The sequence below is a fragment of the Echeneis naucrates genome, chromosome 17 (genome assembly GCF_900963305.1).
Source record: "Echeneis naucrates chromosome 17, fEcheNa1.1, whole genome shotgun sequence".
Taxonomy (NCBI): domain Eukaryota; kingdom Metazoa; phylum Chordata; class Actinopteri; order Carangiformes; family Echeneidae; genus Echeneis; species Echeneis naucrates.
In genome coordinates, this window is record NC_042527.1 from 14590679 (window position 1) to 14661656 (window position 70978).

At 39.8% G+C, this 70978-nt stretch overlaps 5 protein-coding genes across 7 annotated transcripts; 3 read left to right on the plus strand and 2 right to left on the minus strand.

Annotated features, from left to right (window-relative positions):
• Positions 1–2177: 2177 nt before the first annotated feature.
• LOC115058040 (7-alpha-hydroxycholest-4-en-3-one 12-alpha-hydroxylase-like) lies at positions 2178–4411 on the minus strand. Its single transcript, XM_029525331.1, has 2 exons — positions 3550–4411; positions 2178–3471 (listed from the first exon to the last, which is right to left on the minus strand). Exons 1-2 carry the CDS (start codon positions 4398–4400, stop codon positions 2853–2855), a joined length of 1470 nt encoding a protein of 489 aa, XP_029381191.1. The 5' UTR covers positions 4401–4411; the 3' UTR covers positions 2178–2852.
• Positions 4412–7368: 2957 nt separating this feature from the next.
• Positions 7369–8973, plus strand: higd1a (HIG1 hypoxia inducible domain family, member 1A). Of its 2 annotated transcripts, none has more exons than XM_029525332.1 (4): positions 7369–7502; positions 7851–7925; positions 8142–8276; positions 8412–8973. In XM_029525332.1, the coding sequence occupies exons 2-4, from the start codon at positions 7856–7858 to the stop codon at positions 8480–8482; spliced, it is 276 nt and encodes a 91-aa protein (XP_029381192.1). In that variant the 5' UTR covers positions 7369–7502; positions 7851–7855; the 3' UTR covers positions 8483–8973. The 2 variants fall into 2 exon arrangements, with proteins under 2 accessions (XP_029381192.1, XP_029381193.1); XM_029525333.1 differs by having other exon boundaries at positions 7404–7502; positions 7855–7925.
• A 1617-nt stretch (positions 8974–10590) lies between these two features.
• On the plus strand, positions 10591–16411 carry ccdc13 (coiled-coil domain containing 13). 2 transcript variants are annotated; one of them, XM_029525329.1, is made up of 14 exons: positions 10591–10886; positions 11341–11513; positions 11661–11809; positions 11913–12055; positions 12225–12305; positions 12414–12530; positions 12649–12753; positions 12857–13027; positions 13119–13295; positions 13625–13834; positions 13962–14053; positions 14347–14409; positions 14530–14661; positions 15404–16411. In XM_029525329.1, the coding sequence occupies exons 2-14, from the start codon at positions 11344–11346 to the stop codon at positions 15516–15518; spliced, it is 1725 nt and encodes a 574-aa protein (XP_029381189.1). In that variant the 5' UTR covers positions 10591–10886; positions 11341–11343; the 3' UTR covers positions 15519–16411. The 2 variants fall into 2 exon arrangements, with proteins under 2 accessions (XP_029381189.1, XP_029381190.1); XM_029525330.1 differs by having other exon boundaries at positions 12417–12530.
• Positions 16412–23136: 6725 nt separating this feature from the next.
• On the plus strand, positions 23137–33947 carry tmie (transmembrane inner ear). Its single transcript, XM_029525526.1, has 4 exons — positions 23137–23250; positions 26009–26126; positions 28247–28396; positions 33609–33947. The coding sequence occupies exons 1-4, from the start codon at positions 23140–23142 to the stop codon at positions 33905–33907; spliced, it is 678 nt and encodes a 225-aa protein (XP_029381386.1). The 5' UTR covers positions 23137–23139; the 3' UTR covers positions 33908–33947.
• A 3084-nt stretch (positions 33948–37031) lies between these two features.
• Positions 37032–53442, minus strand: pth1r (parathyroid hormone 1 receptor). Its single transcript, XM_029525180.1, has 12 exons — positions 53384–53442; positions 47614–47724; positions 47291–47421; positions 44895–44989; positions 43365–43551; positions 40814–40967; positions 40366–40426; positions 39579–39645; positions 39318–39412; positions 38285–38426; positions 37945–37986; positions 37032–37855 (listed from the first exon to the last, which is right to left on the minus strand). Exons 1-12 carry the CDS (start codon positions 53424–53426, stop codon positions 37493–37495), a joined length of 1491 nt encoding a protein of 496 aa, XP_029381040.1. The 5' UTR covers positions 53427–53442; the 3' UTR covers positions 37032–37492.
• Between the last annotated feature and the right edge of the window lie 17536 nt (positions 53443–70978).

Below are 70978 nucleotides of genomic sequence, written 5' to 3' on the forward strand. Positions count from 1 at the left end.
TTTTGGCTACGCATCTAATGAGAGGGAGAGAGTGAAGAAAAGGTAGTATGGAAAACCAGAGGGAGGCGAGAAGGGAGAGAATGGCATATTTAAACAGATAAAGTTTCATTATGTTGACTTTACTAAGTAAAGTTGTGTAAACTTAGTCAGTTATTATAATAATTGCACAATTTAACATGATCATATATTTGTAATGTGAAGGAACTATCTAACGTTTCAATCCCCAAACAGCCAAGACGAGAGGAGACGAGGAGAGGAGGAGAAAAGACGGAAAGAGAGAAGAAAGATAGGCTATCAATCTGTCTCATTACAAACAGATATCAATACAAGTATAAAAATAAGCAATATATATATTTAATTGCCATTGAATTGCATTTATCACTTGCAACATGCATATTAGATTTATAAAGTTACATGTCAGAAGTAAGAGCAAATTAAAACAACTATTAGCTGATTCCAAACTTTGCTTTTTAGTTTGCTGCAGACTCGTTTTCGTTTGGTTGGTATATTCTGCTCTGTCTATTGATTCCCTTTTGGTGTTTTACGGGTTGTGTTTTAGTGTTATCTTCAACAGATTACATTTACATTTATGTGGTTGAAATGAAGAAGAAGAAAAAGAAACTGTCGATGGTGCGGCACAAGATGGCGCTGACATCTTCCTTTCTAGGCGAGGTGGTGGTAGAGGGGCAGCCATGGGATCAGAGGTCCAGGAGAGATCACTGTTTTACTTTGAGGGGGTGAAATTGTGCTCATTGCTGTGTGTGTAATTGGGTTACACACACAGGCTAATTTTATTACAGTGACTATAAATGAAGAAATATTTGATCTGCTGTAAGATATGTTGTCAAACTGGACAAAACTCCTGCAGTCATGTCCCTTAATGTAACTGCTAAACTGGAAACCACTGATGTGTCATGGTCAGACTTTATATTTCACGGTTAGTTCTTAGGACTTGTGTTTGCAGATGCCGTTTTCTGTAAAGAAACCCCTTGCAGAATTATTATCATCCAGTTAGACTGTTTTGATGTTTGGATTGCTTAGATGAAGCAACACAGAACTCCTGGTGACTTTCACATCTCAAGATCTCAAGAAAACAATCTGTCTGCCTGGGGTTATTAGAAAAACAGTAATAGATTGCGTGCTCCAGATAAATAAATGCTTTCATGGGGGTTAGGGTTCACCAGTCCATCACAGGGCCAACAAACAAAGACAAACAGACAAACACTCATCTTCTCAACACAGGTCCATGAAAACCAATATATTTTTTATTAATCATTTGCTCTGTTCTGCAATTGACATTTTGAATCATCTTGTTATCATTGTTATCATCTTGTGTTGCAATTCATTTTTTCAAATTTCCACAAGCTGAATGGTAAGAGTTAGGAACACAAAAAAAAAAATGTTAGTTGGAGTAGGTAGAGATGCATTTTTTCTTTTGCACTCAATCATGAGTCTGTTATCTTGTTAGGAAGGAGTAGTCAGTTGGATGTCCTTTGGTGTTACTAAAATTTTACCATGTGGAACTTTGAACTGGTCTCTTTTATTCTGATTAGTGATCATTGCAAACTTCGGAGTAAACTTTGACAGGCAAACATTTTTTGTGTGCATGTCCTGCTTGCCTTTTGAAAAGAAATTGAGTCACATGTATTTTACCAAGAGCAGTTAACATAGTTCCAGGTTACTTCACAATATGTTCTCTTCATTTTATTTAAATATTAATTTACTTGTTACAGCGACATGAATTTTGCTACTCTGAAAAGTTATGTAAAAAGTCATGGAGCTATTGTGGCTTTTGTATGTTTCCAATTCTATATTACTGAGTCCCTGGACAAATACAAAAGCAGTTTTGATTGTGAGTGTATTACACTGAACTGTGTTGGTTGTCTGTGTTTTGTGTGCTGAGCTGACAGGAAATGTCTGCCTGAGAATACAGCTGTTCTCTTTTATTTAAATTAATTCAAGATGCAGGTCCCTTTTCCAACTATGCCTTATTCGTGTGTGAGTGCAGTGAAAGATATTATCCTCGTGGTTTATAAAGTCTTTTCAAGTGAGTTTGGATCAATTTTTTTTTTTTACAAATTGTTTGTAGGGACATGATCATATGTGACCCTGTTACCATGGAAGGTGGTCTTTTGTTGTTCGGCTTAGTAACGCAGAAAAACAAACACAGACATACATAATGTTAATTTGTTTATTTAGACTATAGAAAAAGAACAATCAATGGAACTCATCACTGTTATCAAGCAACACCAGCTAAACAACTTTCTCTTCATGTTAATTCTACTTGTGCTTTTTTTTTTGGAACATAATAGTGCTTTGTTGTAGTTAGTTGTTTACTTTTATATATTTAAATATATATTTCCACTGGGGAGTGTACAAGAATTTTGTTGTGCTCTTTTGTTGTTGACTGCTAATGTCAATTGCCATCTCCATCCATGTGCTAAAACCACAGATGACCACTCAACCTCCACGTGGAACAGAGACTATCAGAGGTAACTCCTGCGCATTTATAAAAGGTAATAAAGTACAGCTGTATTTCAGGGTGATTGTGAAATAACCACAGCTATTATGACAAGTAGAAAAGCATTCAAAAGATCTACAAAATAATCGCAATTTGTTGCGTTTTCCATAACTATAAATTTGAGTTAAGTACAATAAATGCAACACAACGTAACAAATTTACAAGATAAACTAACAAACTATAAAATAAATGCAACGCCAAGTTACACCTCTAAACTTAAAATATCTTTGGTATGACGTTATTTCCATGTTTCCTACAAATATAATCATCAGATGAAATCCTGATTAAGAATAGCCGATGAATCATTTTCACTTCAGAAAAGTGAAAATGGTTAATCTGCCAAATATCTGAGCCTGTATCTGAACCGAACATCTCTGGTGGGGTGCATGGTTCCAAATCCCCATCGTGTTTGGTTCAGCTCGGGCACCTCCTCGTTTGGGTTCAGCAGCTCAAAATCATAGTAGGCCACCATGAGGAAGATGAATTGCTTCAGCTCATTGGTGGCGAAGAAACGGCCCGGACACTTGGAGACCCCAGACCCCCAGGGCATGGTGTAGTACTTCACTTTCTTCCCTGCTTTGTAAAAAGTGGTTTTCTTGCTCCCGTCCGGATTGAGAAAGCGGTCGTATTTGAATGAACGCGGCTCTGGGTGGATGTCTGGGTCGATGTGAACGGAACTGTAAGGAAACATTGCCATCCTGTCACCCTTGCGGATCAGGTATTCGCGGCCGTCTGCCATCTTCAGAGTGATGTCCTGCAGCACGGCTCTGGTGAGCAGGGGGGCGGCGGTGAGCCGGAGGGTCTCCTCCACAGCACTGTCCAGCACCGGGGTCTGCGTCAGCATGGTGCGGGTCAGGTTGATTAAAGGACCGCCACGTTGGATTTTCTGCCCATTTTCCCTCAGAACCGTATCTACCTCCCCCTTCACTGCTGCCAGTGCCTCTGGATATCTCATGAGGTAAAAGAGCAGCCAGAATGAGGATGGCCCCGTGTTGCCCTGAGAAGCCCAGAGAATCGTGAACATATACCTGTTAATCATTTCTTCCGACAGACCCATCTCCTCCTTGCCCCGCTGAATGTCCCAGATCCAGCCGCTGACGCTGTCTTTGGTCCTCAGCTTCTGCAGAGACAGACTTTCCCAGAAGAACTCCATAAGCCTCCGTGCATCCACCCTTTTCTTTGGTGGGAGCACTCCATAAGCCAGGTCTGGGAAGAGTTGGTCATATTTACGAAATTCGTAAAACAAGGCTTCAGATTCATCCCGGTCTTTCTCTTTAGCCATATCCGCACTTCTTTCTGAATTGTGGGGCACGTTGCCATACAAGGCTAAGTAGCCGGCTCGAAAAACAATATTGTAACTGTACATAAACAGTCCGTCCTCAGTCCAGGCGCTTTCTTTTGCGCATGAGTCAGTGTTGTTGTGCAGCATCAGGTTCTGCAAATTAGCCATCATAGCCTGCGTCATAACCTCCAGACCGTCCCCCATGAGGTGCTTGTTGTTGGCCATCTGGAGAATGCGGTGGTCGTCCTCTATGGTTTCATAACCAAACACCCTTCGCACCAGGTGCTGAGCAAACTTTCGGAAGTCGAGTTTTTCTCGACTCTCCTTGAAGAAAGTCCCAAATGAAAGAGGGTCCTGCAGGAACGTGACGTAGAACCCTCCCAGCTGAATAGTAAATACATCACCGTGTTTTTTCCTCATCCTCTCCAGGAACTGTAAGGTATTTCTGCGAAACTCCAGCACATGGCCCAGCCAGGGGATGAAGCCTTTATCCAAAGGGGGTTCTCCAGGGCGCCTTACTCTAAACACTCCTATGAGGTACAGCCATCCAATTAGAGCAGCAAGAAAGCTGAGAAAAAGTGGCAGCACAAGCCCCATGACTGCTTCCTCTGACTTACAGAGTGGTTTGAAGTTCTAACCTAAATCCTTTCCAGATAACAGGCACTTTGGCCCTGCCCACACGCATGATCAGCTCCAGCTCTCTGTGAAACTCAAGTTCAACAGTAATAACTAATGGATCACACCTCGCTCTGTGTAACCCTGACCTAACAGATTATTTATTGTAGGTGCAGGGAAGACATGATAATGGAAGGCGTTAGTCAGTGCGCAGTTTGATGTTTAACCTTTAATGTTCAACTCTCAGGAACACCAAAAATGTTGCGGGTCAAACTGCATGTGCATGTTTAGCCCTCCGAAAGTAGTTTCACATTTTTTTCCCATAAACAGTCCTTTTCTTTATGATAATTCACTAGTTTTTCATTTTTTACAGTTAATTGAGAATTTTTTACATATTTTTTTAAACAATGTTTTACATGTAACTCAGCAAGCTGAAGGGATAGTAGTGTACTCTCCCTCTCTCTATCTGTTTTTGTTTGTGTGTTTGTGCGTCCTGCTCATCACGGCCACAGCAGCTGGGCTTCTTGGCAGGTGCTGCCTTCTTACAATGTGTGGACTCAGGAGCACTCCCACAAGTTCCTCAAGGAAGAGCCATCTCTTGAAAGGCTGGGAAGATCTCAGTCCAGATAACAAACGCATTGTAGGCTGACACGTCCACAGTGTTATAAAAAGATGACCAAAGACAAGGCGCTTTGGTTGAAAAGATAAAAAGTTTGTGTGTGTGTGTGTGTGTGTGTGTAGGATTAGGCATCCACATATTTTTACCCGTCATAGCCTTCATTCTCCCTGCCGAGTATGTGTGTAACACAAACATGCAGGAGGGAGGTTGCAAACACATTAAAATAGTAATTTTCCATGTTCATTACACAACAGGAGGGTGAAGCAAGTCTGACAGCAGAGACTGCCATCAGTCTGCATAGACTCTACTGAAATGGGATGAACAGGGTCCATCTTATGAAAATATGGACCCTGACTTCATCTTCTGGACATGCTTTGAATAGAAAAAAAAACATTTATTATAGCTCAAGTTTTTCAAAACATTGAAAACAACCATTTGATTCAAAACAAAAGGACATCTGTTGTTTTATGTTTTTTAATGTTTTATGATGTTTTATGTGTGCTTTCCTAGGGAACGCATAAAAATTTACAACTGAACATCCATAAAATACACACACTCACATTTTAGAGTGATGTTGATTATACTGAATTTACCACAAGCAGCGGGAAAAAATTCAAATAGCATCACTGAAATTCATCTGAAAACTGAAAAGAGCCATAGAATGGTTTTTTACACTGCTAACCATAAATTTGCTGTGTTGGTATGTTGAGATGTGGCACCACCTACTGGTCCATGCCTTGTGTTGAAAAAAAAAAAGTAAAAGCAGCAGCTGCTGGTTGTTTTGTCTTTGAAAGGTTTAGCGAATTGTTCTTCAATTGGATTAAACATGATAGAATTTTAAAGGCAGAAGAGAGCAGGAGTTATATATATAATGAAAAGTATGTGTTGCTTTAGTTTATAACAATAATGATACTAAACAGTCTGCAGAGACTCTGTATAGGGTATGGCAGTATACAAGAGCATTAAAATAAATCAAAGAATTTTTTATTTTTTTTTTGGCTGGAAGATAAATCAAAATTATTTGCAGCTTTTATCTCTTTAACCTACAGTGTAAATCAGCATCTGGTACGTGATCTGTGGGGACAGATCGTCTATAATTGCAAAAAGGAAATACTGCAGGCTCCTTGAAGTCTCATATCTGTTTTGTTTCATTCTCATGAGGACTGAACACAGAGCAGGAGCCCTCAGAAAAGCTGACAAGCTGCCATGGTTACTAATCAAATCTTTACTGTTAAGTCCCCAGAGTCACACTGGTTTCAGTTCATCCCATCATTTACAATTAACATCAGGCTAAATTACTTACAATTAATTAAATTATTAACTAGATATTCATAATATTTACTTACAATAAGCCAAACAATTACATTTATTAAAACAATAGTATAGTAGAATCACTCTTGCTGTATTGCTGTTTTATGTTCTATATGTTATGTTTTTATTGCTTTTATTATTGTTGCCTAATTTAAATTATATTTAAGTGTTGATTTATTGTATATTGAACTATAAACATTTATTATCTGAATGGGAGGCAACTGGTGCCCGAAGGATCTCTTCACGTGAGTCCAACGTTGCATAAGTCCAGAGAGCAAAAGGTGAAGCGGGATGACTCACCTCCAACTACTTCCGCCTCCGTTTATAATGGCGTGTCATCACGCAGCTGTTGTAACGCCGAGGGAGAGACCGGGGAGGGGCGGGGCAGACCTCGGATGTTAAAGAGGAATCATAAAAAAAGAGGTTAATTACATAACATACAATAGATGCAATATTGTTATAATACACAAAATAGTAAATGAATATTTAGTACATGTTATAAAAGAAGATTCACAAATATTATTCGTTTAATTACCATCCGACATGAGCTTTTGGATGGCTATGTCCCTGTATGTCATGTAACGACATGAGCAGCCGTCTGGCTGATATACACCCCTCTCTTTGACCGGGAGTTATTTCTCAAATTTGTCCCACGCTCTTTGATCTACGATGGCACTCGGGAGCAGATGGTGCGTTCAATGTCCTCGGATTTTTTGCATATAACGCATTTATAGCCTCGCAATCATGACAGAGCACCATCTTGTTATTTAGATTATGTGAGATTAGGCCATATCATATTTCAGTCTTTGATAATAAATAGCTCCTCTTCACCACAAGGACGTAATCCTAAATACGACTTATTCAAAACATTATTTAGTGATAGCGTCGTTTACATAATTTTAACATTTCATTTCCGTTCTCGATATAACGACAGTCCCAAAATGTAAGCCATATTTCCCATTTTCTCCTTCTGTCCCCAACACACCACACTCGTGACACCCTGGTGACGTCACCGCTACGCAGGTTCATAATTATATCACGTCGCCGGTCCGACACTTCCTCAAAGAAAGTGCGTTCCTGCGGCTGCTCCGGAAAGCTTCACAGAATATAAGCTCTCCAAAAACACCTCAAGCCGCAGCTCTCTCTTTAAACAGGTGAGAATAAAATCAGCTCACTCTGCTGCATCCAAATGGACGTTTTATCTGCTCGTTGTATTCGCTGTGGAGCCGCTCAGTCTCTGTAGCATGTGGCTTTCGATTTAAATATAAAAGAAACCTTCAGTTTTATTAGTTAGTTGATGTTTCTTCGGCGATGCAGCTTTCCTGGCTGATATTTAGGCCTTTTAATGAGGTCTCCCCTCTGCCCTTCATGTGTAACCTCTGGGCACTGAACCACCAGCAGTGGCTCTGAGCAGACCTACAAACCAGCTTCATACTACATCATGGCTGAATGAGAGATCATGGTATATTTGGTAAACTTTCTTTAACCTCTGCTTCCATTAGTCAGGATGTCTGCCTACGAAGAGAATGAGTCCAAGCTCATGCGAAAAGTGAAGGAGAATCCATTTGTCCCAGCAGGTGAGTACTTATTATGCTATCATGATTACATCATTTAATAATAGGAGGTGTCATTTCATGATTGTCAAACTCTAAAATTCAACCAGAATTGTGTGGGGTTAGTGGAAGTAGTAGAATTGTTTGCACAGTTCTGTTATTAAAGTTACGACTCCTGAGCTGGGTTTCCTTGTGTTTAGCCTTTTAAATGTAGATTGATGTCTTTTTGTTCCCTTGAAGGACTGGCCGGATTCTTTGCCATTGTTGGGTACAAACTAATGAAAATGAAAAGCCGTGGAGACACAAAAATGTCTGTGCACCTGATCCACATGCGTGTGGCTGCCCAAGGCTTTGTGGTTGGAGCCATGACTGTTGGTACGTAGTCTGAAGTAATCTTTCTTTATCCTAGTGACTCATTACATCATATCTCATTTTATATGTGAGTAATAAGATGTGAGCTGCGATTATCACAGGTGTAGTCTAACCTATCCCTGTTTTTTTTGTCTTTAGGAGTTGTGTATTCGATGTACAGAGATTACTTTTCAAAACCCAAAGGAGAAGCAGATGCAATCCAAAAGTGAACATGGCATTGCACACAGCTGTTTTACGTACCTTAATATTGGCTCATATTAAGATGTGTAGTTATTTACAGATGTCAACTTTTATAAGCATCAAATTAGTAGTCCTCCTCTACTGTAAATAGGTATAACTTATTTTGTGATGTAGCTAAAATGAAAGACTGGAGGGTCAAACTATCACTTCTGTTTTGAGAAGATGTATTAATCTCAGTTGCTTTTAGACTGGACACACTCTGTTCAGTTTGAATGCAGCTGGGTTTATATCTATGTAGACAGATGACATAACATAGTTCAGAGTTTGAAAGCCTTTTATTTTGATGAAGATGGCACAAATAAATAAGTAAAAGGATAAGTCTGAAGGTAAAGGCAATTACAAAAGACAAGCAGCTTGGCCATTCACCTTCATTAATATTACCGTCTCAAACCCACTTTATTCTTTTATGTACTGCTTTATGGATATTTTGGTAAATAAAAACAATATTTAAACACCAGGATTTTACTCATCAAAGCAACATTACATTAAGCAATTTAAGTAAAATATCAAGATGACAACTTGGAAGCTGAAAAACGATGAGCCATATTTCTTTTGATTTTGTTGCGATACGCAAGAGCGTCCAAAATTTCAACATAACAGTTCCATATACCTTCCTGAGGCACATAAACCAACTGACACAAAAATATATTATAGCGTTTCAAGTGATCAACTAAAACACATGCCTTGTTATGTTACACAAACCCGAATTTTATATAATGTTCCTAATTACAGAAGGTGTTATTGAATGTCTGCTGCTTTTTCCCCTCTGAAAATAAAACTAAACTGTTATTGTGTGCTCAATTTTTCAACCTAATCTTTTGTAGGGTTTTCCACCAAGTGCTATTTTTAAGTTGACTAATTATAAACAAACTTTCCATCAATGTCTCCTTTTAAGGACTTAAATTATCATAAATATATAGCGGAAACAAACATTTCAATTAAACCTGCAGGTAGAGACTCATGTTACCAAAGTTACTAATCTAGAGTTAGCCCAACTAATCCATCCTCTACCTGTCTGGAAAAGCTTTCTAGATGATTTTGTAGTGTCTGACAATTTTTGACAATTCATCCAAGCGCATCTGTGAGGTCATTTCTGAGAGTCACAATCTCAGTTCTAATTCATGCCAAAGGTTCAGTGGGGTTGATGCCAGGACTCTGTGAGCGCCATTTAAGTTCTTCCACACCAAATTCATCCAACCACGCTTTTGCTGGCCTTGCTTTGTATGCATGCTGGAACAGAAAAAGATCTTCCCTAAACTGTCCCAGTTTTATAAACCTGTGTCAAGGGGATTGGATGACACGGCTGAATTCAATGATTGCATGAAGAAGTGTGTATTAATACTTTTTTTTTTTTTTTACTTGATCAGATCCAGTCTGGCAGTAGACAAAACGTTTTTGATGAGTCTTGGTAAATACTTTGACCAGTCCCAGGCAGTAGTAATGTTGTCCAAAGTTGCAATGAAAATTTGTGTGAGTGTGTCTGTACGGCCGTAAATTTAAGGCTTACCGTTTTTTTTTTCAACACCGATAATTGTGGCCTCCATTTTCAGATGGTAAATGAAAGAGAGGGGAGACCTTTCTCATTCACTCTCTCTGCTCCAACGCTGTTTCCCAGCAAACAGGCAACTTTTGATGGGCACGCTGAAGGTTTTGAAAGTGAACTTGTAGAAAACTGGCAAAAGGTTAAAAAAAAATTCTCTAGACCTTAAAATTATTAGACCGGCGCGAACTGAGGACTTCCAAGTGATGTGTCGTCCGTGAACGATTCGTTTATTTTTTAACTAATCTTTTATGACTGCTCCGCGCATGCGCACCACAGGCTGAGCTTCGTGGGGGAGGGGGTGTTACCTGAGTGTTACCTGTGCGTTAACTGTGTTACATGTTGATTAATAGACAGTAAACTGTTATCGAACCTATACTGAGCTAAGAATCCAACCTTTTTTGTCTTTCCATAAACTGCTCCGCTCCGCACCTTAGCTAGCCCACCTTATGCTAATGTAGATAGCCGCCGACCTACAGCAGCTCCTACGGAAGCCGAGAGAGTTTCCGCCCCCTAGGAGCTCCTGAGCAGCCGGGATCTACTCAGGGCGGCTGGATGACCGTCCGAGACAAGAGGCATAGTCGTAGGCAGCAGCCCGGTCCTCCCCGCTCAGCGACACACCCGCTGAAAAGCCGACTCTGGTGATCGGTGATTCTAATCTGAGGAACGTGAACGACACCAGACTTCCCTCTTGGTCCCGCGAGATTTTGAGAGATTGTCAAAGTCTCTGGAGGCTCGTTGCTATGGATACATTTTGCGTTACTATCGGTCAGCTGCGGTGCCAAACAGTTTCCAGTTTGATTACTGGCTGAACTCAAATAAATGAGAGACAGGTGAGCTTTCCTTTTTTTATACGACCAGAACTCTGTCATAATCTGCTAGATAAGCGTTAGAGCGCGAGTGTTACTCTAGCAACAGTCACTCCCACTGTCATTAATGTAAACCTTATCTTGCTAATTACTCGGAACATGACGACAAACTGCGGATTTTGCTAAGAAACAGTCTGCTACTGTTTACACTTTGCTAAATTGTTGGTGTGGTCTCAAAAGGTAAGATGATGTCACCTTACCCCGCCTCCATGCTCACAAACACAGATGCATATTTAACTAGATCAAACCTTGCCTTGTAGAAATATTTAACAAACCAAGTAACTACAAATGGGCTTCATTCAGCTGAAGCCTAAAATTGTGAGCCTGGGCTCAGTTTTCACACAATCTTTCTTCACAATATTGATGTGCCCGTTTGCAGTAAAAGATCAGTATTTTCTTCTTCTTGTGTATATCATAGATCATGGAGCATGATGATGAATTGAATGACCTGCGCCTTCAGTTTCAAGTCTTACAGAAACAGCAGGAGAGAAGAAAACTTAACAGGAAAAAGGAGAGTGAACTAGATAAGACAAATGACGGTGTTACAGTGGATGATTTGAGTCTGGCAAACAACTTGTCTGCAAATGATAGGTAATCTTACAAAAGATGAATTTAATGTCTAATTTTCTTTTACTTTAGTGGCAACCTAAATTGCTCTGATAACATTTTAGTTAAACAAATGAATAACTTACCAAAATATGTTATGGACTTGAAATGAACTGCCTTGCCTTCAAACAGATTTCTACAGATTGAAAATCAAACTTTGGTTGACAAGCTGAGAGAGCTAAAAGATGAAAATGGTCGGCTCTTCAAACTTCTGAGTGAAAAGGAATTTGAAATTAAACACATAAAGAAGAAAAGAGAAGAGGAACGACTGGCCTTTACTGGTATAATCATATTTAAAGTAATAATTAGGCCTTTTTTCCCCACTGTATTGATGTTCGAGATACATCACAGCTTCAGAACGACTCAGCCACTCCATTTGTTTAGGCACATCAGGTTTGGCAGGGGACGTAGCAGCCACCAAGATTGTTGAGCTGTCTAAGAAAAATAGAGAACTCAACTCTGAAATTGAGACAGAAAAGATGAAGTCAAAGCAAAACAGCAACAGAATCAAAGAGCTGGAGAGAGAGGTAACAACATTGAGTTACATTCATATAATTCATATAATGTGAATTGCTGTTCCAGCATACAACTGCTAATTCTTTCTTTTATCCTGTATTTTACTATGCAGTTTTTATTTCAAATAATCAATATAATGAAAGAATGAATAAATTAATAATTATATTTTACTTCTTACAGCTACAGACTGCTTTTGTTCACTCTCTGTCTGGGCAAAAGATAGACACCAAACCACGGAATAGGTTATCTGAAGACTGTGAGGTGAATGTTTTAGTAGCAGTAGTTGAAATTGATCAAAAGGTTATTTTGATGTCTTCCTAGCTAATGATGGCAACCCAATCTGACTCATTTATCATTTCATCACAAAAGCAGGAAAGCCCATTGGTAAAATCTCTACAAGAAAGATTAGCTGCTGCCCAAATGAAAGTAACCGAGTATCGCAACCAAGTTCAATCCATCAAACAGGAGTTGAAAGTAGCTCAGAAGGTAGCATCTCTTTTTTCTGTCTTAAGTTTAACTGCTAGAGGAGAATACACATATTCTGAGGAATTATCATCAGCAACCTCTGTATTCCACAGTATGATCTGTGCTGCTGCTGTTTCAGGTTTTGATCAGTGAGGTTGGAGAGGAGGTCAACCTTCAGCAATTACTGAGCTGCCCAGGGAGTTTTAGAGGTCGCTCCCAGCAGATACTGGCTCTTCAGGCTCGGGTGTGTGAGACATGAAAGCATAATGCGCTTCTCAAGTTAAGTTAATAAAAGGATTCAATTAAGCGCTCCCACAACGTCACCAAATCCCAACACTGTGCAACAGGTACGGGATCTTGAGAAACAGCTGAACCAGTTCACTCAGCGGAGACAACCAAGTGTCCTGAGCGTAGAGGAAGAGCTTTTGGGCTTGGGGGAACTTCAGAAAACCCCACCTCAAGGCAGAAACCTCAGTTATATCTGTACCATTGAAAAGGAGAAGAGGATGGCGTTTGAGGTGTGTATACTTATTTGTAAATGGGATTTAATCAATTAAAATGCAAATAGTTAATCCACAAAAGCCCTGCTCCTTTTTCACAACTGTATAGAAGATTTCAGTGGACCATGAGGCCCTGCTTAAAGACCATCAGGATGTGAAGAAAAAGCTGGAGGGCTCTCAAGCCAGGAATAAATCTTTATCTGCTGAAATGAAAACTCTGAAAGCCCAAATTTCCATCCTGCTGGAGAAGGGTAAACATGATGATGAGCTTGTGGATGCTTTGCTGGTAAGGTTTAAAATAAAATAAAAATAAAATGTTTACAGTTCTATCAGATTTTATGTGCAGACAACACTGTAGTATTTATTAATTTTATGGTAGCTCTTATGGACCTTAAGCATGTTTGACTACAGTTTAAATCATGATATTATAACCTGAGTAAAGCTTTTCAGCAAGACAAAAACATGTTTTCAGATGAAATATGGGGCAAAGCGTTGATTGTGAACGTTTCAACAGCTGGTTGAGTTAAAATTTCTGAACATGGAGGTAAAAGGCAGAGATTTACTTCATCAATTAAATGCTGTTCTCAGTGATATTAATCAGTCTACCTCTGGCAGAAGCAGCAGACCCAGATGCAGGAAGTGCTGAGACAGCTCAGCCAACAGCAAAATGGACAGGGCAAGGAGAACCAGCAGAGCCCAAGACTCCAGCTGAGTAGTGAGCACTCTAAGCACAACAATCTCATCCAGAAGCTTAAGCAGGTGGTTGCTGAAAAAGAAACTAAAATCAAAGAACTGGAGGACGAAATCCAGCAGCTCTCCCTTAAGGTGAAAAAGGCCAAATGTCATGTTGAACTTTGCATTTCACACCAATTTATTTATAAATAATTTGTCTTTTTCTCATTTTGGTCACTCACTTAAATCCAAAGTCTTCATGTATTTACAACTGTTACAGGAAGATTGTGTGGGAGTACAGTCGAGCCTTGTTAGCAGTTCAGGTGTTTCTCCTGGAGAGGGAGACATTAACAACAGAATAACAACGTCAGGGTATGTGCACAATGGTAATCATGCTGAATGGTTATTTCAGTAAGAATATTGTTAGTTTACTTTAACGGGGTTATTGACATTCATTAAGATGACCGATTATATTTTCACCTCTGCTGCTACCATAACACAGGGTTGTAAGATATATTGTCCGGCAAAACAAGGGTTAAGTATTCATGCTGGCTGATGTTGGACTTGCTGTAATCAGGTTATTGATTTTGTTTGATACCCGAGAGCTTTGTTAGTGTAATCTGCTGGGATTTCTCTTAATACGACTATCAATTTCTCGTTTCCAGTTCAGTTTCTAAATTTGGTCATAAACTGGTGCTGCCTACTGTGAGAAGTAGTGTAGAATTGAAGTAAGTAGACATATTACTTAGTTTATGCCTTTTCATCTACATTGTTTTACATGAAATTAGATTCCACAATGAAAAAAAACAAACAAAAAACTATGTTTTAATATTGCATTTTTTTTGTAGGATTCCTGGTTCTTCAAATTGCCCACAATGTTCAGCTGATGTTAGTGCGCTTATGACACAAAGTAGTGAATACAAAATCCTCTGTGTGGAGAGGGACAGACTACTCGAGCTGGTGAATGTCCTACAGACAAGGTAATAGTTCACACACTGACACAGTTTTTCCTTCCATTTCATGGTCTCCATTATTTCACCATCACTGAAGAAACAAACTTAGAAGTTACTCTTTAACTTTCCATGCGGACAGCATGGCGGCATAGTGGTTAGTGCTGTTGCCCCACAGCAAGGAGGTCATGGATTCAGTTCTGGGGCCTTTCTTTGCATGTTCTCCCAGTGCTTGCATGGGTTTCCTCTGGGTACTCCCATTTCCTCCCACCATCCAAAGACATATTTAGGTTAATAGGTGATTCAATTGCCTGTAGGTGTGAGTGGTTGCTGTTTTCTATATTTTTTTCCATTTGCCAATGCTAACACTTTTGTACATCACACTCATCAAATCACCAAATCACACACCAAATCAATCCAATTAGGCATGAGGGACTATTGGAACACACCTCTATGATACGTAGTGAATTTGTTCTCCATTGCACATCTATTTCAAGATCATAGAGACATCTGAGCACTGCACAGTACTTCTCACTTGTGTTCATTTATTTACTAAAATTTGCATTAACACAAAACAGCCATATATTTTGGTTTTATACACAGTTACCTAGATGTATCAATTTGATAACTGGACTTTTAAGTATTTGGAATTATTCACATATCTAAATCCATCTTAAAAAAAAAAAAAAAAAACCCTCCAGTTTCCATTAAGAGAAACTGCATTATTTAAATTTGAACTCAACCAGAAACCTGTTTTGCTTGAATCTTGCAGAGAAAAAGAGATTAACCAGCGGTGTCTGCAGACTGAGAAAAATTACCAGGAGGAGCGTCGCCAGACAGTGATCCTGCAGCAGGAGCTGGAAAGGAGAAAATTAGATTCAAAGTAAGGACTAAACCTTACCAAGGCCTGAAGAGATATGACGGGATGAAATAACGATGTCAAGCAGATTTTCCTTTTTCACTTTTTGCCATCACAACTCTTGTCGTTCAAGAGCAGCGAATCTTAGCACCAGCACAGCAGGAGTCAACTCCTGGAAGGCTTCATAGGATAACTGGCGGGAGTGGGGGTCCAGCATGTTGATTAGAGTTTTCATTCATAAAAACTTAGTTTTTTTTCCCCCCCAACTTTGAGAAAATGCCTTGAACTTTTTTCAGTTTTGTTTTTCTAGCTATACAAATTTACAATACAGCACACGCTCATCTCTTGGCTGGTCATTTAGCTGGAGGTAACGGGGGCACTGGGAGCATCGCTAAAGAGGCCTCTCTACCATGGCCTGCAGTTCCACAGTGACGTGATGAAACAAGTCAAGCATGTTTTCTCGCAGGCTTTCCGACAGACACTAACCAGAGGAAGTGACTGGTCCCTGTTCAGCCTCACGTCCAGCTGAGCCCTACCTTCTCCTGTCACACATGTCAAACAGAAGCCTCCAGGAAAAACACAATCTCAAGCTTTTTCTCCATCCTAACTCTCAGCCACAGTTTGTGATGGTCCTTTTCTGTGCTTGGGTGAGATCAGTTTAACCTCTTGAGTACCTTGACTAGCAGTGCTTTCAATTTAGCCCTAATGGCATGAGACAAGTGCTCCTGCCGATTACAGAAATGTTTGACGCTGGTAGAATGTCTCCCTATGGTTTCATTTTTGTCTGCTTGCCGTTTTATAAATGTCACTGTCACATTTTATTAAAATCTATTTATTTTCTTCCACTGGCAACCGTAAGTGCAGTGTAGGTATACAGAGCAATAATATCTGTTTTCCAAATATTTTTATAAACAAATTAAACATCCACCTTAATCAATGAAAAGGGATACAAAATCTAAACCAAATGTTTTGAATATATTCAATGTATCCTTCGTGGCTATTACCCTCCTATAATTTTGTGTTTTTTTTGGCTCTGAATAGTTGTACTTAAATGTGTGACAAGCCAATCCAAATAGTAAACACCTCAGTTAAGTTCCCAAAAGGTTCAATATCCCTTTTAAATATTACTGTTAATCATTTCTGACTCAAAACCAGCTGTGTGGGAATAGTGGTTGGAAATTATTGCAGACTTGAGCTGCACAAACCCTCGCTGTAGTCCTCAATACATTCCCCAGAGCGTGTCTCAGATATGTACAGGAGGCTATATGATCTTAAATTCTTGATCCAAATGATGTCTGGATACGCGTAGCCTGATGGGAGTGGCCCCTACGTTCATACTAACATCCGAGTTATTTTCTTCTGATGGAGCCAAACGGATTTCAGCAGACCCCACCCCCCCTCCACATCACGCTTAATTTAAAATCATGGCTGAGTTAGTGTGCTGCTTCAAATACCGCACTATTTCTTCCAGGACCCTGTGGGAGATTGGCATGTCCCCATTGGACTAAGCGAGAAAGTGCCACATGACAAAAATATCAGCATTTGGACATGATGAAGAAAACCTTTATGCTCAAAGTAACAAAAAATGGTTTGTGCTAACAGCTTAGAAGGTGAGGCACTTCTTAATGTAGTACAGCGATGTGTCGGAGGAACTGATGAGATACCATAACCTCTATGGCTTGATGGGTTTTGCCAAATGGCTATCAAATGTAGCAATGTGCGTCAGAAAGGGTGTTGATGGAGCAATTACTTGTCATGGTCCCCAATTGCATCTGCTTCCAAGGCAAATATTTACTTGATAAATTTTTCCTTTCATGATTTCTTTTTAAAAATAATTGCAACAACTTCATATAGAAATGTAGTTAGTGTTTGTGAGTGTGTAGAGCATTTCCCAGAAGATGTAATATCTTTAAACATGTGCCACTTGATAAGAACGAGGCCAATATGTCTAATTTTGGGTTTAAATAAAGTTTACAGTTCAATACTCATTTTACTTAAATATCAACTAGATCATAATGCTGTAACAGACAAATTCAGCTACTCCTGCTGACTTCAGTCATTAGTGAGTGTCATCACTTTGAAATAAATTACACTCAAACAATTTTAATATTGTTGTATGTAGCTGTATTACGCAGAAAGGTGTAGATTTATTCCAAAATGCCCAATAACCCACCAAACCAAACACAAACTTATGTAAACACAGCATACATAAACAGCCTCACCTATTTGTCATTCCAGGTTTGAATGACTCCTTTCTCCATCCTTCTCCTCAGAGGTATTCCCTCGTTCTGGACCAATGCTTCCTGCAGACCATTGACTGCATCCAGAAACTAAAGTAAATAGTGGAGCTGTGAACGCAGAGGTTAAAGTTAGCCATCAGTATATGAGGGATCTGTGAACTTTACTCAGGCCAGAAAACGGTTTGTGCCTCTATGAGTCCATTCATCTCCCAGCACGTCTCATTTACATGTAATGGAAAGAAAATAAACAGTTGAGTCCTAATGTGCCCATTTACAGTAAGTAAAAATTAAACAATGACCTGTTATCTTCATGCCACACTGTGATAAAGCTATGGCAAGCACGTGTTTTTGGGTAGTAAACACATCACATGACATTGAAGTCCAAAAATCAAGTGACAAGTCCCACCAGATCTTCGCTTGTTTCTTTCACCCTTCTTTTGATTTAAAAATGCTGGCTTTGCTTGCAGCTTCCTCCATATTCTTACCCTTCAAGAGCATTACCATGCCATTACTATATATCGTTTTTTTTTTTGGTAATTTTGTGGAATTCAGAAGGTTTAAAAAAAAATAGGCAATATCACTAGGTGGCAGTGTGGTTTATCATGAATATCAACTCATTGGGGAGAGCAACTCTTGATCTGTTTTTTCCCCCAACAGTTTGCGACTTTGTTGTCCAGTGGTCCCCCTAAAACGAAAAACAAGGAAACAGACTTGGACAAAATTGTTGGTACCCTTCTGTTTTTTTTGTTACTGGAACAACTTGAAAGTGACAAGTTTAATAAAAAAAAAAAAAAAAATTTGCTTTACTGAAAATTAAATGAAAATCTGGCATTGCTTTTGAATTGTGGTTCAACAGAATCATATTGAAAACAAACTAATGAAACTGGCTTGGACAAAAATGATGGTACCCTTAATTTAATATTTCTTGCACAACCTTTTGAGGCAATCACTGCATTCAAGCGATTGTTGTAACTCTTAGAGACTTCTGTACCTGCCGACAAGCATTTCAACCTGCTCCTCATGAACAAACTGCTCCAGCTGTCTCAGGTTTGAAGGGTTCCTTCTCCAGTCTGCACGTTTCAGCGCTTTCCACAGCTGTTCAATAGGATTTAGATCAGGGCTCAGAAGGCCACTCCAGAACAGTCCAATGTTTTGCTCTTGCCATTCTTGGGTGTTTTGGGTCATTATCCTGTCAGAGGAGCCATGGCCTGTGACTGAGACCAAGCTTTCTGACACTGGGAAGCACATTTTTGCTCCACAATGCCTTTACATTCTTGAGATTTCATTGTGCACTGCGCAGATTCAAGACACCCAGTGCCAGAAGTGGCAAAGCAGCCCCAGAACATAACCAAGCCCCGTCCGTGTTTCTTTGTACGCGTCATTTTTGCATCTGAACATAGAGCTGATGTGACTTGCCAAAACGCTCCAGTTTTGTCTCATCTTTCCAAAGTACCTTCTCCCAGAAGCTTTGTGGCTTGTCAATATGCAGTTTCTCAAATTCCAGTCTCGCATTTTTATGATTTGCTTTCAACAGTGGAGTCCTTCTCAGTCATCTTCCATTAAGTCCACTTTGGCTCAAACAGCGACAGATGGTGCGATCTGACACTGATGTACTTTGACCTTGGAGTTCACCTCTAATTGCTTTGGAAGTTGTTCTGGGCTCTTTGGTTACCACTTGGATTATCCGTCTCTTCAATTTGTCATCAATTTTCCTCTTGCAGCCACGTCCAGGGAGGTTGGCTGCAGTCCTGTGGACCTCAAACGTCTGAATAATATGCACAGCTGTAGTCACAGGAGCACGAAGCTGCTTGCTTTTACCTGTAAGGCTATGTTCTCCCTCAGACAACGCTCTCCTTCACCTTCCCTTGTCCATGTCCATGTTCAGTGTGGCACACAGCATGACACCTAACAGCACACTGCCTACTTTTCACCCTTTAAATAGGCAGACTGATTTCAAGATTGAAGACACCTGTGATGCTAATTACAGGACACACCTTGGATTAGCATGTCACCAAGGTCAAACTTTTTTTGTTTTCTCGGGGTACCATCATTTTTGTCCAGACCAGATTCATTAGTTTGTTTTTTAAAATGATTCTGATGAACCACAATTCAAAGAGAAATTTAAATATATTATTCTACATATAGGCAGCACAGCGGCATAGTGGTTATTGCTGTTGCCCCACAACAAGAAGGTCGCAGGTTCGGTTCCTGGGGCCTTTCTGCGCGGAGTTTGCGTGTGTTGCATGTGTGGGTTTCCTCCCACCATCATGTTTGGGTTAACTGGCGACTCTAAATTGTCCGTAGGGCTGAGTGTGAGTGGTTGTTGGTCTCTGTGTGTTGGCAGGGTGGGTGATCTCACCCAGTGTGAGCTGGGATGAGCTAACTGATCTGTCACCTAAGGAGCCCCCCCTCCCCGTTGGCAGAACAATCTCTTTACTCAGGATCGAATGGCTTCATGTTCTGTCAAACCTGGAAATTATGAAACACTCCACGTCGCATCAAGCATTCTACCTGACATCTGATAAAAGATAAAAAGGCACATTGTTGTAGCTGAATACCAACTTAACTGTTCATTGTTGCTTTTTCTTTTACACTTCACAAACTACCACAGCTCAGGAAGAAAGACACACACGCTCTGACATCTGCCTTTTGAAAACCATCGCTATCGAAAATACAGCAGAGCTAGAAGTTTGAATCACTAATCCTGCCATGTGTGTCCATCATCACTGATGCAGATATCCTTAATTTTCCATCCTACCTGACACAAAAACACTGATCAGTGTGCCTTGGGTCGGCTTAACAACCTAAAACAGGAGCAATAACGTGAGGGCAAGTCCCTTAACACATACTGACACATTGACGGTGACCTTCTGCTTATGAATATGATCACTGCCAGTGGGAGTTTTACCATCATCTGACAAACAGCAGTATGACATAATCAAAAACACTCATAATGCAGAAGAAACTATCTGTGTACTCTGTATTAATATGACGCTTTGTTTTACAATAATCATATCCACTATTGACTGGGTCCCCTTTGTGGCTCATCATTGTGTCTATAAAGGTTCATTCTGTCGTGAATTATACCGTCCAGGGATGGTGTGTTCATGCAAATATCAGACCTACTACAAAAAAACTAAATAAAAAAATGTTCATTTTCACACTTTCCAGGTGATCCTGAACAGCACTCGTCACATATGAATGTAATTACAGTATATATGCTGCATTCTGAAGAAGAGTTAGTCATTCTTGCTCATGGAACTAGATCCTTAAACGAAAGATTATCAGTCATTTGTATAAAAAAAAAAAGAAAAAAAAGCATATTTTATTAGTATATCTGTCATTTCAAGTCATTCAAGGTGGATGCACTAACACTTCACTTGTCCTCTACCATGTGAAACCAGTTTTTTTTTTTTTTCCTCTTCTTCTTCTATCACACACTACCTCGATGTTCAGCCAGAGGATGAAAATGTCAAACACTCAGTTTGTCCCACTGGAGGAGACCTTTTGACTTCCTGGTACAAGCAGATAAGTTATATGACCTCCAGTGCATCACATTTGAGGATAACTCATTTCTGGAAATTGCCCATGAAGATCAAAGAATATAACAACAAAAAAAAAAAAAAAAAAAAACTAAAACAAAAACAAAAAAGAAAGCTTTTCGCATACACAGATAAAAACCACAGCAGGCTCTTTTATATAGCACGAGTTGGATAAGACATGGCAGCTGGCGGTTTGGTCTGGTGGGTGTGGTGATCGCATTCAACACATCTGACAACAGTCAATCACTGGGTGTCTGACTCACAGTTCTCATTATCAGCAAAATCTTGCAGGATGCTCACATGCATTTTCTATGAACCATCATCAGGGCAGTCATATTCAAGTGTCCTACAGAATGTAAGTGTATTCGCCCCATCACACTCACAATGCATGTTGTCTCAGTTTCCATGGTGATAAATGAAATAGGTTTTACAAGTGTCTACTCCCGCAAAGAAGGTCTCAAAAACAACATATTTCATAACTGCTAATTATAGTTATAAAAAAAAAAAAAAAACCCACAACAAAACAACCTATAAACCCATACAGACCTATAAAAATTCCCCTTTCAAGGATGGCATTTCTGATTAAAGGGCCTTTTATACCTTTTCAGATACATGAGGATGATGATGGAATCGGAAGAAAATTGCCTCTCACTGAAGTATGGTTCAGGCACAGCAGTACAGGTAAACGTTCTGGGAAATAGATGGATCAGACAGATGGTAGTTTGCTGATCAACATTAGCTTCCAAATTAAAACTTTGCTCTTTGCATCAGCCGACTTGTTGGCTGTGGCTCAGCAGAAAGCTCTCGTAGCCCCTCAGTTCATTACCTGTCCAACATTTTTGACATGATGTCCTTTTTACTGTATGTTTGTACAGCTCCAAGTGAGCTCGTACTTGTTCTTCTCTTCAAGGATTGTTTTCTTAAAGTTGTTCTTTTTTTGGGGGTATTTGTCCGTATTTGTGGATTTTTTTTACCTATGAGTAAATCTGCTGTGGTAAAATAAGAAATTTCTTTTAGTTTGATAATAATTCTACCAGGTAAGAGATCACCTGGATTACAGGCAGTCACATATCGCAAAAAGAGAAATCATCAGCCATCTTCTTAAAAAAGCTTTTTGCTGAATGTATTTTATAGGTTCTCCTTTTAATTATTTATTGACCTTTATAATTTTGTAATTGTTGCTCTGTAGCACTTTGAGAGTGCCGAAATGTAAAGGGCAATACAAATAAAATATTATTATTATTTAATTTCTGACTTGAACACAAATGACTGCTGCCAAAGTAATTTCACTCCAAATTTTATTTTGTGTTCAGGCAGGTGGATTGAAATTAGATTCCAGAGCACCATGACTCGTGCTGTTTTGCGACACTAAAGGTACGAGGCTGTGAGAATTTCACACACTCCAGACTGAGGCGATGAAGATGACAACACTCGCAGCCATTTGCTTCCCTGTCCTGCCTAGGCCAATCTCATGGTTAACCGTACTGCCCATCCCCCCACACTGTGTGAAATGCCTGTTCCCAGCAGGATGAGCTGGTTGTAAACTACACCAGGTCTATTAATTAATTAATGTACCCTAACTGCAGGGTTGGCTCCCTCCTCAGTAGTGGAGCGGTTGTCAGCTCGACAGTGTTGCTGAACACTAGTTTGTCTTTGAATCCCTGCAGTGTTTTGGTAGAAAAGGAGAGGAAATAGAGAAGAGCAGAAGACAAGTGTGGCTGGGAGGACACCGTCAGCACCATAGTGACCATAAATCACCCAGGGCCATTGTGGTCCTGTCCAAGCGCCAGCACAGGCAGGCAGATAGGAAGGGGAAGAGGCAGGGAGAGAGGGGGGCTGGGTGGCTGCAAGGAAGAGAGGGCAGAGAATGGTTGGGGATCAGCCTGTATGTCCACCTCAGCTCCTGCCGCGGGGCTGGGGAGCAGTGCTGCTGTCTCAGTGCTTGTCCTCTGTGTTCTCCCAGATCCCGGACCCTGAGGTAAGAGCCTGATGCATCACTGTTTCCTCCACAGGTTTTTCTCAGGAATATTTCGAAGGTTTCTCTGCTGATGCAGGTGCAGGTGCTTTGCTGGAGCTTTATGTGATTCATGATTATTGTTTGGCTGATTTCTTCTCCTTCGTGCATGAGATGTGACTGACCATAACTTGAAACCTGATCTATGACATGGCCTTGCGTGTGTTTTAGCTGGAAACGAGCGGACAAATGAGATGAGTCGAATAAGACGAGTTGTTTCTTTTGTGTGTTTTGGGATGGAAAGAAGAGGCTTACAATGTACGCCATGTTGCAATCTGACTATAAAACTAGAAAGTAAAATCCATGATGTCTTTGTTAAAGCAAGATAATAAAATAATTCGGCTTCTGGACAAAAAGCACTTCCTCGTGGCTTTCTGCTAACTGAGCAAAACAATCCTTTGTTATGTTGGAGCGATTGTATGTTACAAGGAATCGATGAGAACCAAGCAGCCCTGACATCACAGAAAAACTGCCTGTCGTATCCTGTTGAATGCTGAAAAATGTGTAATGTGTAATTCTGTAGGTTATGTTTCTGTATACAGTTATATGTGTGCACTCATTCACTGAGCTTTGCCCTTCAGCAAACTACTGAGCTTGTTATAGACTGTCAGAGAAAGTGCGAGAAACTTCCAGAGACAGTCTCCGTGTGACTGCTGGTATGATGCACACAGAGCCTCCAAAACTGGAAAATTCAACCTCAAAGCTGGTGACAGAAGTGTCCCACTAAATAAATGCTCTGGGCTTCATCTGTAGGCTCGTTTGGTAAAACATCCAGAGCAATAACAGTGAAAGAAATGAATCATTGCAGTTGTTCATTGCAATCTCAGTTAAGTTAGATTTCTCACATTTTAGATGAATCCCTGGAGGATCGTCTCAAATGAACAAAACAGTTAGTTGAGAAGCAAGCACACAACTAAATATACCCACAAAACAGCCAACTCCACGACAAACAAAAATATGCAATCGGCGTGGTGCAACACAAGGTAACTTCAGGCCATTGTGATTCTGTGTTTATTTTGTTTGTTCCAAACAGAAACTTGAGCTTTGTTGCCACTAATCCCACCACATAAAATGTCTCTTGTGAGGGAAGGGCTCAGCTTTACATAATAACTCTTGATGCAAAAAAAAAAAAAAAAAGAAGTTATTATTTAAGAGCGTGCTAAATAAGCTCATCGAGGCGAATCTGACTGTGGACGTTGCAAAACGAAAACAAACAAAAAACTGTCTTAATTCATTCAGAGTATTTTCTTTGCAAACTTTTATGACTTCTCCAGTGGAAAAAACAGTAAATTGGTCCTGAAGACAGTTTGTATTATTGTATTGCCATGATAATTTTTGGAAAAGTTTTAGGATGTAATGAACAGAACGCCAACCAATCTCATTGGTTTATGAGACTCTCTTTACAAACTCAAAGAAATATTTTCATTTACTGTCTTGGAGAATTAATATGCTTTGGTTATCCATTATAATGAAACTCTTGCTCAAAATGAAACCATAAAATCCTATTTGTTTACAATATTTTCGCTCATTTTTAACCAGGCAAGCTCATTTATTCCTTGTTTCTCATCTCCTCTATAGTCTCAATCTGCCCTTGGTGTTCACCGCATTACCGCTCTTATACAATTTTTCCTTCTCACCTTATAATTTTGTTATCAATATACTCATCTAATGTAATAACTGTCCATTTTCTGATCCATTGCTTCTTGCTGAATGGCCCTGAGGTGTAGAGTTTCCAAAACAACCTTGTATGATCCAATCAAATGATCAATACTCAGTAGACGCGGAGAAATTCATCAGTTCTTCAGGAAACTGATGCTCAGCTGTCTGACCCAAGGCCCATTAATCAAACGTAAGATACACGCGTGTATTTGTTTTGGCTCCTACTTACTATTCACTGAAATTCATGCAGCGGAAAACATAGGCGGCTAAGTTGATTGTGAAGGTCCAGTGAGCATGTAGGCAAGTTATGAAGACCTGCTCTGGCAGCGTACTCTTAAGCTGGTCTGGTTTGTCGAAAGGGAAACATTCACATGCAGATGGGGGCCGAGAAACCCACAGGTCATGGTGGGTGTTTATTCAGCAGCTAAAGACATTTTCACACAGGCCTAGTGTGGTCTTTTTTTTTTTGTTTGTTTTTTTTGTTTTTTAGTTTTGCCCATTGTTAAAAAAAAATAATAGAAAAAATATCAACATATCCTTTTATAGTCGGCTTTGTGGTTTGCTCCCTGGGTGTTCAGTTTGCCGGGAAATTAATGTCAGTTCGGTTTAATTTTAGCCATCTGAATAAGTAGGAAGCATAACAAATAAAATGCACATGTCTACTGTAGATGTATACATGTAGATAGGCTGCATTGAGAGAAGACTGAATATCCGCCTGTGTGGCATTTATTTGATGAGGCGGTGATTGGGAACTCCACACCTATTTGGAGACTTGTTTAAATATCCAAATTGTGTTAATATATGACTGAAATATACACAGTATATTAAATTCAAAGCTGACTTATCATTAATAAAGACATGATGAAAAAACTCCCAGCAATGACTTCATGTCTTCATTGCCAAAGTTTAAAGTACCAAACAGAAAACGGTGTATAGTCCTCGGAGATGTGACATTTTGAGTTGCTTGTTCGATCGTGAAGTTTGCTGTGCACAGCAAAAACTGTACAGGTTTATTTATGCCATGCGGATACTTAAAAGGTTTTCTTTCTTCTTTTCCTCACAGCTTTTACCCACAGAGCCACCAAAGAAGCCTGACCCCGTGACCTCTGAGACCGTTGTTTTCTGGGGGCTGCGGTTATGGCAGGTCATCGGCATCTTTGCAGTGTTTGTCTTGGCAGTCGGTCAGTATATCTCAGGAAGTCAACGTGAACTCACCCTTGAAATCGACATTGATAATGAATGAGAAATAAGCACAGGCCAAAGATTTCAATGTATGCAATTACTGATGCACAGTATGATTATAACGAAGCACAATGTTATTCGTTTCGATGGGACTGATAATACGTCAGTAAACGAGGGTCATTTCTGTGACGTGAGTCATCCAAACAACAGTAACTTTAAGAAGCACCTGATATGAAACATTATCACAAGAGACAGACTTACAAATCTTCAATACAGTGAGAACTGTTTGTTTAAAATTAAATTACAAAAAGCTATTTTGCAATGCAACCAACTGCTGTCTGTTGCAAACTAATAAACAACATAAAAGGTGCTAACTACGCTGACCTTCATGTTTTCCAGCTGCTGATTCTGGTGCACATTAGAACCTTTTCTTTTTTGAGTCCTGGTCCTAGTGAGGCTCAAACATGTTGTGTTCCTTCTGCTGACCGTTAAGTGACAAGCTAACAACAACAACAACAAAAAAAACAGCCAACAAGAAAACAACATATTGTTCTTTTTGGATTTAACTGAGCCCCTCCAATGTTTCCTCCAGTAAACATTCTGAACAGCTCTGCTGTCTCAACATGAATTTCTTCTCCTTTTCATTTTATAGATCTTCCCCTTAGAATCAATTAGGTTTAATGTGCTTGCTGAGTGTTTTTGAGATTTTGGCTTTCATATAGCAAAACCGAAAGAGTTTTATATTTTAATTGAGATGACTCCAAACATGCATACCACAAACAAACAAACCACCAAAAAACAAACCCACATAATGTTAAGAGATTATAGAGAATAAAAATATGTGGATCATAAAATTTGGATTGAAGTCATTGAAGGCCTTCCACTCTGAATGTTGGTTATTAAGAGACACTATATAAAAAAAGAAAAATATAATATAGAAGAATATGAGCAAAATGTTTTGACGTTATAAAAGAAAATATCCAAAGAATTTGGTGAAATGCAAAATGACAAAATGGATGTGCAAAGTTGTGCGGTGGCAGAGAGTGAGTCTGTGAGAGTGCAGTGTGTGCGTTTGTCTGATCCTTGTATGGTAAAGTCAGTGCATTAGGGCTGTTGATCTGTTTCATATCCTCAATCTGGAGAGTGCACGCCGTGTGGACGTCCTGCAGAGGAGTGATATTTTTGGCAGTCTTCACCGCTCTCTGCCGGCCTTTGTGGACTATGACCGTGGTCACATAACACACAGGCACAGCAAGATGAAATTGTTGAAGCTGCAGAGAATAATGGTGAAGTTTTTTTTCTTTTTTTTTTTTTTTCTTAGAAAGTATGTTTCTTTCCCAGTGGGGAGATGCAGCATGTCCAGATGAGGTAATCACTGATGTGGACAGACATGAATTTATAGCTGCTGACTTTCTCCACATCAGACTGCGGGGCTGTCAGCAGTTTGTCATGTGTGTGCTGAGAGAGTGGTTGTTGTTGTCGTTGTTGTTGTCACACCACATCTCTGGTGTGCACAGCTTTTTTCCCCCGCAGTGATCAGACAAATGAGTCATGTGGTGTGGAGAAAATTTCAAGACGTTATTGTAATTGTCTATACTCAGACACAGCGCTTTCAACCTAATGCTAACGTTAGTATGCCAACTTTCTAACAAGGCCAATGCTAACATGCAGAGTTGCACCATATTAGTTTAGCACGTTAGGACATAAAATGAACAAATCTGCCATTAGTTTCACTTTAGCATTTTTTGCACAGTTTTACCTAAAGCAAGAATTTTGAAGAAGACTCTTCTTCTTAGAACCATTAAATGACAATATTACATTTTTGCTCAAATGATCAAGTGAAAAATATGATCTGTTTATGTGATAAAAATCAGGGATCCCCAAATTCTAAAATAGCACTTTGTCCAATAGCTGGCTAAGTGGTGGACGGACTGACCAACCAGCTAGTTGACCAACAGACTACCAAATCACTGTATTGAGGTCAAGGCAGGAATCTTAGATACAGGTAGGTTCAAATTTGGATGACAAAAAGCTAAACTATGATGACTAAGATGTTGAAAATAGTAACAGGTTAATGCAACTCGCTGCATTGTGTGTCTTTTGTCCTTTTCACCCTCAGTAATCACTCTGTGTTGTATATTCAAATGCCGAATCCCGAGAACCAAAAAGGAAATCGAGGCACGGCACGCTCAGCGGCAGGCCGCCAAGAAATACGCCAACACATTAGAGACAGTGCCACCCCTGAATGAGCTGACGGAGATCCCAGGATGTAAGTACATCTTTGACATTCTAATTATATTAAATTAGTAATAATAAGTGCCACCACCTCTCGCTCTGATGTCAAATGTGGTCTTTTCCTGGAATGGCCTGCTTTGTTTTCCTTGTGCCGCTATTTTCTTTAATTCTCAGGTTGAGGCTACACTGAGCAATGTCAAAACGCTGCTGACTGCAAATGAGAAAACTGTTTTAGCATTCGGACACTGAAGTCCCGTGGCATCAATGAGCTGCTCATTATGCTGCTATAGTTGGGTCTGTGATTGCTGGATTTGGGTCTCCGCGTACAGGAAGAAGAGAGTATTTAAAATTGAAACTCATTTCTTATTTTTAAATACAGTATTGCAGGACTTCTCTGCTGCAGTCCCACTTTGGGACTAAGACAGCTGTCATTTTAAATCGTGCCTTTGTGTGTCTTGTGTAACAATGTTTCAATCATTGTTTTAATGGTGACAGTAAAGAATTCTTAGTCTTTCTTTTGACTTCCCCAAAACGTTTCGTACTCTGTGATATTTCCTTTCTTTCTGTTTACTGCTTTCTTTATACTAAATGTTCTCTTCTCTTCTTTTCTCTTCCTGCTTTTTTTCCCAGCTACCTCAGACGCCCCGACTGTACAGACAGTCTCTGAGCAGATCCAACCTCAGAGTGCTAACAGCAGCCAGCTCTCAGTAGTCAGGGTCAGCGAGGAGCCCCAAAGCTCTGTCAGTTTGCCTGAGTCGGGATAAAGTCTTTTTTCTCCCCATCCTCTCCAAGACACACTTCTTGACTAAGTGACTTTTTAAAAAAAAAAAGTATTCATAGCAGTCACTTCTGTGAAATTTGCCCTCATATCAGTGTGCCATTAGTCCATCTGGTCTTCCCTTGCTATTAGAATGAAATCCAAGCAAATAAAAAGACATCTTTCATTTTGTTGCTTGAAATTTATAACCAGAAAATTGAGCACAATTTTAAAAGTAATTGTGAGTCATCGACTCCAGAGATGCCGTGTGGCATAGAAAATGTTACTATGGCTTTGTTTTTGCCTTATCTAGGGCAGCTGGACTTTCTATAGACTTCATACTTTTTCTATTTTGAGAGGCTCTGCTTTTTCTCGATGCCTAGATGTTTTTAATGGAAATGTACCCATTTTGTTTCAGGCAGATGTAGCAAATGATTTTGATAACTGCAGTTGCTGGAACGTTAAGTAATGCACGCAGCATGTCTATCTGTTCTCTGTGTTTGCCTTTCCCTCACCTGTCTGCTTTCGCTCCTGCAATGAACTTTGACTAATCCTTCACACTCTACTTTGCTCTAAATTAAATATGATTGTGGACCTCAGCGCTGGTTTCATCTGTGGCTCAACATTCTCGTTCTTACTTCTCTCTGGTGTGCGGCCTTGTCCCTGTCCAAGCCAGCTGCTTTTTCCAGGTACGGACCGACTTCTTCATCGTCTCATTCCGCTGGATGCTATATCATGCAGCTGTGTGCACAAATGCAGTCATTGGTTCTTGAGAAATTAATTATGGAAGAGAGAGAATCGAGCTATCAATAATTTCTTCTTGCATGAGAATTGCGTTGAATAAGATCTGCGTTTGGGCCAAAAAGAAAAATGCTACTGTGGCGAGAACACCCGTATCTGTTCAGTCTCCAGAGTTGGCACAGACGGCTGATCTATTTTGCATCAGCGTAAATCCCCTTTCGTGACAATTAAACCAATCAACAGTGTGGCCTGGAGAGAGGCTGCAGGGGCTGCACTGACTGCAGCTATGATAAAGAGAGGACGAGCGTGTTTATTTCTGAATGCCACACAAACCAGACTGTAGCCCATGCTGAATTTCAGGGTTAACTGAGGAGGAGGAAGAAAAATGGAAGCAAACATGCAAATTGCTGCCTTTCTGCAGTGATGTCATGTTTGGTGTGCGGTGAGATGTAACGTGCAATAATCATCTCTCAAACCTTAAGACCACAGAGAGCGAGTGCTGTTCAATGCAAAGCAGCATTCACCCTCAAATATATTTCAAATTTCCTTGAATATTAGGGTTTGATAATGCAGGGAAAAGGAAGAAAAAAAAAAAAAAGACAAAATAATCTTGCACAGAAAAAAAACAAAACACCACTATGCTCACTGTTATCTCATGAATGTGTGCATGAATACATTTTTCAGACGTAACAGCAGCTTGTCAAAGGCACTTCAGGGATAGAATAATAGGTTTTTGTTTCGTAAACCGTCTCTTTAAACTGTTATAAGCTTTTGCACAATGAAAATATCTGACATTCCTCTATTAACCACTTCTCTAACCTCCCATTTACACTTACTTGTTAAACAGTTTAAAGCATCCAGGATAAAATACGAGAACAAGTTTCCAGTTTCACAGCCAATATCTGCCTGACTCCGTGAGAACGAAAAGGCAAGAGGGAAAAATGGTAGTCTTTATGTCGCCTCCATCACAAGCACTCAAACAAATTCAACAAAACTTAGCTGCTGAAAGGAAACTGCCTTAACTCGCATTGGGAGTTCAAACCAGTCCTGATTCTTCTATTGCGCAAAGTGCATAATTTAAAGTGGCTGAAAATGGAAATGTGTCAATGCCACCAAACTCTTTCAGCTATTGTAACAACTTTAAACACATTTCTCAGGCACGAGTCTCCTCATAGGAAAAAGGTTCACAGCATGACGACTGCTGAGTGACGGACTTGCGAAAAAGGAATTTGGTTTTGTTACAGATGGACAGCTTTGTTCCTCAGAATGAAAACAAACATTTAATAAAGCTGACAAGGCTATTGATATTGGTGTTTCTGCAGATACTGAACTGTCACTTTTTTTTAGAAATGCCAGAAATCACTGTGGCCTAAAAAAATAAATAAAACACATACCAACTGTATCTACAGCAAAGCTTTGATATTTAGTGATAGTGTGAGGGTGAAGAGCTTTTGTAACGAACAACGTTAACCTTCAACTATTACACTATTGTGCACGGTGTGCAGACAAGAGATCAAAAAGTCGCCATCCCTCCGAGTTTGTAGTTACTATGTCTGACTTACGTCTTACGACTTACGACTTACGTTTAAAAGCTGACATTTAATCAAACCTGCTTGGTTAAACCATCACCAGTTCTGGCTTTATTCTGATGCCACTGATGAATTCTCAGTTATCTGTACAAGAAACATAAAAAAGAAAAAAGAAAGCGCGTATAAGTGGAGTTAAACCACTCAAGGAGAAGTGTGGACAATTTCACAACTCAGCCAGAACAAACAAACAAAAAAAAAAAGTCTTCACAAACATCTTGATGGTTCATTGACTATTTTAAGTCCACTGGATTCACTCAATAGATAAAACAGAAGCAAAATCCTTTCAATAGTTCTGACATTTACGCTGTCATTTGCCCTCTTGACCTTTGTGCATCCAGTGTCTGCAGCTCTAATGCAAATGTTTACCTTGTTACTGCGAAAAACAGAGAGATCCATCTCTCTAAATTATTTAAATTGGGTACTTTAACTCGAACATGATTGAATGTGATTTAAAAGGCTGCAGTGTTTTAGGTTAAATGTGTCCAAGCACTTGATGGTTCAAAAGCTACACACGGCGCCAATCTCTTAGTTTGTCCTGTTCATATTTTGGGCCACTATTTTTATACATCAATCTGGTCTGGCCATAATCACGTCAGCAAAAATGGGAAAACAGTCATTGAGAATTTAAAGTAATTTATATTAAAATATTTTAAATCGCTTTCTATCCACATATTAAAAGGTTGAAATTAACAATAATACATTTTTAAAAAAGAATAAAAATAATGCCTCTGTCTGAAGATTACAACTTCTATAACTGAAGGTTTCCCAGCAGGTCATAGTTTGGGCCACTTCCTGGACAGGCTGATGATCATCTCATCTAACACTGTGTCAGAAGGTTAATTATTTAATCCCTAGCTGTTTTTCAGACATTAGTTGCAGTTTCTCACCAGGTTTGCACAGATGTTGGTCTGGATTTTGGTCCACTCCTCTTTGCAGATCTTCAAGGTTCAGAGGTTGTAGCCCAAAATGTTCCGATGCGTGTCCCTCACTAACCCTAACCCCCCCCTCCCCAGCTGAGAAACACCCCCAAAGCATCAGGTTTCCACCTTCATGCTTCACAGTGGAGATGGTGTTCTTGGGGTTATACTCTAAGTTGATGCTTAATCGCTCTTCTTTGGTCTCATCTGACCACATCACCTTCTCCCAAGCCTCCTCTGGATCATCCAGGTGTTCTTTAGCAAACTTCAGATGGGTCTGTACACGTTCCCTCTTCAGCAGGATTTTAACCCTTCACGATACAGTGCGTTACTGACAGTTCTCTTCGTGACTGTGAAGGTCAGGTCATTAACAAGCGCTTCCTGTGTTGTACCGGGCCGACCCCTGACCTTTCTCACGATCAGGAGAGATCTCGCGTGGAGCCCCAGACTGAGGCAGACTGGCTGTGACTTTGTGTTTCTTCCATTTTCTAATAATTGCTCCAACAGCTCCAACTCCCCCTCAAGCTTCTTGCTTATTTTCTTGTAGCCCATCCCAGCAATCCTGTCCCTGATGTCCTTAGACAGCTCCCTTGTCTTGCCCATGCTGGAAACGCTGGAATCGGACTGATTGTGTGGGCAGGTGTCTCATACGGCTACATAACGACGTAACCAGTTGACACAGGTGTTTTGGGTAATGAGTTGAGATTAGGAGTGCTTCTTAATGGAAAACTAACTGCTCTGTTGGAGCCAGAATTGCTGGTTGGTAGGGGATCAAATACTAATTTCATTCAGAAAAATAAAATTTATATGATCTTGTTATTCAGGATTTATTTTTATAGTTTTTTTTTTTTTGTGATATTCTGTCCATCAGCGTTAAAATGATTACGACTCTACACAGTTCTGGGATCAAATAATTATTGCTCTCACCGTAGCTGTTCACGTTATTAAGTATTGTATTGTATTGACCAAAACCCCTCTTCATTAGTCAATACACACAGAAACCTCTGTTTAACATTTCTTACTCAGACAGCTCTGCAAACAATCCCATTAAAAGAAGAAATGGAGCGTGCTTATTAGAGCAGATAAAAACAGATGTGCCTTCATTACGTGCAACCTACTTAGCCTGAATTTCTGTAGGGTTCATTTCTTCCAGTTACCGCTGAGGCAGGACCCTGAAGATACCTGATGTCCCTTTGACCTTGTTTCATGTATTTCACTTTTTTTTTTTTTTTTCCTTCCCAGCTGCAAAAGCAGAAGAAAAGGAGGAGGTGACGACAGTCTCCGGGAAAATGGACGGTGATAAAGGAGGGAAGAAAACCAAGGAGGTCAAAAAAGAGGGCAAAGTTGCCAAAGAAGGAAAAGGAGATGAAAACGATGCATCAACAAAGAAAAAGGGCGACAAAGGCGAAAAGGGAGCAGCCAAGAAAGACAATGGAGAAGGAAAGGCAAAGAAACCCGGTGAGAAGAGAGACCAAGGGGAAAAAGGAGAGAAAGGAGGCAAATCAGGAGCTAAAGGAGGAGCCAAGAAAGCTCAGAAGTGAACTGAAAAGTCATATTTTTCACAACTTTTCACACTTTTTTCTAAAAATGACATTTGTATGATATTTAGATTAAAGATAAACCTTATATATGAGAAAATGCAGTATTTGTATTTTTCCACATCAAACTGATGAAAGTTGCATAAAATAATAATAAAAAAATCCCAAAATATGAGTACAATAAAATTATAGATTTATTGACTTATTCACAATTCACTGATGAACATCAGAAACCAGAACACACTTTTGTATTTGAGTCCATGTTTACACTGATACCTACAACATGCCCATACATCACCACAGAGTGATGAAGGTGAGATGTGACTTAAAAAAAATAATAATAATAATTAAAAAAAAACACTGCTCACATACTGTTTTCAAAGCATGAAGACCAATGTTGACTCCACTGAGTAAATTTCGGCACAAGATAAATAAAAGACAATGAAACATTTTATATTTCTATGAGAGGTATTTGAAAACAATGAAATACAACATTAGCTCTATGGTTCTCGGCCTTATTGTACACTTGATTCCAAAACACAATCATTTTTACAAGATACAATCAGAACAAAATACTTTATTGTAGGATACTAAAGTGCTCATATATAATTTTCCAAGTGTTATTTTAATAATAGATTTTAATGTTCTGATACAGCCCCTGCCCTTTTAATGCAAAAAGTGGATTATGCTTCTGCAAAATTTTTTCCTGCTCAGCGACAAATAGTGACAAGTCTGATTGTCTCTGAAGAACAACCACCTCAGCTGCAGCCTTCAGTGTTGTACATAAGACAGCTAGGGACAGAATATTACTTTATTATTGAGTCACAGAGCATCTTTCCTTTTTTTAAATCACTGAGGCTGACAGCCACCTGCCATTATTGTTGTCAGTCCAGTCACAGGCTCTTAATCAATCCCAGTACCTCCTGGAAAAGCCTCTGCTTGGTCCAATTTGAGTTCTTGAAAGGGCTAAAAGGCGCTATTCATTAATTCACACCGTTGAACTGATGTTCAAATATGGAAAAACAAAAATAAAGCAAAACAACAACAACAAAAAAAAAAACAAACCAGTAAGTTGCATGGCTCAAATCATTTTTGAAATATTTCTAAAGTGATTTTGTACCATTATTATTGTCAAAAAAAATTAAATAAATGAAGTGTGTAAATGCTGACTTTCCAACCACGCTAATCAAAGAATTATTTCTCCACTAAATGTGTGTATATTCTAAATTTTGTCAAATTTGGGAGTGAATAGAAGGATTTCGCTGCAGACATGTATGGCTCTTTGATAGCTTGTTTTTCTGTACCCAGGATAGTATTGGGATGGGCCCCAAAAATACACAAAACAAAAGACAAAAAAGAAAACAACTGCTCTGCACATTTGCATTGGAAATTGCAGAATGGATTTGTAGATGGTACAAATTGAAGGGATCAGACTTTAACCTTTTAAAACTGAGTCAAAGCAAAAACCTTCATGCCTACAGTTTGGCAACCAGAGCTGGGGGGGAAAAAATCTTTTACATCACTGAAAGTAAACAACAGTAAGAGCAACAAGAGCTGTTGCCATCAAACAGGAGCCAGCAGATGAAAAAAAAAAAAAAGAAATAAAATGTGGGATTATACTGTTCATAAGAGCAAATATTAACTTTGGTTAAATGTTAGTTGGAATTTATGTGAGGTAAAATATAATTTAGCAGACATGCTAGTCCAAACCAAATACAGACTAATTCAACTCTTGAGACCAAGTTAGGTCAAAGGTACAAGTGAAGGATTGAAAAGCAACAAAACTTTGTAGTCCCGGTCCATTATTAGTATAATACTGAGCATTGTGAGCGATGCTTTTATTTATTTTATTTGCCTCATTGCTGATTACATGAAATATTTACTTCCACTTTATGTGGGGGGCTTTATTAAAACACTTATTTTGACAATTTTCTGAATAAAATATGACTTTAAGACTTTTTGGGTGCTGTAAACAAGATGGCAGATGAAAATGCAAAAATACAAAGAACTCCTGCAAAATAACTGTTGCCTGGCAGAAAATCATGCCCTTCTTCTTTGGTATAGTATATTAATGTGACCTCACCTGTAAACCATGCTGGTTAAGTACAGTAAGTTACAGAGTTTAAAATATCTTGTCTAATGCTCCATTAAATGTATATCTGAATGCCTGTCTGTCTGTCACCTGTACATATATTCACCAGTTTAGCTTTTGGACAATATACATAATCAAATATTGCAAACATTCACATACACATGAAAAATAACATTATATACACTGAAACATATCTTTTTAACATATCCGTACACATGAACACTATTAGCTCACAATTAGAATGTAATTCTGATCTTTGTAAACATTGTGACTTTATATATATCCATATATAGAAATATATATAGATATATCTATATATATACACATCATAAAGCAGCATAACACTGGACCATCTGTAAGAATTGCTGTGTGTTATTTATATCTGGCTTTTCCTTCACAGCCACCACAAATGAAACTCTTGGAATTCCAGGGGAATCTGAGATTTTCTTGGATTCCTCATTTAATTAACATTCCTCTGGAATATATAGCTGTTTCCTGTGCCCTGTGTTTTTAAATGGGGGGTTTCTTCCTTTGAAAACCAAGTGAGAACACATGATACTATTCCTGTCAGGTTTCCATCAAGGTCCCCTTTACTTTAGCCAACACTCGACTTTGGCACTTTGGCATTGTGTTGTGTTGCGTGTGTGTGTGTGTGTGTGTGTGTTTTTGCAGAGAATTTGAATATGAAACATTCACTTGATGTCTTTAAATATCTTTTGCTCTAAGAAAGATGAACGCCGGGTCTTTCTTAACAGCAGAAACCGTTCGATGTTTTTGAGAAAAGAATATTTAACACAACCTTACATGATTTACCGACATCCCCAGGAGAGGATGCTGACCGTGCTGAAACACCACTTTAAACTTTTAACAACTGTTGTGCAACAACAGAGGACTTCAATTACCTGAGTAGCTTCCCTTTGACACTGAAGTGGATTTAAGTCGATGCAAAAAAAAAAAAAGAGATACCTTGACAGACAACACAAACAAATCCCTCCAAATAGTAGCGCTGATATCTTAAGTCCGACCTACTCACAAAGACTTAAGTTGCGGATGAAATCGCCTACACAGGTAACTGCACTGCACTCAAACTCCACCTGGCTCTTCTTCAGAGATTAAGGCTTTTCCTGGCAACTACTGTAACTAACTAACCTCTGGTTGATTTATGCACAAGACATCTGCCAAATGAGCAAACAGAAAACATGACGGCAGTGGGGAAGGAATAGGAAACGGCAGTCTCTTTTCAACCTTTTACACATTCAGTGTGGCAGGTGGTTGTTCAAAGAGTAGAGAGGGTTTTCGCCACAATAATCAGTCATCATTCCTCGAATAAAGGCGGCCCAGCTCACAAAAGTGATACGCCCTTCTGTTTTCTTCTTTGCCTTGAACCTCATCAGTCGGCAGTGTTCTGGCTTGATTCACAGGAGAATAAAACTATCAGACCATCCTGAGACTGTGTTTTGATTTATCTATCCAGTTTCCATTCGTATGCGCAGCGCTCACATGACCGTCTCCCTCTCCTCCTCGACCACAGGCGAGGGTTTCTCGTTCTCGGCGGGCCGCGTGTGAGCACAATGCTCCTCTTCAGGAACGTGCAGCTCCTGTCCCGACGAAGGTATCGAGTTTTCTGAGACGGAGCCGTTCTTCACGTAGCCGGGGAGGTTCCTGTGGCCGTTCACAGGCACCGGTCCCAGCCTTGTGGTGAGGTGGAGGGCTAGCGGCCCTCTGGCAGTGACGTTGGTAACACTGGTGTGCGACACCATAGGTCCATAGCTGTAAGTGTTACTGCCACTCCGAGCTTTCCTTTTGAAGTCCAGTGCCAGACTCCTTCTGCTCCAGGACTTTTTGATCTCTGCTTGTACCTTCGAGGAGAAAAACGTGTTTAGCCATTTGTATTTGTATTGTATGTCGGAGTTTTTGCTGTAAAATGCAAAACTCAGTCAGTTCTTACCTCCCCATTGCAAAAGCAGTATATAATTGCAACTAAGAATCCCTGAAAGGAGAAAAGAACAATTTTACTGACCTGCAGAAAACACTTTAGCTGTACAGTATACGTTGTTATTTAGAACAGCATTTCACTTCCTATTTATCTTAGTAACGATCTAACCACAGCCAATACCTCAGTAATAGGGTTAGGGTTATCCAACTATTGGATAATTGATCCATCATGGGGTTTTTTTCCACTGATAAAGACTTGTTTGCCTTGTGGAAGTAAAATCCTATGGTTGCCAATCAGATATCCCTTAAAGCTATACTCAGCATTTGTGGCATTTCAACCTCGGCAGCTTTACCTGGAAGGAGTTAAACAGCATCTCATAGTGCATCTGGATGAGCCAGGGAACTCCAGATACTTCTGTGTATGGCATGGCATTGAATATGATATAGTGGACACCAAACAGCGGCATCAGCACCAGCGTTGACTTCAACAGTTTCCTGTAACAGACAGAGGAACATTTTTTTATCATCTTAATTAAATGTTGTACACACGTTGCCAAATGTTCAGCATATTATAGAACCAGACCCAGATAGCAAGACTCAATTCTAAAAATGGTGATTTTTCCATCTGAATCATCCTTTTGTTTACTAGGCATGCTTAATAATTATCGTAGTTTAGTATCTGTTGAAATGACATTGAAGCTTTTGTCAGAAAATCAACAGGATTTTGTATTTCATGTAAAGAGGGACAGTCCGATGGCAGTCAGTGCAGTCAGTAACATTGTTTCATTGCTAATTGAGTTTGCAATCTGATGAGGAATCAACATTGAAGTTCGATGTTGATTCAATCTTGAATTAAATGTTGAGTGCAATGTTGATTTAACATAGGGTCAATGATTCTTTGCTATCTGGGAAATAACAATTCTGCACATTAATTCAGTTGTTGATTTGTTCATGTTGTTTCCCTATTTTGTTTACTTGATCCATTGGTCATAAGACACTAAATAATGTTTGAATTTACATTTCATTTCACATCCAATAAATAAATAAAATCAGTTTTTTCATATGTGAGCATTTTATATTCACAGATTCACCTCTTCGCTACATGAAACACTGAAAAAAACCATTACATTTTATATTTGACTAAAGGTTAATAACCATTACTGGCTGCTTTTGGATCACGACAGTAAAGCGAGAATATTATTTTATCACTGCTATTCCCCCATTTGAACCTGCCTCATGATGGAAATGCGATCAGATTGAATACATTCATGGCATCATTGTGCTTACCATGATACAGGCTACAAACATGCTGATAGGATGAATGAAACAAAATGAACAGCTGTTCTGGTGAAATTGTAAAATGAAAGCAATCATTTCAGTCAGTACCTGTACTGTTGCCTTGTGTCACACCTTCCAGCGTTTGTTTCTCGCAATTTGGTTGCCAAGACTCTGATGATGTTCAGAAATAACATAAAATTAACCTGGAACGAAAATAGAAAAAAAAAATGTATATATATGACACGGTTGAGGGTCACAGCAAACCTAATAAGGTATTCTCTCCCACAGCTGTCATGCCACAGGTGCAGTGACATGCTGTCATCTTCCGCCCAGCAAGACGAAAGACGCAAGCAGCGAGCATGTACTCACCACCACGGCCGCCAAGATGGGTACTTGATATATCCATTTCAAATTGCCTGCACTTAAGTCCCAACACCTGCGGCAGACAGACAGAACAACAACAGGGCTCAGCAAGTGATAAGTAAGCATCACAGTGGCAGATGTATGATCCAGGAGCCCCGTGTTTTCGCTCTGCTGTCTATAATGATCACTGCCATTCGAGAGAGAGTCACACATGGCACTGAATCGCTGACCTCCATTTAAGATTTAAGATTGAAGAGTGCTGCACACACAAGTATAATAGACATGTTTCGAAATAAATCTTAATGTGAAATTTCTAGCCTTCAACCCGGTGAAATAATTCATTACCCTGCAAAGTGGCTTTTATTTTCAAAGGCTTCTGAAAAGATTAGTTTGCACTGAAATAACAACAACAACAAAAAAAAAATTCTGCCTCTAGCTACCGCTGCATTAGTTTTTGCGTATGTGTGGCTTTAAGAAGGGAGAAAGATTCACAAGTTTGTATAAAAGATTTTATGGTGCTTGATCGAGGTCGGAATTCATCCTTTTGACATTTCTAATCAATACATTTGAATTTGTAACCAAATATGTTACACTACTATTACATGCTGAATGCACATGATGGAGCTCTGGTTATTATCAAACTTCCTGCCGCCTTCCTGCTGACAGCGAAAACAAATATGTGATTTAGTTCCACGAGACGACTGCTGGATACAAATTGGAAACTGAAGACCGTAGTGTTTCTGCATCCAAGCTGATCTAGAATAACGTCTGGCTATTTGTGCAGATAACTTACTCTGTGTCTGCAAACATGGCTCTCACCGTCGCCCAAACTGTCACAAACATGGCTGGAACGCCTGAAAAAATAAAAAGAGGGAAAATATAATTAATTAGAGAGAGAGAGAGAAAAAAAAAGTTATCACACAGAAACAAATGAATGCATCCATCAATCACTGGTCTAGTAGAACCTGGGGAGCACAGCATCCACATTGTATGCGCTGTGCTTATGTAACTTATACGCACAGTGTGTACAATGCAGGAACCGTAAAGCCCATATTCATGTGTGTGTATCTAAGGACTTGACAGTGCTTCCCATATTTTTTTTGTTCAAACTTCTTTGCGTACTGATTAGACCATCAAAAATTAAATACCTTACATAATTTTTCAATTTGCACGGCAGGTAGCCTGTTATTCATTTTCGAATCATGTGCTTGTGACAAAAACGAAGATGAAGCAGCACTCACCCCAACCAATTAGAGTAAATCCCCAAAGATACTTTCTGTCTGAGAAGAAGGTCATGAAGATGAGGCTATGGAGATACAGGCCCTCAACAAGGATCCAGTAGTAATTGGTCGCCAGGAAGTACATAAACAAGGTCACGACTACCTTGCAGCCAATCTACACAGAAACAGCAAACAGGGAAAAGAGACAACATCAGGCCCCACACTGAAACAAGTCACACCTTCTGAAGCCCTCCAAACCACAGCATCGTCTTGATATTTTACCGTGTGGCTGCAGACACTTAGCGTTGTTAGTACAGTGTTTGTCGAATTTCCCACAGATTGTCTAGCTATCTATTGATCCATCTATCTTGCAATATCTGGCAACCGCAGTACGGTCAATATTCAAGAACTGTAACAAGAACGCAAGAAAAAGATGGCCTTCATTTTCAGTTGCTGCTAAAGTCATCAGATGTTTTCCATTCATACTGCACATTCACAACCTTATCCTTTCATAAAGCTGTATATAATACAAACTTTGCTTCTCTCATTGAGGCTGAATGGTTGAATCGATGTATTGACTGCACTAAAGAGTCATTCAGTAAAATGAATCCTCAGGCTGCTTCTAAAATGTGAACTTTCTAAATAAATCCAAAGGCTAAGACATTTCTAGCAGATTTCCAAGGGAGCAAAGCAAAGACTGAATGGACTTAACGTACTTGCTTTGAGAATCAAACACGTTGCAGTGCAATCTGAAAGCATTTGTGAACATCAGCAGACATTTAAAATGGCATCATGGAACTTATGCCCATATTATTCACAGCCTGTTATTTCTCTCTGCCTGTTAGGGGCAGAGCTTTCATCTGAGCTCACTATTTGGCAGCATGACAAATTCAGTCCAGCTGAAAGTAACACTTTTTATAACCTCTAGTTTGGAAATTAAGGACGGAGGTGTCAAGTCATATGTTTAAATTGCTTTTGAGACCCAGTAAATTTCCCCTGGGCCCGCTGGCCTGGACTGGAGGAAAACTGGGAAACAAAACATGCAAGTTATAGATTGAATTAAGCTGAAAAGAAAAACTAAAAATAAATAAATAAATACATGTCCTAGTTCAAAATACATTTCCTATGGCCACACCTTTAATATAATATATTGACAGTGACATTTTATGTTATTGTGGCCTATTTCTGTTTGAACAGAGGTTAATAATAATCCTGGTAGTATTATGTGCTTTTGTCTGGACGGGCTGTGTGGAAGCCTCAGGAGCCCGTAATGTTTTAGTCAGCCATCGATCGTTCAGCCTCCTCACTGTTATCTGGCTTCAGCTGTTGCTGCTCTGCTGTACTGCCACAGTTTTTGGACTCAGCGGCTTTCTTCCACTGCTGATTACCAGTCTTGTAATTGTTGTATCAAATTTGTCTTTTCATCAGCGTGTTTTCAAATCAGCACATTTGGTTGACAGCGGGAGGTTTTTTCCTGAGGGTGCTTGTTTGGTTTCGTGCCTTTAATGTAACAGTATGTGATTATGATGTGTTTATTTGTTCGTATCACAATCACCTTTCCATGTCACGTCAGGTATAAAATAGATTTATACCTGATGATTTATGAATTCTTGCCTTTAGTAGCTGATTGCAAACCCTATGCTGTGTAAATGTTAAAAACACACTAGGCCGTGACACATGTTGGTCAAACTGTGGTCAATACAGTCACGCTTACAAAATAAAGTGAAATGTGTCTCTGGTAGGTGAATAAAGACCCTGGACACCCTGGACAGGTCACCAGACAACATACAACAATAACAGCGCAAACAATCATCCAACATAGAGACAAACAATTATTGGTGCTCCCGTTCAATTTAAGTGGCGCCAATTAACCCTGTGACCTTCGGCCTTTGCCTTAGGGGTTAACCAAGTGGTTCACTCTCTCAGTCTCACTTACGCACACGTGATCATTTGGAGTCACAGGCAGGCAGAGTCAATAACACGTCTATGTTGTGTTCAATCACTGTGTCATGTAAAGTAAGTCACTTAAACAAACCGTTTTCACTCCAGCACATCTTCTCATGGTTCAAATGTCAATGGGATATATTGAACAAATAGTTTGTTTGCATATTAAAGCATGCATGAAAAATACCCAGTCTTTATCCGTTTTTTTTTTATTTGACTCTGAAGGGGAAAGCCAATTACTGGCATGGAAAAGCTTGGCATGGTGACAGATAGTCCAGTTTATTTGCTCCTGCACTGGAAAAGCAGGCGAGACGCAAAAAAAAAAACAAAAAAAAAAAACCTGCCTTCCACTTTGGAAAATAAATGTTTAACACCCACGGCAAAATTCACCGCGTCAATGTCAATATTCATTCATTATGGAATTACTTTCATTCAATCTGATGATAGATAATGGAGATGATATTTATTAATTATTATTTTGTTGGTTTTTTTTGGCAGAAAAACTGGCTTTATTCTTAATTATGCAGTGTTGTGTGGAATATAGTGCACACTGAGAAATAACGACAGTGTGTTTTATGTTCAAACCAACTCCACTGTAAGCGTGCTATAAGTGCGTTGGTGTACTTACAAACTGTGTTTTATTAGCTGGCGGAGCCTCGGTGATGGACTTCAGGTCTTCGACTGTGACTCGCTCCATGTTCTCTAAGGCTGATCCAGAGTAGAGAACAACATCTTTCACGAAAATACTGATGGCCCGCAGCATGTAAGACACAAATAGGTGCATGTGGATGTAGTTCCTGGTGCAGTGTAATCGGCTGGAGACAAAAAAACAAAACAAGAGAGCCAAGGTCAAACGACAGCTGAAAATAGTATCTTTACGTTTTTGTATGCGTGTGTGGGCTGACGCACCTTTGAGGGTGTAAGCATTTAAACACACACACACACAAATAATACTGTTCCTAATTAGAGCCAGCTGAATTTCAGGCTGACTATGACACATTCTTCAGATTTAGGGGTATAAAACGAGAAGAGGATGCAAATTTCCATCCAGACGAGCGTGAGTCTACCTGTCAAAAAAAATTAACTGTCAAAACATCCCATCTGCCAGCTTCCCGTGGAGTTGACCTTTGGTGGTCACACCTGGGCATTGGATTCAAAATGCTGGATCAATAGTTGTAAAGATTACATCATGATGAAGTCAATGACAGTATTGGGAGGAATATTGGTGAAATAATCACCATTTAAAAAAAAAAATAAATCATCTTAAATTTTTAGTAAATCAACTCACTGTATCCATTATAACTGTTAAAGCCCCACCAAGGAGCTAAATGTTTGAGCAGCCTCCTTCAGAAAATGATTGATTCTAAAGTGGTCGGTGAAAACCAATATAGCATACAATCCCCTGGTGAAAAATATTGAACGCACCTGCTAATGTGAAATATCCCTTTTCTCTCCCTAGGAAAACATTTATGAGCTCTGCTGTCTAAAATTGGACATGTTGAAGGGGGAGATGGCTTGAGTGCTCCGGAGCACATAGACAGAATGTCAGATGGGCCCCTGGGATGACTTATGAAACTCATTTGACCTGTAGAGCTCCTGGTGCCAGTCGGGAGTCTTCCTACAGCTTCCTGACTGCCTGCCTGCCTTTACAGTAAGTCACAGCGGTGGTAAACAACACCTTCACATTGATTCCTGATGGTCACCAAAATCATCAAATAATGACAGAGCTGTCTGACACTAATCAGCCTTCTCTGAGTAGCTACTTGCAATTCTTCGCATTTTCATATCATGTGTTGATGTACTTTATATGTTTAAGGAAAAGACAACAAAGCTTCAGGACTGCAATATTTCACAGCTGGGCGGGATTACTAAACCAGTATCCAAGCGCTGGTCTTTCTGCACTGGAACTTGAGATCAGCATAAAAAAAAAAAACCCAAAACAAAAACAGAGAAGGTAAATGTCAGGTAATGAAGCATGCACTGCTGCAAGCCGCCTCCTCAAAGTAAGTCATATCATCGTCTTTGAAAAGTCAAAGCTAGCGTGCGATCCCTTCTGTTCCCTTCATTTCTGACCCTCTGTCTAACTCTCCCTCCTGAGGGCATTTGTGGTTGATAGGATTGATTGAAAAACGGCGGTCCAGCAGCAGTATTGACTCACCGGAAATATCCCAAGATGACAACGGCCACCATGAGTGATCCCAGAGAGATGGAGTACCCCACAGTGTAGATGAGATACAGACGATGAAAGACCTCCTGTTGGAAGAGGATAAATTGGTAGATCGTCAACAATGGAAGCAAAATAAGGAAGCTATTAAGACTCTAATCCCACAGCACAGCATGTCATTATATATATATAAATTATATTATATTATATATGTATAAATGCTAAAAATGCCAACTACTTCATACATAAAAAATGGAATTTGTTGGCTATAGATCACAGATAAGAGTGATTTTCTACAACTAAAGGAATACTGAACAGATACAGTATAGCAAAACAGTTTGAAGGAAAGCAATTGGTAGAAATACAAAAAAAGCATCAAACTAAAACCAACACTTGTTATATTTATTGCACATCCTAATCCGCATGTGTTAACGCCAATGAAAGGGTAATATTCAGTCAGTATGCATAATCAATATCATATTATCCAACAGCATGTCAAACGGGCGATGGAGCTGAGCGAGGCTGGGCGGGACAGTCGGATGTTCCAGCGGAGAGTCACTACAAGCAGTCTATCTCTTAGTCAACAGGCTGATGGGGGCCAAGAGCCCTGTGTGATGTAACCAGATACTCCACTGCTGTTATCGTTTAGGATCAGGATCATGTGCCAGAAGAAAAAAAAGTCTGAAGTTGTGGTGGTGGTCGGCGGTATTGGCAGTAGGGCTGCGTGGGGCTTTCATTCTTGCACATGTATTTGTCATTAACTGCTGCAACCGCTCCCTTGGGAGCCCATCAACATAAACGTCTGAAGTCAGGGAGAAATTGAAGGGTGCCATGATGAGGTTATGCCCACATCCTCCGCACCAAATTCAAGAATTTTGAGAGGAAAATTTATGTGGGAAAGATGATCATTTCATGGCCAAAAAAAAAAAAAAAAGGGGGTGATATCAAACTGGGACAGCTTTTACAACAATTTGACAAAATCCCTGAGTTACTTGAATGTTCCTTATCACAGAGTAACTGACTGCTGCATTCCTCACTTGGAGAGTGCAACCACTAGCAAACACTACCATCTACCTTTGTCAGTCTCTTGGGGATTGTGGTAGCAAAAGGCTGCTGTGTTCTGTTTAGAAAACAATATGCCTGACACGCACTGTGTGGTGACGTAGATGTCAGCGTTTCTAGTATCCGAGGTTTGCCTCTGATGTGCTGCTAATAATTCGATTGTATGTTACAGATGTTGCCTCTTCGTGGACATGGACTATGAGGAAGCCGCGGTTTAAGATTACAGTCACACATATTCAGAGGTGTCACGGTGCGAACCAGGGGAAGTTGCTGGATACTGAGAGTCATGTGATGTTCTTCAGTTTTTCCTTGCAGTCTCTCTCACAGTAATGCTGCTGCTTTAGATATGAATACATCACCACTGAATTAGACATTGTTACGACACAAAAAGGGGAAATACCAGTGTCTGATGGTGCAGATATGAAAGTATCAGCCCAGTGTGATCTGTAAACAACTGGACTTTATTAGATAACAGCAAATGAGCGTAAACAAACAGAAAAAAAATGTCTTTTTTTATATGTGGAATAAGAGGACTTTGGCATCAGCTGGCAGAAGACCATTTGTGTTTTGATTGGATTGTGCCCCCAACAACAACAAAAAAAAACAACCCATGAACCAAATCCCATGAAACACCTCGATGGGTTTGGGGACACCAGGGAACACTGGGGATAAGATGGACCACCGACTGTCAGACAATCACTCAAGCCCAACCTCAGCAATGATCTTGGGATTTATTGTGAACAAACCCCTACATTTCCAAAATTGTAAAAAGCTTCTCTAATACCGAGCAATAATGGTCACAGGCTTGAAACATGTTCAAGCGTCACACGTATGTATAATGTTTGAAGGTGGCCCTGCCATGTAAATGAAATGATGTAATGTTAATGAAAAGACTGGAAGAAACAGTACCCTCAGTAAAATCTGCACATTTAAGACTGAATTACTCAATGGTACATAATTTCCAAGAAAAAAAAAAAAAAAAAAAAAATGATGTCAGTGCAACATTAGTGAACATTTAGCTGATTGGAGCGCCATCACATTTTGTCCCTATCACAAACCAGCCACGCTGTCATCCTGCCATTATCTCCCGGTCACCCACTCAAACTATTCAAGCTATTACTAAACTGTTTTTTGCGAATTACTGAGAAGGCAAGTTGGAAACGTGTCATGCATTGAAGAGGGCTTGTAATTACAGGGTAACATAGCCATGCAAGAGCCTAAAAGGCTACATTTACTCAAATGTGACAGTTTACTTAGGCAGTGTATTCACAGAGGTCATTACTCTTAATTATTCCGGAGAGGGGAGCTGCCACTGTGTCAAACGAGACTGATCTCACCTTTTCGTGGCTGTGGTTGTAATGGTAAAGGAATTTCGCACATTCATTATAATTGGCCCACGTCTTGTTGATTGTGGCCAGCTCCCACGTTCCATTGTTGTCGCACCGACGGTATGCCAGGCCTAGACATCAAGAAGCACAAGGGCCTATTTTTAATCCCAAAGTTTACCTTTTGTTTGCCAGAACAATCAATCACTCGTTCACAACTTATTTTTTCAATGATTAGATATTTGATTATGATTATACACATTATACAGCAGCCTCTGAGCTCTGCTGCTCTTTCATCTGGTGACTGTACCCAGAGCCAGACTCACCTTTATGGTTGAAGTCATAGATGTACTCTGGACAGGCGGTAGATACGAGCTTTCCCGGAGGTCCTTCAGGCCAACAAACAATGCCGTCCCATTCTGGCGAGCAGAAGCCATCTGCGAAGAGAAAAGCAGTGTTGACTTAAGAAGTAGAGCCTTGGTTTTTGCATTTACAAGATGACTGTGTGTTTTAAATGAATCTGTTGTCCTTTAAAGATGAGGCCAGATGTGTGAACTTTACTGATATGCAAATGAGCCCAGCAGAGGAGACCAGCGATGTTAACCGTGGTTTGTTCAAGTGAAGCACTGAATCACCTCGGGAACACACCACATATGATATACGTCAGACAACTACACGATGATCTGTCTATCTATCTAATAAGCAAAAAAATGCCAACAATATCTAAACTACTGAGAACAATAATGTTAGTAATGATGATAATTTCATGGTTGAAGTTGATGCTGCTCCTCAGTGAACAAGGTGGATGATGGCTATTCTACTCATTTGGCAGACGCCCTTTTCCAAAGTGACTGAGAAAAAAGCTCTTAAATACTACATCTTTAAAATGGTTGCAGGAGATTGTGTAATAAAAACACCAGTTGGGCATGCTCGGTTTTTAGGAAAGGATGTGCTTCTTGAAGACGGCAGGGATGACTGCCTACTCTGATAGGTGCCATCTTCAGGGATGGCAACGCCTGGCTAATATTCCTCGGAAGAATGCAGAAGTCGACAAGGCTCAAAGGGTTGTATGGCTGAGTTCAAATATAGGACTGCAGACACAGTCACTGATGGCAAACATTAGTGACTTGAACTTGATTCGGGCAACCAAGGGCAGCCAGCGCAGGTTGATGAGTAGCAGAGTGACATGTGCTCTTTTGGGCTGATTGAACACAAGATGGCCGTCTATTTTCTGGAACAACGACAAAGTGTTTTCACTGAGCACAGAGGAAGGCCTGACAGATGAGACAAGCAAGGCATGGACCCAAAGCTGGGTGTTGTACTAAGTTAGGTCAGGCTTGATTTTCCTAATATTTTCAAAAGCAAAGCTTGGTATGATACTGATATCATGATGAAGAGGCTGATGAGTAGACAGGGCGGAGAGGGACAGCTGGGTGTCGTCAGCATAGCAGAGGTCCTGTCTATTGCAAAGAGGACCCCAGGTCCACCGCAATGGGGACGTTTCCACTTGCCTTACATCAATGAAGAAGCGTCTGGTGAGGTTGGATCCAAAGCAAGAAAGGGCTTTGCCCAAGATGCTCATGTTAGAGGACAATAATGAGAAATGACAGAATCAATTTGGAATGAAGATTAAATGGCTGATTTGCAGTTTTTAAAGAACAATCAGTACTTAATGAACCAATTTAATGACATCAACTATTTATAACATCATATAATTACCCTTCATGTGTTTTATTGCACATACAGGATTGGCAAGTCTAATGAAACTTGAAGGGATTTTCAATTAAAGTTTAGTGTTTTTGAGGCTGTAGTGAAAAACATTTACAGCGTAAAATCCCAGGCAAACTGTTTTTTTGTTTTTTTTGTTTTTTTTACACAAAGCTCTGGGCATTTTCATCACTTTCTCGTGATTCCCACTACATTGCGAACTGCATTCTTTTTCTGAACATCACAAAAACATTGTCATCTATTTCCAGGGAGGAATGCAGACCATGTCATTTTGCAATAATGTGGCTATACTTAGACGAGACAAAGAGCTGCAGGTTCAAATGGAAAAAAAAAATAATAAAACAACCTCTCTCACAGCACAGGACTTTTAAAGTGTTAGCTAAACTGTGGACCTCAGCCCTCTGATAGTGAAAGCAAAGTCCCTTTCCCCACAGATTCCTGGCAAAAACCTCCCTTATGGCTTGGCATTTGTGTTGTATTATTGAAAACATCTGCCCCACTTTGACCACTAATAAGTAGCTAAGGATAAAACTAAAACTATCCTCTCTTTGCAGTTGATCCATTATGTTCTCATTCCTGTAATCAAACTTACAAAGAAACATCTGAAGCCATGACGACATGCTTTTTATTTGCCTGTCACAAAATTAAAGAGCAGACTGATTCCTACAGATTTCTGGTGGGAGAAAAATAGCGTTTAGTTTTGAAAATCACACTGACCACACAGCCTGGGAGTAAAAGTAAAATTGCCATTCGCTTCTGCCATCGGTTTTATTACCATCAGACCACCTACTAACAGGCTTAAATTAAACACTGAACAAACATATATAATTTCCCGAAAATGTCTTGACCATGATTTAAATATAAACGCGGCTAACAGGCGGAATTTGGTATTAGTGATGTCACTGAGGTTTTTAATAAGGTTTTTTTTCTCCCCCCAACTCATTTAATTCTGACCTGCAGATGTCAAAACATGCATTGCCCTTTCTCCTGATACATGCAACCTTTTATGATGATTGCTGATGTTATTCTACGTGCAGACCACAAGCTTGAAGGCTGAGCTATTTTCACACTGCAACGTCTGGGGCATTGAACCCACATCCCTCCACTGTCCTCTCCAGGCAAACCTCAGTGTTTCCCCTCAATGAAAACCTTGTCTCAGCCACGTAATGGAGACTTTTGTTTATTTAAAGCACAAATGAGAAATAAAAACAAATAGATAAAATGCTGAAATGCAACCAAACCAAAAGTTTCAGCCTCACATGGGACTTTTCAGCACACAATCAATTCATTACTCTGAATAAATCCTCCATTTCTCACTGCTGGTGTTTTAAAATAGTCATCACCCAACATCTCCTGTAATAGTTCAGAAAACCACAAGTTTACAGTGCCAGAAAAAAAGAGAAAGCAAAAAAAAAAAAAAAAAAAAAAAAACCCTCCGGGGGTGGTCAGGCAGGACACAGGCAAGACAAACACAGATGTAAAACCAAAGTCCTAAAAAAATGCACACTAGCTGCTATTCTCTGACTTTACCTCAAGCCGCAGATTCAAGGTTACACCACAATAGAAGAGAGGGGGAAAAAAAAAAAAGACTATGCAAAAGAAAAAAATCTACAAGAGTGGATTCTGTCCAAATCCTGACAATCACTTTCAAGAGAATGCTTGCATGCTTTATCAGGCAGCACAAGTAATGATTTCCTTGAAGTTTATCTCAAATCTTGACAGCCCCCCACAATTTTACCCCACATCACAGCTAAACTCCTACCCAAGTTTAAAACGATTTCCACATTACATAATTACAAACAAACAACCAGATGAGAGGCTTAGGTTCAAATTTAGTTCACCTAAAAGCAAAGTGAAAGTAATTTGAACACTATTCAGTAAAAAAAAATAAAAACAATAAAAAGAATTAAATCTCAAATCAAGCATGTTAAAGGAACACAAATGTGCTTATCCAGGCATGTACAGCCACACCAGGGACTCTGTTCTTCTTCATTAAGGTAATATGTTTATTCTAAGTCCCTCGGCTGTTATGTGATCGAACAGACATGTGCAGCCTTCCAAAAGAGGTCAGAAAACAGCCACCACATGCAGGATGAGTCACATTCAATGTACGCCAGCATCATCAGGTATGAACGCCACCTTCCCTGTGCTGATCTACCCCCAAAACAGCATCTCAAACATTTCCCAGCATGCCCACAGACCTTCGTGATTGACCTGTTCCAGTCCAAACATCCTTCCTGACACTGATACAGAGAAAACATACTGTGTAATTTTTCCCATTGTTGTTTCATTTATAAATTGATTGATTAGTTGATTAAAAAAAAAGGTGAAAAAAAAAAAGAGAAAAATAGTTCAAAGCCAAATTGACTATGAGATGCCAAAATGAAGGACAGTATTACCGAAATCTTATGTCGGAAGATGATGTGAAATTGCTAACAACTGTAAATGGAAAGACAGCTACAAATGTTGTTTGGAGGTGGCTCTTGGAGTGTGACAGCAGGCTTGCCAGCCACTGAAATGCCAGGATGGATTTAGTGTGATGTGCTGAGATGAGCAACACAGACTCTCATCTGAGAAAGGCCTCATGTTTGACTGACTGCTCTGCTTTTCATTAGCATCTATGGCCTCCCCGTTAAAAGCACACTGTTCTTATGTAAACCCCGGACATCTTATACAAGCTGCTGTTCGGTGCCTGCAGTTTTCAATGGTAGCAATTCTGTCATACTTTCTCAAATCCAATTTGAGATTCGTGGACACTTATCAAAACCATGAGGAGTTGGGCAATACCAGCGGATAGAGAATGGTCAACAAAAGTTTTCGTGTTCAGTCTGGAAGTAAACATTTTTAATTATGTGTTTCATCTACAAGGGGGTATCGTTTGGAGGGTCTAGCAATTCAGTGTGACCACAATGAACTGGGGTTAGAGAGAAAATAATATGACTGGTTTGACTGTGGAGTCCAAAATCCTGCCCTGAACAATCAACTGGGAAAATGACAGTAACCGCAGTGAGATACAGTAGATGCTGGGGTCTGTTGGAAAATGGTGGTCGTCAGACACCCATAAATACACAAATACAGCCCAGGATCAGCATTGCCCTCCATCCAAGCCGCACGGAGGACAAAGAAAACAGAGCAGCATTTTCAAACATAACCATGGACTGAGAGTATGCATTGGGCTGCCTGGGGAGTGCTTCCACAAATATATATTTGATTCGATCAGCAGAAAGTGTGCAAAAACGTTGTGAAGCACTAAAGTGTGCACAGCATCAGCTGATTAGTATAAGCTCTTATAATCAACAGTCACATTCAATCAAGACAACAAGGTGACCCCTCCAGCCTGATGGAGGACTGGTGCGCCTGTGATCATCGAGCTGCTGCTGGCTTCATTGTTCAGTTTACTGTTTGTGCCGATTGATTTCCTGCTGGTTCTCCGAACAGCCCCTGCCTCGTACAATATGAGCTATTCAAATCTATGTTCATGAGGGTCTGTTCTGCGCAGCCCCTCGGGGATTTATTGAATTACCCACTGACTCTTACACTGGCCTGAATTTACTGAAGCGCTCACTGAATAGCTGAGCCTGTTTTTGACAAATAAACGCTATTTTGCTTTGCTAAATGGCTCGTTCACTTCTGAGATATGCAAAAGTAATTCAGAGCCAGTAGCTACGGGGAGCGGAAAAAAATAATAATAAAAAAATCACACTGATAAAAACCTAATCAAGGGTAATGAAAAGGGGCCGAGCTGTCGCAACGAGCTGTCTCAATTTCACATAAACTGCAGAATTTGTTTCCTTCCATTTCCATCTTTCTATAAACACTCACGATTGTATGCAAGGCCGTTTAGCTGATAAACACAAGCATGGATTTTATCTGTTATCCATGAAACACGCCGATTTAACGTGCTGATTTGCATGGACAACACAAACGCTGAGAATTCTTTGCTGTTCCATCATGGCATGACAAGAATTTAAATGTCATTCATGTTGCAAGTGGTGGACCAACAACAAGTAGCTTTTCGCTGACTAAGTGTGTCCTTGCAGACATTTGACAAATGTCATAAAAACACATCCTACACTGGGTGTACAGGTCTGTCACAGTTTCACACCTTCCTGCCTTTGGATCCATGCTGACGGGGTGGCATTCATCACCCAGTTAGGATAAATCATTTTGACCGATCCGCCAACATTTCCTCTAGTGGAACAATGAGGCTGATGTTTGTGTGTCTGAGTGAAATGTCTCAATTAGCGAACTGATATTGTGGACATGTTAAACATTACACAAAGCATCAACATATTAGCCCCCTTTTTTTTTATTATTCACAGAACCATTTGCATAGCTGAAGAAGTTTATTCTCATTTCTTTACTCACCAGGAATCTTGTGTTTCGACTTGATGTTCCCCTCACACTTCATTTTGGCTTTGAACAGCAAGCCTATCTGCTCCTCTTTTGTGAGCACGTCATCTGCATAAACCTGCAGAAACAGAAAATGACCGGAGTTTTAGGGAGTTGGGAAAATGCTTTCTTGTCATATATATTATAAACCAAGGTCGAAATCTCCAAACACCGTCACTGGACATGACATTTTTTGGTCTTTCCACAAGCGAGCATAAAGAAAATGGGAGCAGAAAATTCCACTACACGTTTCTGATCACCGTCTGGGTCTGAAGGAAAAGTTCTGACTTTTCTCCTGGTGTAAAAATTAGCATGAATTGGTTCAGATTACTGACATCCAGACAGCACAACCTAAATTTAGTTTCCCACAGTAAAATATGCCTCGAAATGTACATTACTGACATTTTCCCAAATGCTATATGAGGGAGAGCAACAGGGTGGCCTCTTAACTGTCAGAAACCAAAAGGCAGTCATAAAAGTTTTTTTTTTTTTCTTGAACAAACAGGATCACTTTCTGTTGTTGATCATTGTTCCAGCTTGTATTCCTGTGGTTAAAGCTTGTATGTGGTTACTAATCAGATATGACAAAGTTACAACATGGACAGAAATGACATTTTCCTCACGTTTTCTTCACACCTTATATATATATATAGATATATATATATCTATATATATATATATGTTGGGTTTTTTTTTTTTGCTTTGAAACATTGTGTGGCTTGGTAGCTCAGGTGTGATTTTCCAGTCAGGGAGACATTTTCCATTCTAGCAGGTCACACTGACTGGCTCGCTGTTTTGATGACACATTTCTTTACGGAAATGACAAATGTGACTGTATTGAAAATGACCACATTCATTTCTAACGGAGCGTGACAAGAAAAGTGGAAATGAAAACATAAAAAGGGGCAGCGCTACACAGGCGGACAAATCAGGAGGATTTTCTACGCTGTCATACAAGGGTTTTCATGTTTGCTTCGAGCCACACTGCAGCAAAGCGCAATATGTATCCACACAATGAAATACAATCTAACATTCATGCCATACAGTGGCCTGGAGGTACAGCTTTAAAAAAAAGTTAAAAAAACAAAAAGCTCCCAGTTTGTTTTTTTCTTTGGTTCAGTGATGCAGAGCAAACATTACAAATTAAAGACAGACGTTTACTCTGAGCAGCTGACTCCCTGGCTGCAGCTGCATTTGCCAGTTTCCAGCAAAAATCACAAATCTGGATGTTAAGAATTTTGATTTTGTTCTGACTTCTATCAAAACAAAGAGTGTTGGTTTATGTCGTGGGAGGAAATTAATTTACCATGTGACAGATCACAACGTGCAGTAAAGAAGTCAAAAAAACTAAGAATGAATAAGTTCAATTCAATCACATTTTTAGAATTTATCATTAAAATTTAAGATACAAGCACAGTCTCTATGTCAGTTTACGAAGGGCAAAGGTCACGTGGAGTATATTCTGTATATTCTGGTTATAATATCAATATTGAGTTCTGCTCTGTCTAAAACTACAATTACACTCAAGTGATTTGTTTATGTCTCCATGTCTAAATTATGTTTCAAATTGGACATGTTTTGTTTATTTGTGAATGTCTGAAGCAAGGGACATTCAAAAGAGATCAATTTCAACTCCTTTGGTGCAAATGAAAGTGACAACAGGTGCAATGGAGAGGCAAAAGGAAAACAACCCTGAAAGAAGAATTTGTTTTACTCTCTCCTTCCACTTCTTTACTGATGCTTCTCCAGTCGTGTGTTTTGTTAGCATCTTTGTCACTACTGCTGGCATGGTGATACCTACGGCCAAATCCGTTTGCTTAGATAGTCAAGGTGGGATTACAAGAAGGCTCGCTGTGTCTCCCAGCACAGTCTCCAAAGCATGGAGGAAATACCAGGAGATCGGAAGAGAAGTGGACAGGATCATAAAAGAGCACGAACCCAGCTGCAGGACCCGTACCTGCTTTTTTTTTTTCCCGGAGGAGCCCCACAGAATGACCTCCATCAGGATACTGGTGTTTATGTTTTGGACCAATGTGTCAGAACAGCCTCCACGAGGGCACGAGGACATCCAAGTCCTGTACCCTGACTGCTGTTAGGTACCAGGGTGAAATTCTCAGAGCAGTTGTCTGACCTTACGCTGCAGGGCAACGCCCGATCTCATGCAGCCCGAGGGTCCGTGTACAGACACACACTGTGCAGGATCCATTAGCATCAGTGGCATCTGGGAGGAGACGCCCCAGGACACAAGTCAGCAGCAGGATACAGGCACATGGGGACCATACACACCACTGAGTCACATTTTAAGTTGCCAAGATGAAATCCACTAAGTGAAATCACCCTGTGATTTTAATTTTTTACTTTGATTTTCAGTGTGATTGTGAATCAATCCATTAATGACTTGATGAGTTAGTTTTTTAATGACTGCCCACAACTTATTCTCACATTGTCAACATGGGCGATCTGTCGAAGATCTGATGGGGCATTTAAAACTATTTAGCTGTCCTGATTTAATGCCGATCCTTTATTTTTTTAGGGGAGTGTACTTATACCTTTTACAGCAGAAGTGCTGCACAGTAAGCAGCATCGATATTAGTGTAGTTGGCTGCTACATGTGCCATGAGAGCCAACTATTGCAGCAAACCAACCTTTTGATATTTTTAAGACACCCCCACACCACACTCACACACCACCACCTCTTAATAGCCTGATTTTACGCTGAGGACAGAGTTAAAAAACCTCTAAATCTCAAACTGACTGAGAGGGGTTTTTCAAAATGAGAATCTGTGCCTATATGCATTGTCTCTGGCGTGAGTGCGTAAATCAGTGAGCTTAAAATTAAACTGTAAATACCAAGCCGTCATGGGTTTGCTGCACACAAAACCATAATACCTCAATCCATCAATATTTTCACAAGTTTCAGCCCTGAAATAAGGATGTCCAGTCTGAGAGCTGAATAAGGTTACAGAATGAAGACGTTTATGGCTTTGCACAGTAAACAACCACAGATGGAACAACATTTGACCGTAGGCAAACAGGGATAGATACTACCTGTTTACTGTGCTAACTATGCCAATATAGAATATTCCACTGACAGCTCCTGAGACGTCGACACTATTTTCATCTAAATAACTGGCTGGTGTTACTGTACGTGAAAAGTCTGACCAACAGGAAACCAAAGACAGGGTACCTGGATAGCAACTGCTCTGAAAGGACAAGTGTCATTATAACTCCAAAATGGTCAAGTGGAGTATAAAAAAAGCAAACAAACACAGAAACGAGGCTTTCTAACCATTACTCAGTATATATTCACAATTTGCTATTACTATCTATCTTCACATATATGCTGCATCTGTGTTCCACTTTTTTTTTATCATCATGGTCATATTTACTTGAGTCAAGGTCTTCAACGTGGTTGTGAAATGTCAGCAAGTTTACCACTCTTTGAAATCACAGGGTGCACATCAGTTACAGTCTGCTTTTCTCAGCCCTTTTCGACAAGTCTGGTAAGTGAGACTGCTGTTCCAACACATTAAGAACAAATATCTTAACCTTTTACAGCGCAGTTTGAGACCCTGTGAAACATTAAACTAAAATGAAGCATGGAGTTTCGGAGGATTTATTTTCTCTCTCAAACCTAGAGGAATTTCTCCTTCATCTGCAGACTCCTGCTCGCAGGGATGTAAAAGAGTATCATTTACCGTTTTAAGAAGAGAATCCTGGGTAATAAGTGCACCCCCTGATTATTTCTGAAAACTATTCCTCCTCTGCTGGCCTGTATCCAAACCTCGAAAAGTAAACACAACTCTCACAGGGAGAAACATGGACATTCTTATTTACTGCATTTCATTCAAAACACAGTATTCCTTTTGTTAAATGCTTTTGAGTATGTGCCAAAATGAAAATTAGAAAAATACACACCATATAAATATGTGTGTTTTCATCACTGCTCGCTAGAATACAAACTCCACTTGAATAAACCACAAGTTTCTATTTGTCTTTGCAAACTGCGGCTTGATGACTTAAACTGCAGTTCTCTGCAAGGATATAAGACCAATATTGAGAGAACTGTATTTAGGCTGGCGTGTCAAGACAGTGTTGAACCACTATGACTAAATACTGACGCTATACAGTATGGCAGTGAAGGAACATTTACAATTTAGTTTTAGTTTTCTAATTCCAGCATTTTGCGTACTAAATTATTTTTGGAACCAAATGTTATATTTAGATATAATTGGTCCACTGCCATGGGTGAATATCTTGAGTTTTCATTCATTGATTTTTGAATATTTTGTAGCAATCAGTAAAAAAAAAAAACAAAAAACTTCTGTTTTAAAATGGTCCCTCAGAGATGGAGTCATGTGGACAGATGCCATGCATACATCGAGTGGAGACACTGGGTTTCCAGTACATTACCAACAGTCTTGATTGTGGACAGACTTATGCTTTTTTTCCTTTTTTTTTTTCTACAAAGTTGTGGTTGACCAAAGTCATTTCCTGAAACGCTCTACAGTGAATCGGAGAAGCTGGAGCTTGTGAGGTAGACATTCAATAGAAGGACACAAAACAAAGAAAAAAAAAAAACTTGACCATTCAAAAGGTTTTAAAACGAACCGCCAAAACACCGCAATGGGGTTTAATTTTCCATAATAAGTCAACAATTGATTTGCTTTGAATTGCATTGAAAGTACAGTCCGAAGATCCCATTAGTAGTATCACAGACCATGAAAAAAAAAAAAAAAGGTCTATAAAATACGAAACAATCACGTAATCACTCTACGAAAAACCCAGTGCCTTCCAATTACCGTGACTGTGGCAGAGTTGTGTATTTCTGAGAAAGACTAAGGGACTGGAATTGGCCTCCCTGAAAGTCAAAACTCATATTTTACCCCAATAGAGGCTGATTGCTCTTTATATTTCAATCAGAACTGTCGCCTCATATTTTGTAACTTCAGAAAGTTTCATTGAATCTACTGCTCATTATTTTCCCCAAAAGATGAAAGCATTTTTTTTTTTTTTTTTTTTTTTAAACCAAAGCTACAACTAAGCACAAAAAGCTGAAGTTATGGTCACTGAAGTCTTATTAGCTCATAATGCAACTGAGCAGGAACCAGTCAAACTCACTTTTTGCTGCTTCTTCCAGCCTAAAAAGCACGATTGTGGTTTGAACCGGTAAAACGCCGGGAACTGAAACTCTCTCACAAGCATGAACAGAATCAGTTGTTTTATGACACAGTGAATGCAAACTGCAGCTTAATGGGCATTGTGACATGAGACTGAAAATGTTTGTGAAAAATACATTCAGCATTTAAGAGTAAGTGTATTTGATAACTGAAAGGTGAGCTTTCAAGGGTGTGCCGAGTCCAAGAGCAGTACGCATGGCCTTTTAAACTACTGATATCCAGAAGTCCACTGTGTTGCACTCAGACAGGGACAAAAGATTAAATGGCTGATTTCGTTTCTCAACGCCAACAACAGATTTGTTACATTCAAATGTGCACCCTGTTTCACCTTGCCCGTCCTTTTTCTTTTTTTTTTTTTTTTTTTACAGATCCCCCGGTCTTTTTACTCTCAACCTTGTGTCTTGTCCATTGTCACTAAACTGCTAATCCACACCTGAGCACCGACATACAAGCCACATCCCATCACTGGATCCTTTGTGCTTCCATATGGTGTCCTCCTCATACCCTTTGTTCCTCTGTATAAAGTGTCTGTGTCTGTGGGTTCACAAATAGATACACAAACATCTCATGAGAGCAAATTTTTTTAACATAGACTGAGATTTCTTGAAAGGGCCTGCTGCAGTTCTCTTTACAGCCAGTGTTTATGAAAGAAGTTAAATATAATGCTCCGATATTACGGCTGCAGAGAGACGGTCGAGGTGCAGGGCATCATGGCGGAGTAATGCTGAAAAGTTTACATAATTCACATTATCCCCGTCATATGGGATCTAGAAATGAACTGCATTTCATCGTTTTCAAGATATGGGATTGGTATTAATCCTGCAGTTGAATTGTTTATACATGTGAACACACACACACACACACACACACGTTGTCCTAAGTCAGTTTTAGAGGTTTCTGTAATCACCATAAACCCCCTGATCGCAACTCGCCTACTAGTTTGACTGGAAACACAAACCACATAAATCCTCTTTATCACTTTCGAGCCATCCAATAATGCCTCTCTCTGTTGGCTGATCCCTCAGCGAGGATGAGATTTTTAGGTAAACGGTCGTATAAAGTGAGACTTTCCTTTCCAGATCACACTTCATCACATGGATGATAAATAATATACCGATAATATTTACTCTGGTCGCTGTAAAGCGCCTCTATTATGGGGATACAGCTGAATGTTTGTTTTATGTACGTGTTTTGGTCTTTTGCCATTCTTTGCACCATAAGCCAACATTCACTTCCTTGTTGTTGGCGTATATTCAAAATTTGATCCTGGGGGCTTTTTTTAAACTTTCCTGTGCTTTTTTTTTTCTCTCAGCAAAATCAGGAGAGGGTGGGGTCTAGAAAATTATAACGCCATTGAATCTAGTTTTAAACGGCCTGTCCACTATCTGGAAAAAACATGAATATGTTACATCTGACATATTGCACCGCATGAATGTTTTAGCGGATGAGGTTCCTGGATATTATAAACTCTATGAGTCAGTGCCACTCCTCTTCAACTGTGCAATTTGCATTTGATGATAAAAACCACAAACCACAAGACTGGTTGTCCTTTGGAAATGCTTGCAGACCACATTCTGACTTAAAGCAGCATTTAGTGCCTAATTATACCCTGCTCTAGTCGTAAGCCTGAAGAACAGCACTTTTGTCCTTGATGGAAACATTGTGTGCAGCTCTGAGAGGCAGCATACATCTCATGGAGTCCAGATAGCAGCGACTCTAAATTAAAAAGGGTTTTTTTTTTTTGTGTGTGTGTGTTGCATAAGTGATTTAATACGCAAAGTATGGGCCATTCAACCAATACAGCAATACAAATGCAGCATTTTAATTTTCATCAAAAGCTTAAAGACTACTAAAGGTTATGTAACAATCAAACGCACTAAACATCTCATAATATCTTAATGGAAGTCACAAACGTGTCAGCAAGTAACACGTAGGGCAGACTGCCACGCTACCACAGCAGGACAATCAGTTCTGTTAAATGTGAATATAATCACTTTGTATATGTGGATTATGAGGATTACAGGTTAAAAATATAAATATATATATTTGAGAGGAGATTTAAAATCCATGAGACTGTTTCTTTTTTTTTCCTGATTCGACAGATCATGTGGTTCTGTTGCACAGACTGTAGTATTAATGGGACACGATACCCTCTCAGTCAAAGCAGTAATCCTCCAGTTCACGATAAAATATGGGACAATGTCAGCGTCCATATTAGCCTTTCACAATCATCATTTATCCACGATTGCTCAGTCCGGGAACATCACAAAACAGTTCCATTATTTCCCCTAAAACATTTGCACATGATATGTTGATAAAAAGACTAGATCATTTAGGTTTCCCATCTGCTAGCGTCGACTGTAAAATTTCACTGTGAAAATGAAATAGGTGAGGTCTCAGAAAGTAGGCCTCTACAATATTTATCAAGGTGGAGAGCAGGTATGTTCTAATGGACTCATCCATTTTTAAATGAGACTTTCACCGAAATACATACTGCCACAAAAAAAAAAAAAAAAAAAAAAGGATACGCCTCAACATGTTTGAAAGCTTTCCAAAGTTCATCACTCGAAAGGTTTCATGAATGAATGATGACAGTGAATTGACTGTCAAGTCATGCTTTAGCTTCACTGGTTCATGGCCAAGTTGCAGAAGTTGCACCTTCTCCGTTTCAGCTGCCATTTTCATCCCACTTCATTTGCAGGACTCCGGTCTGATACGGCAGCGCTGTATCTCACTGTAAGTAATATAATTAGCCGCCTGCAGAGAGTTCCTCAACTCACATTCCACTTAGTTTAACATCACAACTGCCTCGTCATCACAGACTGAGATTTTCAACTGCTACCACGGCCGGTCTCCTCTGTCTCTATCATGTAGACGCGGTGTCAACAAAAACCAGGTTGGAAAATAACGCCTTACCAATAAAACCTCAATATTACAACAACACACAATGTTTATGGCCAAGTCTGTAAGGGAAATGATCTTGTTATATGTAGACAGAGCACTGATACAACCGATCTACTGCAGTGACTGAAATAACCAAACTGAACACACACAGTCACAGCAGGCAGCTACTTCTTCACTACAGCTGGTTTTCAGGACTTTGGGGAGGATTTTCAGGATTTTTGAAGGATTTGCACGTGAATGAGCAGAAATATATGGAAATAATCAAATTACCTCACAGTCCAGATCTACCATGGTTATTAATTTATTAAAATCACTGCATTGCCCTAAAAGGAAAACTACTACTCAGTGGTTTTGCATATAAATGTATAATATAAATATATAAATCTGACATTAAGTGTTCTTCATAGTGATTCATAATGTGATAAAGTATGCATTTATAGTGTTCAGATTTTTTTTATTCACATCTCTCATCCTTAACACTTCAAAATATTTTACTTTTCTTTTGATGTGATTCACTCTTGTTGCATTATATTACGCTTAATCTTGAGAGAAACATCGACTGTATTTAGTTCAGAACTGATGCAGCAGTATCTTTAAAAATGTCAGCAAATGATTTTAACCGTGTAAACTGTGTGGACATTCCAAGACCAAGAAGCTTCGTACAGACGGACTCGCACGTCTTTGAGGCGAAAAAAGTCACACTGCAGGAGCTGGCGTGCAAACAATTTGGCCAGTTGGACCTGTGAGACTGAGAACAGTCAGGAAGACTTTGAAGTCTGCTGCCAAAGCGGCGCTCCTCATTCTGACCTTACCGACCTGATGAAAGTCACTCCTGCAGCAAGCACATCGCTGCTGTAACCAGTGAGAGCGGTGCTCAACACGACAATCAGTCCAGTGTGGATACCTTTCAACATTTGATTGAAGAAGGACTGTAGAGCAAAAAGGTGGCACGTGCGGTCTTAGCCTGAGGGCACTGAGTGGCCTTCTGCCTGTGAAAAACAATGGCACTGTTTGCATAAGACCCCTAATTGATCCTGCCGACCAAATATAGCCTTCAAACTGTGGACTACTTAGACATCCTTTAATCATTCAAAGTGTCTCTTATTTCCTGCTAATTTTCCACCCTTATAGTTTACTAATTGACGGGCCTTTTGAAGAGAGTGAATCTTGTACGCTTGGTCACCTTGATTGAAGTGCTTTTCAATGGTGCTATTCTAACAGAGGAAACAGGATTTAAAATTACCAAGCAAAGACAAAGTCATGTCGGGGCACTCTAACTTAAGAGAACAACAAAGAATATATGAAATGCAACCCCAACTCTTCATCATGCTGAAATCACATGCATGTGTTCCAATTTATCTTAAGGTTACTCTTGATATTTTCATGGACCCACACATTTTTCTGCAGCCAGGAAATGAATGAAACATGGTAGAATCAACATTACTATGACCTTCAAAACTACATTCAAATGTACGAGCTGCATCCTCGCCTGAAGCGTTGCTGTTGGGGTTGGCATAAATAACATGAACCACAATTCCTCTCAGCATTACATCCAGGACAAACAATTTACATAAGTCACCTTATAATAAAAGCAAGATGAAATAAAAATCACATTGGGATTTCAACAGTGCAAGGTGAATAAAAGGAGCTGATATTTAATTTGTGGAATCACATTTGAAATGTTACAGAGTTACAGAAAACTGCAACTCTACATAAGTGCTGAACTGCTGCTGGATTAACAAGCGACACGCAGCCTACAGTATATGTATTAAGACTGCATCTAAGGGATTTCATACACATCCAAGACACAACCATTAATGCACACAGCTGAGGATGAACAAGCTCAGACTGTCTAGTGAGTGAAGAAAATGCGAGCGCACATGGGCCGCAGTGTTAACGGCGTACTCCTCCTGAGAGGCCTGCAACTGGCCTGTCAGCATGAGCTCTACACTTTCCACTTACTACAAGGTCACCACTGCTGAGGTCTCTGAACCGTGTTTTTATTTGACTGAAAACGTCTAGAACTCATGAGTAAATGACTCCACGGCAAAAGGCAACCAGTGTGCATGGAGGAGGACGGTGTAAATCCGTATCGCACTCTTAGCTTGTGACTGTGTTCGAGGAAACGTTCTGTGCACATCAGTCACTGAATTACAGAACCTTCCTCAAGACCTGAATGTCTTTTTCTTTTTAATGATAAAACTTGTTCTTATGCTGGTGGTATATTGTGGTTGGAGAGGAGTGGTGAACTGAAGGAGAACTGCTCACTGGCATGTGAAAACATCACGGGACCGGGATTTATGAATTTTCCCACATCTACATATTTGTGAGTAATCCCTTTCAAACGGAGGCCGCACAGCACAAGTTCTGCCTTTGTCAGATACACTAACCTGAAACCAGTGTAGGAAGAGGGCATTCCTATAGCAGCGTCACATTTAATGCACATTTCATCACAGCAATTCTATCTTTTTATTCCATGTATTCATCCTTTCTTACCCACAAAGCAACTTTGCCACACAATAATTCACGTGTTTTCAGCCAGTAGCAAACCACTTCAGCCAGACATGAGAAGCATAGAGAAGGTGACCTGACATTAAGTTTATGTTCGAAGCACATGGACATGGATTTCCTGAGCTGTTTGTTCAACTCCCAGCTAGACTTAACATTTGACTCTGCTCTGTCTCCACGTTTCCTGTCCATCCTCATAGTTCCTATGAAAGTGATGAAAATGTGGAAATTTTGCAGATTCAGATTCTAATCTATATATATTTGCCATGTAGTCTTTAGTTGGCGTAGCCCCAACCAATGCTGACTCATGTGGCATCACTAGAGGAAGCCTATCTGACGGCATCGAGGCCCCTGTGGAGCTACAACGACCATTTGCAAACGGACTTTGATGCGTAGCGTGGTTGATGTATCTTTTTGACAGCATGTATACTGGCACACATTCATTGTATACATGTTATGTAAGCATAGCGTGTAATTCTGAGGCTGGGAAATATGCGTTTACCATGAAGGTTTGCCCATATTGTCTGGGTAAGGGAGCTGTCTACTGAAAAGCTAAGCTGGACCGACTGAGCATGTGGAAGACCTAGTATTATGCATTTTGGTAAATAACAAAATTAAAAAAAGGCTTCTCATTTAATTTCACTCTCGTATTAAAAATTGCTGTGCATGCTGACTGCAGATTCTAGATTTTACAAGTCTTTCATGTGAAGTTAATGACGTTCATTATCCTGGAAAAACCACTAAGTGGCATTCCAGCTTGACTGACACGTTACATGTTTTAAATTATAAAACCTGTTAAAAACATTGCCAGCTCATCATGAACTCACATAGCTTACTAAATTACTAACATCTAAATGTAGATGCCACATTTTAAACATTGTCTCTGCTCACTCCTCTATTGTATGACTGAGTGAACAACTCCATTGCAACTCCGAATCACGACAGCGCAATGCGCTAATTAACAAACATGTTTTGGTGGATGTCAAATGTTAAATATTTGATTTTAATTCAAAGCAGAAGCTCAGTGAAACTCGACTCCCAAAATAAACGTGCAACTAAATATTATAGAACTGCTGTTCAAATTTCATAAGCCAAAATGTATTTATTTATTCTGATGTTAATGAATGCCAGCTTCATTTATTCATTCATTCCATACTGTCCTCTGAATGTTTAAGGCCACAGGGTCTGTTTAGAGGCAGCACACCACTCATCATTGCTAGAGCAAGAGCTCATGCGAAAAATTTGCAATAACACTGGGAATTAATCTAATCTATCCAACTTTCAACACACAATTAACTCTAAACTTGTAAATGACAGTCTCAAGCATTAATTAAATCCCATCAAGATGACTGAAGTGTTTTCATGTGGAGCAGTTTTCAGTTTCAGTTTCCATTTTCTTTTAGATAAAGTTAATTATCCCTTCTAAACCGAGCGTTGTCACCGGCGGCCAACCGCACTTCGAATTACTGTAAGTTTGCAAATGTTTTCTCTCTCAGAGAGATTCCAGCGGTTTCTTAAAGCGGAGAAGTTGCGCTTCACGGCCAGTATAGGAACATTACGGTAATTCCACTCGTGCTGTTGCTGAAAGTCGGTGACTCTCTTCCTTCATTGTTAACCATTGATACATTCTCACTGACGGAACACTTTCTGGACCACTTATGGTTAAAATAAGCAACAAGTTGGACAATAGATATCTGAGGTGTTAAAGGGTTATAAATTTGTGACATCATGTTCAGGTTGATTGGTGACCCTAAATTGCCTGTAATTCTCGCCCAGCATCCCCCGTGACCTGGGATCCTTTTAAGAAATTCAGCATCCTCTCAGCCAAAAGACCCTCCCAAACCTTCTGAGCTGCTTTTAAATCACAACTGGATCAGATATGTGAACTCTTTTGGCTTTTGATAATTTAACGGATTAATTCTGAACTGTCTAGAAACTCAAATCTTGTTTTGGATTCAGGAAAGCAGAATGAGTCTAAGAGATTCTGTATAGCTGAAACTCAATCCCTTCACCAACAGCGGGGTCAGGGTTCAGCAGAACTGTCTCTCAATGGCAAAAGCATCTACATAGCTGAGAATTTTCACATGTCAACTTAACTCAGGCACTCCGGGATTCCAGTCATATGACCCACAAGGTGGTCTGCACCATAATATTGATACAGGAGGTAACTGATGAAACAGAACACAAACTCATCGCCGCAATGGACCAGCGTGTCACTCATAATTTGAAAGGCTGAGCTAGACTGCTATTCCTCTGTAAAATCATTTTTGAGTGACGATAAAGCCAATATTGGCTAGTCGGTGAGTAGCAGAAGCCAGAGAAACTTGTCCAGAACTGACAGAGCGTATCACGCTGCAATGTCAGATCTTTGTCATCTGCCCGTAGCGACATTTAACTTCTCTGACATAAACATCACCACGTACAGAAATTCACCGGTATTCCAATGAAATTTTGGAAACTGTCTACATGCCAAAAATAGAAGGAAAATATCTTTCGTAGATGACATGATGTGAAGGGTGGGGAGAGGCAGAGTTTGGGAGTGAAACTGTCAGAGGTAATTTACCAAAGGGTGAAATCTTTGTCAAATAGCTACTCATCGTGTGTGAAGATGTGTCATTCGCTGAAGGACTGAGTCCAAATGAGCTGATTTGAATGGTAAATAATTAAGAAATCCAAGTTGAAAAAAAAAAAAAAAAATTAATTAAATAAAGGAAAAAGGCTGACTCTACAGCACCAGATCATCTGTGCAGAGTATGGAGATCTTTATGAATGCTGAGGTGCATGGGGCAGCGGTGCGGCATTAAAATATCAGTTTGAAGTGTACGTTTTTCAGTGAGGTGTAAAAGTGGCATTGAGTTACACATACTCTGGCATTTTTCAAGTGGAGAAGTAAAAAAAAAAAATCAGGGGTCACAGTAAGTCAAGAAAACAAGCCCTTTCCTGAGTCAAACACAGGACTGGTATAACCTTACCATGCTGGTGTAACTGAAGACTCTCCCATTAACAGGCACGTTATGAGTCTGACTCATGGAGCCTGTAAAAACTGAGCAATCTGTCAGTCAATACAAAAAAAAAAAAAAAAAAAAAAAGGCATGAGGATCTATGAGAAAGTTCAAGAAATCAAATTGTTCTGCACTTATCTCAGGAATCCACTCAGCTACTGTGAAAGCTCTGCAGTATAACTGTATGTGTGAGGGGTATTTTCCCCTCTACAAGATGCCTCTGTGAGCCCAATCCCAAGCTTATCCCAGGAAAATTCAGGCAAACATGTTAACCGAGCAGTGACGGCAGCATGTGACTCACAATCTGCAGCGACTAAGCTGCGCACAGCATCCCATTGAGCAGAGTTTACACCTCCATGCCGCCTAAATCCACATCATGCACTGTAACGCTGAATGACAAAAAAAAAAAAAAAAAGGACATCCCACATCTGCCAGCGCGTAATCTCATTCAGACGGAGCCGTCCAAGCCAAGGTGGGTCATAATACCATCTGTGCCGCACAATACAAAACTATCCCAAATCCTTCAGCTGCCGTTTCACACATCCTCACACTTCGACACTCACAAATATAGAGTGTAAACATGCTCATTTTGGCGTGCTACGGTGACTTATAGATGTGGCATTTCTTTGGTGAATTCAGTGTAGTGACTGTGGAGCGTTTCCCCTGAGCTTTGCGTGTTCTACGGTTAAAGCACCATCAAGAGCCGCACATTAAAACACAGCTTTCAAACCCGTAGCAGTGCGACAAATGTGTGTCACTCTGTGGGGGAAGTTCCACACTGACGCTCCATATTTCGGACAACAAAATGGTGACTTGTGAAGCAAATTTCAATACAAGGTTTAGTGCCAAGCATGTGGCGGCCTACAATTAATGTTGGCATTTTAACAAGAATTTGTGATTAGGTTGTGTCAGAAGTGTGCAGTTAGATACTATCAGAGCAAATAACATCTAATATTTTTTTTTATCTTTTTTACACAAACCAGCCATAAGATTTCGAATAATTTGACTGCCAGAGCAAAAGCAACATGTTACACACTGAGGCCCGTTTATCAGCATGCAAGGCCGGCAGCAGAGCATCAACAGTGCACAGTAAGACAAAGTGAGCCCACAGTTTTTACAAACACCAGTTCAAACTGGCAGCGACATTCCACAGGGAGGACAGGAACTTTACGTTAAGGTTGACAAAGAATATTGTGGTCAAGTGTCCGGTCATTGTGAGAACTGATGGGCTATAATTATTCCTGTAAAGTATCTTAAGATGTTGTTTTATATGATTTGGAGCTGTACAAATAAAATCGAATTAAACTGACTCATTGCTGAACATTTTATATCACCATACACAAAAACTAAAAGCTGTAATAGCTCTGGATATTTTCAAAATGAGCCTTATTCTGTATGGATACGATAACTGAAGTAATACACAGGCCGAGAAACAGCCAGCATAGCTACTGTAGCGCACTCAATGCAATCAATGCTGTGGGCCTCGTTCGTGGAAAGCTGCAGACTTGTTGCACAGATGACATCGAGGGGGAAACTCGAGGCGATTCGAAAAATTCGAAAAAAATGAACTCTGGGAAATTGCTAAGGATATGGCGCTTTATCTTGACTTCAAAAGCTGTTGTGTCCTGCACAACAACAGTTCTCATTTCTGTGATGGGGAGAAGTCTAAAGTGGATCCAACACAGCAGCTTGCACCATGTTTGTATGCTGTATGCAGAGCCACCGCACATGAATAGGCTGCACGGCCCCTTAAATTTAATGAGCTTGGAAGACATTAACACACTTGGTGGTTCCTCTAATCCCGGGAGAGAAATTTCACAATATGGAAAGCAATATGATCATGATATTAGGTGCTGACACAAATATATTTTGATATCTAGGGTTCGCTACGGTCCCTTAGTTAATTAAACTTTAATTTTATTCAGCTTTGATTTGGCCACAATGAGAGCGAAGAGTCATTCTGAAGTTGAAGCATACACAATAAGCATCGTTAAAATTCTCCAGACAGCCAGTTGTTACTATGCATCATCACGCTCAGGATCTTATCTCCTGCAAAGACAGTGGCAGTTCCCAAAACTTAAACCAAAGGTGCGTCAGCAAATACGGGAATTTTCAGTTGAAATGATGAGAAACAGCTGATTGCAAAATATACAAATCGTCCCTAACGTACCAAAAAGTTGGTAAAAATACAATCCAGATATCATATGAACACACACACACATAGATGTATAACCTCCCCTCCCAAAAAGAACACATACATTCTAATGCTATATGAAAGAATTGTCCAGAATATCATAATAAAGTTGACTGCATGCCCACGTTTTAGCTTCTGAACAAGCTTTTTGTTTGTTTTTTCTGCTGTGGCTATTGGACGCATCAAAGGCCAGATGGCCTGCCCTCTTTTGGCTTGATCCGTAGCTTCAAACCACCCAAGAATTTATTTGTTTAAGCTGAGGAACAAGCAATCCAGCCCACAGATCCTCAGCTGCTGAGAAGGGAATAACTGAATAAAGCAAGAAAACTAATTGAATTAAGAGTGGAAGTTGCATCCTCACTTTGGTCAAGGACCAATATCAATGCTGTTAAGGCTTTGTGATGGTAACAAATCCCACTGGAGCTGGGAAAAGCTGCTTTAAAGGCGGCTTACCACTCACATCAACAACATCAGTGGGGAAAAACACAGAAACAGCAAATAACAAAAGGCAAACTATACACTTGGAATATTTTTTTGTTTTGGTTCTGAAGGTGGGCCATGACGTGGACGTGGAGACCAAAATTGCACTTTGCCATTTAATCACATCTGACCCACCTCCTACTGCCTCTCATCTCCCTCTTTGGGACCAGGAAAGGTCACAATACAAATCCTGGTCTTACATCACACACACACACACACACACACACACACACACACCACAAAAGCTTGCACTCCTCAAGAAATCACATTCTGAAAAAATTCATGAAACTAACTGCAGAAACTGATTGTATCAGCAAACCTGGATATGGAGTTCTCCTTTATGGTGAGGGGGATAAGACGTGACTCACTGGACGGATATGCACACCAAAAGGAGTAAATTGATCATGGCAGGGCTTTGTTGTCTTGAGTCTTAATGCGGTCTGATACCTGGTAAGAAAGATAATCAAGACCAAAGCCAGGCGCACACAGTTTGAAGTCCCTGAGCCCACACAACATGAAATAATGGCTAGATGTGCTGTAGGTTTCATCCCATATTTGGAGGAGAACATCAGCAGAAGTATGTTTTCTAAAACATGACAGATTGATTAATTCTTACTATATGAGAAGAGAAAATTCTCTTTCAAGCCTTGTATGAGGAAAAGCATTTAAATCAGTAAAATATATGGGAGAAAGTAAGAAAGAGGGAAAGAGATCCTACTTATACAAATAAATTGTCCAGAGGGGACACATCTTTCAACAAAAGGCCTTTACTTGTTAATCAATGTGTAATTTGGTGAAGAGGTGCTATTTGTTTGGTTTTTTTTTTTTGTTTTTTTTACATGGGAATGAGCTAACACTGCATATTTAATTGGAAAACAGCTGCACTTGTTTGTTATAGTGCTGACACACTCCAGTTGAGTGCGGGCAATGTGAAGAAAAATAATATTGCAATTACATGCCAGGGCTCACAAAACACTTAATTTCGAATTTTAGATCAGCTATTCCAATTAAAAGCAAAGGTTTCATCTGGTAGCTTCTGTGGAAACAAAATGAGGTCTCTGGAGTATTCGATTCTATTAGATGTATTCAATTATGGGAATTTTTGACATAATATGTTTAAATGAGAGACAGTTGTAATAATCAGCATTGTCCGGCAAGGCCAGCTGCATCATCTCTTGTTAGAGAACGTTTCTTAGATAACTCTCTGCGCATAGCTGCAGACTGTGCATAATTAAAAGAGGCCGGCAAAAGACTTCTGTCGGTGCAGTTTTGCTTGAATTGCTCAATGAAAAGCAAATTTGTG

What these genes read in the sequence shown, in the direction of transcription:
- LOC115058040 (XM_029525331.1), bottom strand. Translation starts at nt 4,400, where the DNA reads ATGGGGCTTGTGCTGCCACTTTTTCTCAGCTTTCTTGCTGCTCTAATT. An exon ending in TCGGAAGAAATGATTAACAG is followed by an intron (nt 3,472 to 3,549) that starts GTATATGTTCAC and finishes TTACCTCATGAG; the next exon opens with ATATCCAGAGGCACTGGCAG.
- higd1a (XM_029525332.1), top strand. Translation starts at nt 7,856, where the DNA reads ATGTCTGCCTACGAAGAGAATGAGTCCAAGCTCATGCGAAAAGTGAAG. An exon ending in GAATCCATTTGTCCCAGCAG is followed by an intron (nt 7,926 to 8,141) that starts GTGAGTACTTAT and finishes GTTCCCTTGAAG; the next exon opens with GACTGGCCGGATTCTTTGCC. An exon ending in GGTTGGAGCCATGACTGTTG is followed by an intron (nt 8,277 to 8,411) that starts GTACGTAGTCTG and finishes TTTTGTCTTTAG; the next exon opens with GAGTTGTGTATTCGATGTAC.
- ccdc13 (XM_029525329.1), top strand. Translation starts at nt 11,344, where the DNA reads ATGGAGCATGATGATGAATTGAATGACCTGCGCCTTCAGTTTCAAGTC. An exon ending in GGAACGACTGGCCTTTACTG is followed by an intron (nt 11,810 to 11,912) that starts GTATAATCATAT and finishes CCATTTGTTTAG; the next exon opens with GCACATCAGGTTTGGCAGGG. An exon ending in GTGAATGTCCTACAGACAAG is followed by an intron (nt 14,662 to 15,403) that starts GTAATAGTTCAC and finishes TGAATCTTGCAG; the next exon opens with AGAAAAAGAGATTAACCAGC.
- tmie (XM_029525526.1), top strand. Translation starts at nt 23,140, where the DNA reads ATGGTTGGGGATCAGCCTGTATGTCCACCTCAGCTCCTGCCGCGGGGC. An exon ending in CCCAGATCCCGGACCCTGAG is followed by an intron (nt 23,251 to 26,008) that starts GTAAGAGCCTGA and finishes TTTTCCTCACAG; the next exon opens with CTTTTACCCACAGAGCCACC. An exon ending in AGTGTTTGTCTTGGCAGTCG is followed by an intron (nt 26,127 to 28,246) that starts GTCAGTATATCT and finishes TTTCACCCTCAG; the next exon opens with TAATCACTCTGTGTTGTATA.
- pth1r (XM_029525180.1), bottom strand. Translation starts at nt 53,426, where the DNA reads ATGAAGTGTGAGGGGAACATCAAGTCGAAACACAAGATTCCTG. An exon ending in GCCACGAAAAGGTGAGATCA is followed by an intron (nt 44,990 to 47,290) that starts GTCTCGTTTGAC and finishes CTCTTCCAACAG; the next exon opens with GAGGTCTTTCATCGTCTGTA. An exon ending in CAGCTAATAAAACACAGTTT is followed by an intron (nt 40,968 to 43,364) that starts GTAAGTACACCA and finishes GTTTCTGTGTAG; the next exon opens with ATTGGCTGCAAGGTAGTCGT.